We start from the raw sequence: 71,475 nt of genomic DNA, 5'->3' as shown, positions 1-71,475 counted from the left end.
AACATAGTCTGCTTCAAACCTGCCTGCCTGAAAAACCGCATCCAGGGGGGCCACACCACTTTCCGGTCGAAGAACTATACAACTTAAATTTGGAACATGGAATGTACGAGAACACTACTAGATGAAAATGAAAACAGACCCAAACACAGAACTGCCTTTGTTGCTAGGGAGCTCCATAGACTTGATTTAGGTATAGTGGCACTTTCTGAGACTCGTATCGCCAGTGAGGGACAACTGTGTGAAGAAGGTGGTGGCTACACATTCTTCTGGAAGGGACAGGAACCTGGAACACCAAGACAGCATGGTGTAGGTTTTGCTGTAAAAAATTGCATGCTTTTCAGTTGAACAGAGTACCCAAGTTGCATAAATGAACGCCTAATGACACTCAGACTAAATCTTGAGGGAAATAAACATGCCACAGTGATCAGTGCTTACGCTCCAACCCTTCTTGCAGAGGATCAAACAAAAGAATTATTTTATGCCGCTTTAGACACAGCTCTCACAGCTATCCCAAAAGAAGACAAAGTTATCCTTTTAGGTGAGTTTAATGCAAGAGTAGGACGAGACAGTGACATCTGGAGAGGTACCATTGGAAAAGAGGGTGTTGGCAAAATTAATGCAAATGGAACACTCCTACTCTCGAAGTGTGTAGAACATGATCTGGTAGTAACTAATACTCTTTTTAGCCAGAAAAATAAACTTAAAACCACCTGGCAACATCCAAGATCTAAACATTGGTATCTCTTAGATTACATTATAGTAAGATCTCGTGATCGAAACGATGTATTACTTACAAGATCAGTGACAGGATCCGAAGACTGCTGGACTGACCACTACCTGGTATACTCTTGTATTAGGATGAAGATATTGACTAAAAAGAGAAACACGCATGCACTAAAGCGACTGAAGTTTAACGTTGATTCACTTAAGAACGACTCGAATAAGCTTGAACTTCAGTGGTGTCTCGCTAATAAACTAGAACAGAAAATTTAAGGATTTCGTAATCAGCGCATGTAAAGAATCAGTTGGTCTGAAGAAATACGATCAAGATTGGTTTGATCAGAATGATGCAGCTATCCAAGATCTTATTCAAAAGGCCAGAAAATATCTGTTTGAACATCTGAATGACCAAAGTCTGAAACAAAGAAGAAAATACACTGCACAGCAAAAGCTCAGATACAAAAGGCCACATGGGAAATGAAAAAAAAGTGGTTGACAGACAAAGCAAATGAGCTCCAATCCTTCTTTGACAGAAATGACATGAGAAGCCTTTTCAGTGGAATGAAAGCTATATTTGGGCCAAGTTCCCAAGGGCTAGCACCCATACGTAGTCAAGACGGCACTCGACTCCTTAAAAACAATAATGAAATCCTGTCTTGTTGGAAAGAACATTTTAAAGAACTACTTAATAGAGACCTTGTGATAGACGAGGATGTACTACAACAACTCCCTCGTCTCCCACTGGATATGACACTTGCAGTGGTACCAACTCTAGAGGAAGTGGAGTTGGCTATCTTCTCTATGTAGAACAACAAAGCTGCAGGACCCGACAACATTCCTGCCGAAATATATAAATATGGAGGACCAACCTTACATCGTCAACTTCACCAACTAATTGAAAAAATCTGGATGCATGAGGAAATTCCAAATTACTTCATAAATGGAATTATCAATACAATGTATAAGAAAAAAAGGGGACCGATCAGTTTGTGGAAATTACAGAGGAATTACCCTCCGGTCAGTAGCTGGAAAGGTCTTAGCAAGAATTCTTACAACAAGACTAACACCTCTAGCTGAGAAGATCCTATCCTATCCGAGTCTCAGTGTGGTTTCAGACCTGCTCGTGGTACAACTGACATGGTTTTCTCGGCGAGGCAGCTGCAAGAAAAATGTTGAGAACAACAAAAACCCCTTTACATGGGATTCATTGACCTGACTAAAGCTTTTGACAGTGTCAAGCGGAGCTGCTCTGGGAGATACTATCTAGATATGGATGCCCACCAAAATACGTAAAGATCCTGAGGCTACTACATGATAATATGTCGGTGACTGTAATGGCTAATGGTAGCCTTACTGAACTTTTCAAAGTTAAGTCAGGCGTAAAACAGGGTTGTGTCGCTGCTCCTACCTTGTTTTCCATATTTATAACTGTTGTTTTGCACCTCATTCAAGATGAATTGCCTCCAGGTATCTCCATCAATTACAGAACAGATGGAGGAATATTCAATCTCAACCGGCTAATGGCAAGAACTAAAGTCAATGTTACTGCTATTGTTGAGCTTCAGTATGCAGACGACAATGCTGTCTGTGCTCAAACTGAAAATGATCGGCGCAAATTATACTGAATGCATTTGCAAATGCTTACTCTCGTCTTGGACTTTCCATCAACATCAGAAAAACCCAAGTATTATATCAGCCACCCAAAACTGAAGCCATAAGAGTTGCACCTACTATAAAAATTAATGGAGAAGCTCTAGAAACTGTAGACTGTTTCCCATACCTGGGCAGTCATCTATCATCAAATGCAAATATAGATGATGAAGTTTAATATCGTCTAAGATGTGCTAACTCAGCTTTTGGAAAACTATGCAAGAAAATTTTTTATGATCATGACTTGCGTGTAACACCAAAATAAAGGTATATCAGGCAATAGTCCTACCTATCCTTCTTTATGGTTCCGAAACCTGGACAACTTACCGACGCCATGTTAAAGCCCTTGAGAAATTCCATCAGCGGTCCTTGCGAAACATCTTGAGAATAACTTGAGAAGACACCCGCACTAATGTAAGTGTTCTTGAAGAGGCCGACTGCCTCAGTATTGAGGCCATTATAATGAAAAGCCAGTTGAGATGGGCAGGGCATGTTGTCAGAATGGCAGACAGCCGCCTTCCTAAGCAGCTCTTTTACTCAGAGCTAAGTGACGGGACTCGAAATGTTGGCAAACTAAGGAAGAGATTCAAAGACAGCTTAAAAGACAACTTAAAACTATGTGACATTAACTATAAAACATGGGAGACCGATGCAGTGGAGCGATCTGCTTGGAGAGTTAAAGTGAAAGATGGAATTAAAAATTATGAAGAGAACAGAAAGCAGCATCTGGAGAACCGTGGAGCTGCAAGAGAAGCTCGTCAGGTCCATCCACAGCCTCCACTCCCACCTAACAACACATGCCCCAATTGTAGCAGAGTATGTGGCTCGAGAATTGGTCTCATTAGCCACATAAGAACCCATCAATAACGACATCCCATAGCATTCATACTCGAATCGAGTGATAGCCATGATGATGATGATGATGATGATGATATATATATATATATAATATATATATATATATATATATATATATATATATATATATATATATATATATATTTACGTTTGGGTAGCCTTATGCCCAAAACGTAAGGGAAAAAAAGAGGAAATATGGGAAAATGGAGCGCTTATGACTTACCGTAGATAATTGTAAAAGGAAGGGTCAAGGTCGCCATTGAAAACTCAGCTGATTACTCTGATTTACATTTATTTACAAGCAACATTGAATGGCCTGAGATAGCCACGTGGGCAGAGGCCGTGTACTGTCTGGAACACTCTTATCATTCCCAATATGAAAAATATGGCCAAAATCCAATACTACTGCAATGTTGGTTTCCAAATTGATAATATCTAGCGGTAAGAAAGCACTGGCGAGGAGACGGAGAGCACGGACTCAGCAGGGTCAATCTGGAAATGAGTTCCCAGATTAAATACAACATAAAATAAAGACTTCTTCCACAATAATTCAGCTAAATGCACTAAGGAGGGTGTTTATCTTTAATCACACACAAGGGGAAGAATTCTAGTGCTTAAATGAAATGCTCACTTAAGACTTTGTTTATCTGGGACGATCACAAAAGGTAGCATGCGGCCGCTAGGCAGAGAAGGAACAAAGGGAGGTTCATTTGATATGTAGGAATTTGAATTGGAAAATGTGGGAGAGTTTATTTGACTCGGAGGAAAAGAACTGGCAATATGACTGTAACTCAAGATACCTGGGTGCCTTATGGAGAGGAAGTTTGGAGAGGATGGAGTCGGCTTTTGTTCAGGGCGCACCAGTAGCGCCGGTGTTAGGCCTATGGGCAGGCTGGCTCGGAAGTCTGTCTGAGGTCAAGGACTGGGCTGAACTGAGACCGTCGTCAGGTGCGAATCCTGGGTATTGGGGTAGCATTTTCCCCCCATTGGCAGGTCATCCTTGAAACAGACACAGCCAGAGGAAGGTTCACTGGACAAGGGATCTTAATAGTAGGCTTAATTCCTAACTCCCGCTACTCAGACTGGCGTCAGAATAGGTCTGGCCTGCTTTGAGTTTCCCGCCTAAAGTCAGCTGATGTTAGGAGTAAAAAATGGCTGCTTTTCTAGCAACCCTGCGCCATCTCTCTCTCCATCCATCTTTCTCTCTCTCTCTCTCTCCACGACACACCTCACCCTTCCATTACCTAAGGCACTTAAATTAGACACGTGAGCTTATAAAAATAACATTTATTTAAAAGCAAAGTATTAGCCAAATTAACTCAGGTTCTTAACAGAATGATTAAATGAATGATAGAACTCAATTAACCACACTCCATATTTCTACTCCAATAATCCAACATTATCTTAGTCACAAAACTGGAAAAGTCACAACAGTCTCTACAGTAACACAATGACACATTATTTAAGTCAGTTCCCCTTTCTCCAGAACAGCCTGTTAGAAGACAGGAAAACACCCCGATAAGCATAAGATTAAAATCAAAGATCATATGAAATAGAACATCTCTGAAATAAATATTCAAATACAATCCAGCCACATCTTTTGGCCAAAATAAAATATGCTTACCCATTCAACACATTATGCACAACACTATATTTAACAGATACTTTGCAGAAGCCATCTTGGCTCTGCCGCCTCAGTAATGATCTATCCCCATGGTAAATGCTACATCTCATTTTGTAGGGAAAAGGCTCGCACATACGTACGAACTGACACACATTGTCCACACCCAAGAACTGCCTGGAACTAGTTACATGAGTGTTACGAACTGAGAGAGAGGTCTGCTCCAAGTTCGTTATAATGATAAACAAAAAGAATTTAACACCAACAGTTGAAAATGGGGATACGAATATAGAAAGAAACACTAACACAACAAAGGTTTATTTACAAGTTTACTAACAAAGATAAATGCAGAACGGTGTCTCCTATTTACATAAAAAAGGCAAAATCTTACAATGCGTGAACTGGGGAAGAAGTGAGGTAATTCAAATACTTGCTGGCCAGTTTTGCGGCTCGAAGCGGTGGCTTCACAAAAGGAGAACTGCGATTGCAGACGTCTTCTTGACTCCGTATTGCAGAAAATAATGTCTATTCTTGATACTCGAAGGTCAGGAACTTCTCAAAACCTCTTGCAGAACATTTCTTCTCTGAAGTCTTGCTCTACGTCGAAATGCCTCGGTTGTCCACTCCCGGACGACTTGACCAGATCCCGATTAAACTTTCGAGCGCCTTTTTCTCTCTGATCCTTCGTCAGTTCCTCCTTCTCTTATCTCTCTCAGATGATCTCTGCTGCTGATCTCTCACTGATAATCTGATCTGTGGCTCTTACTGATGATCTGCTTCCTCCTACTTCGTCAGTCGTATTTACACAGTGACCTGGGAGCATGGCTTACGGGGGGAGGCGGAGCACGAATGTCACAGGCAACCAAGATTACTAGAACTTCTTAGAAGGATCTGGACGAAGTATTACATCAGAAATCACGGCGTTTCTCACGACACTTCGGCACCTGTTGCGTTCCCCAACACGCCCGACAATTCAGAACCATCATGAGAACAGGCGTCTCCAACACACGCACAAATGCCTTCTTGCTGCAGAACTTCTTGAAGACGCGTTTTCCTTTCCTTTAACTCATAATTCTTTGCTATAAAGCAATTACCATGACACATCCCCCCAAAAAAGAGAAAAAATGAAATCAACTGATTTTATTTTTTCTAAAGAGAAACAAGAATTAAACAGCAGGGGAACAATTCTGCATATAGCTTTAATCCATTCAAACACGCACGCTTCTCCACTCACACACTCACTTGTGCAAAAACAGAAAACGGTCACTAGGCTACTCATTCTGAAATCTCTAGAGAGGCTCTATTAGCTATCACATTATCCTTTCCTCTTACTTTTTCTGTTTTCTGAACTCTGATTAAAACTTTGAAATGCTAAAACACCTCTTGCGTTTTCTCAAAACTAATTTCTCTCAGTAACACTGTCACATAGAACACTGGCAAATTTACATTCATTGCCTTTACTCTACTCTTGCCCACATTAATTCCATAATGTGCATTTCCCCTCTCCTCTAACACTGAAAAAGGACCTTCAAACTTATAAGGTAAAGAGGAACCTTCTTTCTGGACTAGTTCTAAAACTTTATCTCGTACACACAAACTTCTCTCTTTTGCTCTAAGATCATGTTTCCCTTTAGTTTCCCCTTGACTTCCGTTCTCCTCCGCTAGTTGCCAAACATCTCTTAAATTGTTTTTATAATACTCTAGATTAGTTATGCAATCTTCTCTACCCTTACTTACAGACAAAGGTCCGACCATATTGATAGCTATATTCTCAAAAGGTACGCCTACTGAAGGAATATTACACAATGGAGCTCTGGGAATTACTTGATTCGGTTGCCCGGCAATTTGGCATTCATGACAATTTAAAACATACCTCTTTACGTCATTTTTCATTTTAGGCCAAAAGTACGCCCTACTAATACACCTGAAAGTTTTATTTACTCCCAAATGTCCTTGCTCATCATGTGCTAACTTCAAAACTAGTTCACGAAGCTTCCTAGGAACCACTAATTGTTCGGTGATTTCCCCTTTACTACCTGAATTAGGTCGAACATAACGACACAAAACTTCATCCTTTACACAAAAAGTTTCCTTACAGACATCATCGAGATCATCATCCAGCTCACATTCGAAAATTCGGGTTAGTGTCTCATCCTCTCTCTGAAACTTGACTAGCTCATCCTTATCCAAAACGTTATTGCCTAATTCATCACCATAACTAGTACTAGATACCGGTACATTTACTACGTTACCCTCGACAGCTACACCTTCCCCTTGGCTATCATTGTCAACATCGATAGAGTCAGGTTTCTCAGCCACACTCATGCCAAGATCAACCTTGCCACCTCTATCACACTCTTTCGAATCCACGAACTCACTCACGTTCGAATCCACGAACTCACACTCGTTCGAATCCACGAACTCACTCTCGTTCGAATCCACGAACTCACTCTCGTTCGAATCCACGAACTCACTCTCGTTCAAATCCATGAACAAATTATGACCATAGTCTATGTCTGTATCTAAACCCGACCTAGTTACTAACATTTCAGGCACTGGAATATCCCTCAAAACAGGATTCACATTCTTGGATAAAGCTAAGTCATTACCGACAATAATATCGACGCCATCAATGGGCAAACTGTCAACAACTGCAAGTTTCACTTCTCCTGACACTACCTGACTTTCTAAGTTCAATTTCAACAAAGGACAAAGAACACAAGTGTTAGTAAATCCACCTAACGACTTTTTCTTCCATATTGATTTCTGCCCTGTTCGGCACACTCTCTCTCCTAATCAGTGAGGCAGCAGCTCCTGTGTCTCGAAGCAAGACTACTTCTCTCGAAAATACTCCTCCAAGAGAGGAAACTACGCCTTCTGACAGAAATTCACCAAAAAATTTCCTAGTTTCTCTCATCACATCATTCGTACTTGACGAAAGGTTAACTAGACACACTGGTTTCTTAACGTCCTTCCTTTCTACTCCACAATTTTTCACTAAATGCCCTTTCCCATTACATCGGAAACAAGTTAATTTTCAGCCACTAGATGCCACTTTACTCTTACAAACCTTAGACGTATGACCTGGTTTTCCGCATGTATAACAGGAATAGTCACTTTTACTCACATTGCTATTACTAAAACTGAAACCTTTACTGTTTCGTACTCTACCAAACAAAGAATCATTTCGTTTCTTACCAACACTCAAATTATGAGTTAGACTATATTCGTCAGCTAACCTAGTTGCTCCTGCAAAAGATACTTCTCGCCTATCTTCTATATAAAGCTTAATCTCAGGGGATACGTTATCTTTAAAGTTTTCTAACAACACTAAGTTCTTCAAACCATCAAAATCATCAACTTTAGCAGAAGTTAACCAATCAAACAACAGCCTTTCTAACTTCTTACCGTATTCTACATACGTAATATTTTCATCCATTTCCAAATTTCTAAATTTTATACAGTACGCCTCTGGTACTAGCCTATACGCGCTAAGAACAGTTTCTTTCACAATATCATAATCATCACATTCCTCCTTAGACATGCAACTATACACAGTAAGTACCCTACCACTCAAAACTGACTGTAAATATAGTCCACATTTCTTTAGGAGACCCTACTCCTTTCAACATACTCACGGAGATCATTCCCCTCTAGACCTAGTAGCTTACCCGACTCAATAAACTCTTTCACCATCTCACTCATTCTGGTTCTTTCTATATTCTCCCTGTTCCAAACTGTTATGGTGTCAAAATATACTGGCAAAGGTCACCACAATGTTACGAACCAAGAGAGAGGTCCGCTCCAAGTTCGTTATAATGATGAACAAAAAAAATTCAACACCAACAGTTGAAAATGGGGATACGAATATAGAAAGAAACACTAACACAACAAATGTTTATTTACAAGTTTACTAACAAAGATAAATGCAGAATGGTGTCTCCTATTTACATAAAAAAGGCAAAATCTTACAATGCGTGAACTGGGGTAGAAGTGAGGTAATTCAAATACTTGCTGGCCAGTTTAGCAACTCGAAGCGGTGGCTTCACAAAAGGAGAACTGCGATTGCAGACGTCTTCTTGACTCTGTATTGCAGAAAATAATGTCTATTCTTGATACTCGAAGGTCAGGAACTTCTCAAAACCTCTTGCAGAACGTTTCTTCTCTGAAGTCTTGCTCTACTTCGAAATACCTCGGTCGTCCACTCCCGGACGACTTGACCAGATCCCTATTAAACTTTCGAGTGCCTTTTTCTCTCTGATCCTTCGTCAGTTCCTTCTTCTCTTATCTCTCTCGGATGATCTCTGCTGCTGATCTCTCACTGATAATCTGATCTGTGGCTCTTACTGATGATCTGCTTCCTCCTACTTCGCCAGTCATATTTATACGGTGACCTGGGGGTGTGGCCTACGGGGGAGGCGAAGCACGAACATCACAGGCTCCCGAGATTACTAGAACTTCTTAGAAGGGTCTGACGAAGTGTTACATCCAGGGTGACCAGATTTTGAAAATTGAAATACGGGACACCTAAATTGGAGAGGTAGTTGAACAATATATATATATATATATATATATATATATATATATATATATATATATATATATATATATAATATATATATATATATATATATATATATATATATATTATATATATATATATATATATTATATATATATATATATATATATACTATCTGCAGTATGATCCTCAAACAGCAATTCAGGAATGCCGAAGCACATGGATGTTTTTAAAAGATTTATTCATAGAGAAACGTTTCTCACATGACTATGTGCATCATCAGTCTGAAAAATGACAAAATAATAACATTAAAAATAATAAAAATACACAGGATTTCTTAAAATGAACAATTAAAAACATTAAAAGACTAAAAGTAACTATATATATATATATATATATATATAATATATATAATTATATATATATATATATATACCATACCTTTTCTGCCTCTGTACAATTTTTTGCTGGGAATAATGATCTTATTCCTAACACTGCTGCAGCTGAATCTGCTTGTTTATTTGATTTGTGCTGCTGTTGATCCATGCTGTCGCACATCCCTCAGTCCACCGTGCGTAATGCTAAAACTCTTCGAGCATATTTTGCAGTATGCACCGCTTTTGTTGTTGTTTTGGGGGAGGAGCCATTGCTTGAAATCACTGTAATTTTGCCACTCTGGTCTAAAAGTAAATTTTCTCCCCACTTTTTTGTTGCACTTTTTGTCGGACATGCTGCCTTAGTTTAAAAAATCAAATACCAAGGACAGATTTGTTCGTTCTCGGCCCACTGCACTGTTGTCAATTTTGGGCAGCCGCCTTTACCCCGTATTTTGCGAAATTTCACTAGTATATTGTAATTTTTTTTTTTAAATAGTGAAAATATGGGACAAAAAGCGTCCCGGGGAGGGTCAATACGGGACACGAGACAAATGTCATAAATATGGGACAATCCCGTCAAATACGGGACGTCTGGTCACCCTGGTTACATCAGAAATCACGGCGTTTCTCACGACACTTCGGCGCCACACGCGCGAATGCCTTCTTGCTGCAGAACTTCTCGAAGATGCGTTTTCCTTTCCTTTAACTCGTAATTCTTTGTTTAAAGCAATTACCATGACAATAAGTCACCTCTGTGACCCGCCCGTGCATAGCGACAGGACATCGCACTGATCTGCTAAGACAGCAATTTTTATATCACACCACCCCAATGAAGATACACCAGCATTACTGAGCTCGTCACCTCGAGCACTCTGTCTCTATGGAAGTTAAATGATGATTCTCTACATTCTAAGAAACTGTTGTTGTTGTTGTTGTTGTATTAAGCCAACACTTCTTGTTGGCACGGGCCTTTCCCTTGTTCGGCCCGTAGGTGATCTGAAAAGATTCTTTAGGTTACATGGTTGTTTAGTTTTTTTTTGAAATTGGAAATATCTTTAGTTGTAGAGATAGGAGTGGACAGGGGAAGGATGATGGTGTCAGTAAGAGAGGGCCATCATGTCATATTATAGTAGAAGTTTGAAGGAATGTAAGGCTTTCGAATAGCGGAGAAGCGGTGCAGGTGGGGTTGTCCAACCCTTTACTCCCTTGGGTCCCGCTGACGGGAGGATTTCAGTTGGACGTAAGGTAAAGTTTTTTAAAAGAATGATAGTCCATCGGCAGGTGAATGGTGGACTAGAGGCCCTTACAGTGAGGGGATGTGATGAGGGTGATTGATGTCACTTATTAGTTGTTTACCTTGGTGGAGGTAGGTTGTAGAGCACCTGGGCATGCTCTTCTAAGTTTTCAATGATTGTCTTTGAGACTGTGGCAGCTGCATGCTCAGCATCTTGTGCAGGTACTTCATTTTGTGCTGCACCTCTTAGCTGTTTCTCTGCATTCCAGCAGGTAGTGAAGGAGTGGTTGCTGTGTTTCTTCTTGACAGTGTTCACATGGTCTGACACTGTTTTCCACAATTTCCCAGCAGGCTTTATATCCTAGCCTGAGTCTGTGGATGATCACAGCAAGTTTTCTTGGTGTGTGACTGGTCCTATGGGAGGAGGCACTAGACCAGTCGATGTCTTATACCATCTGGCAGACGGTGAGTTCTTTTCTACCCACCCTTGATGGTCTTTTAGCAATTTTTCTTTGCAGAGTGGTTTCATTGCATTCTTGACTTGTTGCAGTGCAGGTTGTATATGTATTTGCACTCTGTCGATGTGTTTTGTACTTTTGGCTAGCTCATCGGCCCTCTCGTTGCCTGGAATTCCTATGTGACTGGGTATCCAGTTTAAGGTGACAGGTCTTCCTCTTTCGCTGTGCTGGTGTAGCAGTGTTTTAATTCCAGCCAGCAGTGCCTTATTTTCTTTATTGCATTGCATTGAGGACTTTGAGTCTGTGTGGATGATTACAGGCCCTTCTTCATTCTCCAGTGAGTACAGCTGTGCCTGTCTTATTGCTGTTAACTCTGTCTGCATAGTGGAGGCGTGGTTGGAGGTCCTCCAGCAGGCTGTGAAGTTTCTTGAATATACTGCAGCTCCCGTAGTTTGATTCTCAGGATCTACAGTGCCATCAGTGTGGTATGATTGTGCCCCTATGGTCTCAGTGTTTCTGATTGCTTCATAGGCCACCGCTCTTAGCTCTTCTCTTGTGCAGTCCTCTTTTGCACTTGGCAGGCTTGTGTATTTGTATATTGCAGTGTCCTTCCAGGGTGGTAGTTGTTGTGTGCCCTGTGTTGTGTCTGGACCTAGTTGCAGCAGTGTTTCTGCCTTGCCTAGACTCTTGATGTTGTCACTTTGGTCCTTACCATAGGAACTCGAAGTTTGAATCTCTGGGTGTTTAGCAAGTTCCTCTCTTGCTCTTTTCTTAGAGATGGAGTTTCTTTCTGAGAGGAACATCTTGGCCATTGTGCTTGCATTTCGCTGTGCAATCCTATCCTCTAGTTTTGGCAAGTTAGTTTCAAGCCTGAGGTTGCACAGCCTTGTCCATGTAGGTGCTCCTAGCATGAGCCTCATTGCATTGTTTGGAATGACCTCCAGTGATTCTTTCTGAGCCTCTGTCAGCCTCATCAGAGTGGGGGCAGCATAGTCCACCAATGTCTAGTGCAGGCTAGTAGTACTTTCCTTTGTATGTGTTCATTTGCTTCCTTCCCTTCAGGGATGACATGTATCTCATGGCGGCCAGTCTTGCACTTGCTCTTTCTCTCAAGTACTTGATTTCTTCCTTGAAAGTTAGCTGCTGATCTATGACAACTCCCAGGTACATGTAGCTGTCTACCCATTCTATGGGCTCAGCTCCTATTGTTAGTGGTTGCAGCGGTCTGTGGGCTTTTATTGTCATGGCCTTTGTTTTATTTATGTTTATCTTTAGGCCTAGCTCATTTGATTTATTGTTGATGTCATTGAGTGCCCTTTGCATTCTGGGTACTCTAACAGCTCCTCTTGCTACTACACACACATCATCGGCATAGATGAAGATTTCTACGCCTTCTGGAAGCTGCAGGGAGGCTATATTCTCCATTAGTATATTGAATAGAAATGGACTCAGAATTCCTCCCTGAGGGGTGCCATTTTCCAAGCCGTGGAATGTAGACATCACTCCTTGGAATTTTACTCTGGCCTGCCTTCCCAGTACGTAGTTTTTTGTCCAGGCTAGTAGTGTCCTTGGACTCCCTTCCTTACTACTGATTGAAGTATTGCTGCTGGACTGGCTAGTTCAAAAGCCTTTTCAAAATCTATGAAGACTACTGTGGCCTTCTTCTGATTTAATGTACTGAGAACATCTGTTATGCACTCTGTAGTTCCGACTCCTTCCTGATATGCATATAGCTGCTTGTGCAGTGGACCAATCTTGTACTTCATTCTATTTAGTACCATTTTTTCTCCAGTTTTCTCAATGCATGACACCAATGCAATTGGTCTTGGGTTCTCTGGATCTTTAGGTTTGGGGATTGGCTGCATGTCTTGCTGCCGCCAGGTTTGTGGTCTTGTGTGTTCGATGTGTGTTTTGTTCAGGATTCTCAGAAAGGCTGTTTCTCCTGCAGGACCCATTTTGCTGATCATGGTGTATGTTATCCTGTCTGCTCCTAGTGCTGTGTCTCTGCCAACTTTAAAAGCTGCTTTCAGTTCCTCTACTGTGTAAGGGGTGTCAGTATCATCTGGTCTGTGGCAGGCCGCATCGATCTCCTACCATCTAATCGGTGCTAGTTGATCCTGAATTCTTCTTGTTTCAGGGGAGAAGTTACCTGAGCTAGTCCTATTGGCGAAGGATGTTGCCAGTCTTTCCGCTTCTTCTAGTGGGTGAGGGTGAGTTGCTACGGGTGTCCTCTTCTTTCCGGCTACTCTTATCAGCCACTTCCATAGCTCCAAGAGAGATGTGTACTGTGATAGTTTTGTACACCATTCCATCCACTTTTCAATTCTTATCTCTTGCAGCTGCTGTTGAACATCATTTTTTGCTGCTTGTAGTAGTTCACCCTGTTTTCTGTTGTCCTTCTTTTCCTATAGTTTTTTGTTACCCTGTTCAGTAGGGTTTTCAGTCTTCTTACTTCTGGGCAGTAGTACCAGGAGTCTTTGTAGGTGTGGTCTCTTCTTCCTACTCTCATGGGCATTGCCCTGTTTGCAGCATTGTGTATAGCCTCAACTAGATCTTTTTCTAGCTGATCTATGTCTTCTGGAGGTGTTTATTGTGCTGCCCTCTCTTCGAGGGCTAGACAAAATACAACCCAGTCTGCTAGGTCTTGGTTCCATGTCGGAGGAGGTGGCGGTATTGGCGGTAGTTGCTGCATCTCCAGCTCTGTTACTGTGGCAAAGTGGTCGCTCACTAGTGTCGTGTGTACTTGCCACCTTGTTAGGTGTCTGATTGTTGTTGTGGCAAAAGTTAAATCTAATCTGCCTCCTCTTATGTGTGTAGGTTGCCCCGAGTTTAGTGAAACTCCTTCAAACTCTTCTAGAGAGAAAGCTTTGTGCTCTCCAGGTTGGTTTGTGGTCGATGGGGATGATAGCAGAGGGCGATGTGCGTTGAAGTCCCCACATATAATTGTTGGTGAATCTGCTGCATGTGCGAAGAGCTGTGTGAGCTGTAGTTCTCCAGGTTCTTCTCTATGTATTTTTCTATATATGTTGTATATATCTATCCTCTGGTTTAGCAGTGTGATTCTCACTGCTAGGGTTTCCACATTGTTGCCACAGGGGATTGGGTTGTGTGTTCTCACTGTTGGGATTGTATTCTTGACAAGAATTACCAATCCTCTGTCTGTGCCTACGCATGGGGTTGTGTAGACATTATATCCAGTTATTCTGAATTTTGTCCCAGTTGTTAGCATGGTCTCTTGAAGTAGAATGATGTCCACATTTTCTGTTTTGCAGACTGCAATTAGTGTGGCTGCCTTTGTCCTTATTCCCCCAGCGTTCCAGTTGATGATCTTCAGCATGATTGGTATGTTGCGGAGAACTGTCTGGGGTCCCTTGGTGCGTATGTTCTTCCATTTTCTCCTGTCATGCCTTCAGTGACTGATGGTGATGATGAGGATGAATTGGATGAGTTGATAGGGGTGTGGTTTATTGGTTCAGAGGATGTGGAAGGTGAGGGGTTGAGGGTGGATGTGGAAGGTAGGGGTGATGGGGTTTGAGGAGTGGGTTTTGGTGCAGCTTGGGTCACTGCCTCCTGCATAGAGGTAGAGGGGGAGGGGGACTTGGAAGCTCCTTTGATGAAGCTCTTTAGAAGTACTTCTATGCACTCTTGGACAGTTTCCGCGTTGATGTCTCCCTTTATGATGCGGTTGGAGACGTCTGTCAATCTGTCCCTGAGATCGATTGTTTTGATGTAAATGGTCCTTGGCAATGGTTTAGGTGCCTGAGGATTTGTTTGCTGGGGGGTGGGTCTTCTTGATGCAGACCTGGAGCTGTTTCTTTTCCTGCTGGGTCCTGCTTCCCTCCTGGATTCCTCCAGCTCTTCTTTGGTGTAAAACATTCTTCTGGGCTGAGGTTTTGGGGCTGCCCTTCCTCTTGATATGCTCCTCTCTCTTCTTGTCTCTTTGGGTAGAGCGGCCTTTACTCTTGCCAATCTCTCAGGGCATCCCCAGGCCATGGCGATGTGTGCCTTGCTACAGTTGGGGCACTTCGGTGTTGTGGTCTCCCCTGCTTTCCGTTTGGCAATGCACTCTTCAGTGGGATGTTTTCTGCTGCATATTGCACAGGTTTCTTGCTTTGCCTGACATTGGCTCTTATGGTGCCCAAATTTCTGACATTTGAAACACCTTAGGGTTTCCGGGTAGTATGTTTTCACCCCATATCTCCCAAAATACTCCCAGGTCAACTCTCTCTGGGATGGTCCCTACGAAAGTGACTAGTACAGCTTTGGTAAGGATGCCTTGCTTGTTCTTCATTCTTACTGCAGCTGTCACGTTGGCTGCGCTGGTTAGGTGGCTTTCAGGCATTTCAAGCGGGTAGCCAACCACTACTGCTTTCTTGATCCTCTCTTCTTCTTTTAGTTCTTTGATGGCGATTGCTGTCGTGGTCCTCAGGGTACTTATTGTTTTTGCATCTCTGGATGAGATGGTCCACTGACCCTGCTTGTTGGGGTTAGCCTGGAATTGCAGTCTTTTGAACCTGGTCTGGAAGGCTGCTATGGCTCTGAATCCTTCGGTTGAGTTGTTTGCCATGACCCTGAAGTGGGTGATTTTTTCTTTGACTTGATTTCCATTGCCGTTGTTCTCTAGTGCGTTTTCCTTGAAGCTGGTTCTTTTTTCATTCTTCCTTGTCCTTTTTGAGGTAACGGTGGTCCATTCCTGGTCGTCATCATCCTCCCTCGTCCTTTTTTTCCTCAGGTCCTCAGTAGCTTCCATCTTGGTGGTCTCTTATCGTTCCTGTAATTGTTGCGGTTCGATGTCCGTCATCTTTAGGGGAGCTTCCAAGTCAAAAGAGGGGGGGTTGTAAGGATAGTCAGTGTGCCTGGTTAGGTTGTCCAACCCTTTAAGCCCTAGGGCACCAGACAAAGTGAATGTTGGAGTGGAAAAATGAAATTATAGAACCTGAAACTGAAATTGATTATTGTTGTTATTATTATTATTACTTTATCACTCTTTTTACTTTACTGTTATTATTATTATTGTAACAATATATATATATACATATATATATATACATATATATATATATTATATATATATTATATATTATATATATATATATATATATATATAATATAATATAATTATTACCTTGTACTTCCTTTCTTTCTTTACTTTATTATTACTATTTTATTATTTCGATTGCTGTTTTGTTATTATTTAAAGTATTATTATTATTATATTTCTTTTCTGCTTGGAGGGGCCCCTATCTAGCCCATTGGTAGCTGTATACTTACTGCAGCAGGGGAATCCCCTTACTGCTCTCAGAGCACTAAGACGACCCAGCAGTCAATCCTACAGTCAGGGAGGTCCTTAAGATGCGGAAGGAATAATAGAACACAGACCAGTTTACTGATCTCAATTACACACAAACTTTCTCTTGGCTTATAGTGCCAATCCTTTCAAACACCTATCACCCTATCCTAGGTTCTTGGCTTATAGGCGCCAAGCCTATCAGTCCTGTGCCACTTGCCACAGACGGCGAGATTGGGAGATTTTGACTCTTGGGTCCTGCTTCAACTGGAGTTTTAAGACCACAACGGCTACCAGATTTTCCACAGTTGAGTTTGTTAGTAATGGAAGGTTATTTGGAAGGTAGAGACTTATTTTATAGTCAACCGTTATTTTCCTTATAACAATGGCTGAATATCAGCAATAATTATTAGGTAAAGCCTTCAAATTTGCAGCAGGCGACGCTGGGGGCGCCCTTCGGCAGTCTACTCTGCAGGAGAGGCAGCAGGGGCGGCCCCTACATGAGAGCAGACAGCAGGCAGCAGCAGTCGGCAGGCCCTCGGGAAGTAGCAGCGGCGGCGGCAGTCGTCGGCAGGCCCATGGGAAACGGCAGCGGCAGCAGCAGCAGCAGGCAGTATCCAGCAGCAGTCGGCAGGCAGGCCTCAGCCCTCAGGGAGAGGAAGTTCTTCTCACTGTGGGATCAGTGAGAAAATTGAAAACTCACAGCACATCACATTACAATGGCATATTAAAATATAATCATAGCCATGTTTTATATAACAGAATATATATATATATATATATAAATATATATATATATATATATATATATATATATCCCTCTCTTCTCTAAGACGTGATCCCTAACTAACAACTGTTAAGGTGCATCACTCCTTTGTACAGGAGACAAAAGAGGATTTACCAGGGTCACTGAGAGAGAGAGAGAGAGAGAGAGAGAGAGAGAGAGAGAGAGAGAGAGATGGGGGGGGGAGGGATGTGCTAGACATTCAGTAACAGTCACCAACGTCAATAAATATTTCTCGTCTGTGATTCTCTCTCTCTCTCTCTCTCTCTCTCTCTCTCTCTCTCTCTCTCTCCTGTTCAGTCACCATCCACTTTCCATGCTCCACTGTACTGGATTTTCTTTTACTTTTTACTTTAAAAAAAAAATTATGGTGGCCTTATGTCAGCAAGGGCTCCTGTTTACGTAGGCAGCAGAAAAAGGAAGTATTGAATGACCTCATAGTCGCAATAACAGAATGTCAGATGGTCGGATTAGAGAGAGAGAAAAAAAAGCAGATATCTCTGTTTAAACAAGTCATTTTTCATTCTTCCTTCATGTTGAGCTAAACACTGAACGTGTTCCCATCGCGAAGACTGAATTGCTGGATGGTAAGACCAATATGGTGCCCTTACGTTGTCCACCACCTCCCGCCCCCACCCCCACCCCTCCTTAGGAAAACCATAGAGCGAATCAAAGATAAATACGGAGTGGAGTAAAAAAAAAAAAAAACACACACACACACACACAGAATTCCAAAGCTTGGCAGTAGACAGCAATGCTCATGTTTTTTCAATCGTGGGTCGTAGAGGAATCAATCAGTGGAAATGAATTGGAAATGGAATACTATAAGATTTTGGCCGAAGGCCAATTAAATGCTGGGACCTATATATGAGAGAGTGGAAATTAAGATGGGAGGAAGAGAATGTGAACGGAGGCACGGTAAAATGAATGAAAGGGGCTGATAGTGACGGGCCGAAGGGACGCTGCAAAGAACCTTCGGTTCACTGCGTGAGGTGCACTGTAGGCAATAGTGAGAAAGAGGCGGAATAATATGGGTAAAAATCTGCTGTCTTGTGGCAGATAAAGATGGAATAATACTGGGATTAACTCGTATGAATAATAAACCAATAATGTACAAAGAAATAAGATTAAATGATAACCGATCCTCCTCGTCAAAATTTTGGAAGGTAGCAGATGACTCCATCACCCTCCGGCCCCACCGTGGCTTCGCCATGTCCGGGTGGTCACATGATATGCAGAGAATTATTCCACGCATGCCCTCCTCTTCCCCTTCTTTGAAGTCTGGAATAATTGTGGTCAGTGTGCTTGCGACTGTGACTGGAGAGAGAGAGGCGAAGAGGACCCAAGAACGAGGAACCTTACATAGCCTGAAGATTTGTCCACGGTCAGTTTTTTCTTTGTTTTAAACGATTTGCACTCACTTTGTCATACTTCGTAGATAGGTCTAAGCTTCGTAGTGTCTCCCTCGTGCCTACAAATAAATTGTGTTGGAACGATACTGGTGACCAAGGTCTATAGAATATCTATAGACCTTGCTGGTGACAATGTTAGCTTGGCTGTATAATGGAGGAGCTTCGTTATTTTTCTTTATTTTTTTATTATTTTTTTATGGAAATAGGTCTTTGGAAAGCTGCAAGATGGACCTTATCAAATGCATTATGGAATACGCACTTGATCACCTGTAAATTTATATATATATATATATATATATATATATATATATATATAAATATATATATATATATATATATATATATATATATATATATATATATATATATAATAGGTTTAGGTTAGTTTTTCTTTCGAAGAAACTGGTTTTCTAAGGCTACGACAGGAATGAACGAGCTGACGGACACACGATTCCCCCTTACAACAATTAGTGCAATTATCGAGTGTTTGAAATAAACGACTTATCTTCCCTGAGAAGTTATTTGCGTTCTACTTGCAGTTGCAACCTCAGTCATTATTCTGCAAAATTTGAGCAACAGGAGAACTTTCGCTGTTCCCTGCCAAATCTATGTACTACCTAATCTTCTAAAGGAAAGTATCGAAAAACAAAATCCTGTGGAAATCGAGAACTCGTGATCATTGAGGATATTAAAAACACGCATCTTACAGTCGATTCGAATCAGACCGTCTTTGTCTCCTACGAGCATAAAATTTCCTACTCCTGACTTCGAGAAGGCATCCGTGGAGGCGTATTTCCCCGAAGACTCTTTAAGATGCTGCTCGAGTAAGCTTTATATTCAGGAGTCGAATTCACCCACGGACTACGTATACCTACCCCAAGATGGACATTGATCTTTAAACAACTGCTGACTTAATTTTACGCCATCCTGTGTCAATATCAATTAGAAACATTAATGTAATGACAACCACGTGACAAGTGTTGCCAAAGATCAGGATAGTATAGCTAGTGTGAAAAATAAACGTTGGAACCTTGAACGTACAGTCAGTTTGGGAAATAGAGTGTGTTTGGCATACAGAAATGAAGTGACTAAACTGCGATATATATATATATATATATATATATCTTCTTATAATATATATATATATATATATAATAGTTTACCAATACTGTACAAGTGTAAGCAGTGCAGTAGATAAGCAGCACTAAAGGCACTACCCCTTACGGTAGATAAACGACAATCGCTCCAGATCTTGCTACTGGCAGAGAGTAATGTAATAACAAGAGTAATAATGGATACCAAAACTGGAAATGATAGATCTAGGGTACTTATCCGCGGCGGCCTAGACTATGGCAGTGGCGGTTTTTCTATGCAGTTTTACCTAATGAACAAGAAGTTTAAGTAATATTTATTCGGACGACTGTAATTAACCCCCCAGGGCCCAGTACTAAACACGACAAAATACATTGGACGGTTACGTTCCTTGCAGTCCGTGCGGACTGCTTCTGTAGAAATACCAAACTAGTGCGTGCTACTCGTTTCGAAGAGTAGAATCCCCCCCCCCCCCCCATTTTTCTGAGGTATATTAGATGATTAAATGTATTGAATTTTTTTTCAAACTAATCTCCTCTACCCTCCACCCACCCAACCCTCTCAATAAACAACCAAATATACACATAAACAAAACCACTGGTCGCAGATAAATAAAGAAAAGAAGTGTGATCCGACCTCCAGATTACTCAAGACGCGTGCAAGATTTTCCCCTCACGTATAAGTTGTGAAGAATATATTCCTAACTTAGCGTGAAGTGGTCTTCATAATTATTACTCACACTAACAATAAGGATCAAATAAAAAGGTCACGAATTTAACAAGTTCACACATTCTCAGTTGTGTAAGTGGAAACACAAAATAATTGAGAAAAAAAAACAGACTTAATTCAGTAGACTAAAAAAAACCTAAAACATGCTAAAATCTAAGGTCAAATAGAGCCTTCTTTCACCAACGAAAATTGAAATGAATAGGCTATATTTTGAGAAATATTTTTTCTGTACTGTTGAACATTCACATTATTTGTTTTTTTTACATTTTCATTCTAATAAATAAATCATAAATATTGTATCCTAAAATTCCTTTATCATTAATTCAACACAAAGCACACTTTTCAGATCTCTTTTAGCTCTTCCATTGACCTTTCCTACCCCACCAAACAAGAACAAGAACAATGGCAAAGCAGTTTGTAGGCTTACTCCCTGAGCAAACGATAAGAAATTCCTGGACAATCAAACTGCACCAGCAAGAGCGATCTACTGCCACAGTTCAGTAACTTTAAAATGGGGAATAAAATTCATCTGTTTTCATTGTAAACGTCAAGACTTATTATTAGTATTAATATTATTTCAGTAAATGAAACCTATTCACGTGGAACAAGCACACCAAAGTGGCCAGCGACTTGAAATTCAAGCTTCCAAAGAATGCTGGTTTCAACTTCTCACCACAGATCCCACACTGCAGCAGTAAAAGACCATGATACAGAGCCAGTGATTTAGTACCCAGTTCTTCGTTCCCCTGTCTGATAGTGATGCAAAGTATTTAAGAGTGCCGTGCTGCATGTAAAAACACCAACTCTGTACCATATTGCCAAAAGCAGGTTGAAATATTCCTTGGGCTTGTATCAGTAAAAAATAAAAAAAATTTTACAATGTCAGAGATAAAACTTCGAGGTTGACAACACGAAATGAAGGTTTCCAGTTTCCAAAGTGCAACCATTGTCACTGTTGTCCAAATTTCCCACAGGTGTGAAAATTGTAAAATCACTAGAAAAGGTATGGTTTCTAATTTAAAATTAACCAAAGAATGGATGATTTTTAAAATTCTTGTAAAATATCTTGAGTGGAAGTCTTCTGAGTTCTACTTGACTTGACCCACTGCTCAGCCAGCCATATGTCACTTTCTGAGTTTGATTTTACATATTTCCAGGCCTGGAAAAACGTCAAGGACTGAAGGACCCCATGAAGAACACTTTTCTGTTACTAACGCCATTCATCTTAGCGTGGCAGAAGGAAGCCTTTAGTCTGCAAAATGGGAGTGACCTTGAAGCACCTCATGGAAATTCAATTTCTTTCTTCATCAACTCAGCACAATATCACTGACAGTGATTCACATTTGCCTCTCAACTCTGATGGATACGTTTTTAAAAAGTGCTGCCCACCACATGAAATCTTGTCTGGCAAAGGCTGTGTACCAGGAGGACCTGATTATGTTCCAAGTAAGACAATGACTAGGCTGACGGAAACCCACTTTCCACAGATCTCATGGCCTGAATTAGAAGGAAAAAACTGTAGTACAATGTTAAAAACGGGAGAGGAATCGACTCACTGGATGGTTGGAGAGGACAATAGCCTGTCTGTAAGTTCCACCTATGGGGATCAAACTGATTACTATTATTGTGTGGAAGATTATAGAGAAATGACAGGTACAACAGAAAGTGTAGCCATATTGTGCTTGAGAGACGTAGCCCACATTTTACCGCCTAGATTGCTCGATCGTTTCAGCAAAGGTCTTCATGTTGGAAAATGTTGTCCGAAAGGAGAGTACCTCAGTGACTCCCTGTCTTGTGTCAGTAACAACACTCTTGACCTGCATATTGTCAAGGCGGAAGAGTTTGTGGCAGCTAATGTTACGGAAATCGAAGTGGCAGGACGCCCAGTCTGCAATAGTAATAATGTGTCTGTTCTGCATTACTTTCCTTTTGGCCAACTATCAGATTCAGATTACGCCGGCTTTGACGAAGACCAGACCATGAGTATTTTCTACGTGGAGGAGAATACTTTAGAAAACAGCTGCATCCGAGAAAAGGTACAGGTCAGAAAAACAGAATACTGCATCGATTATGCAGATGTTTACAACAACACGGACATTCTGGTCTTAGTGTGTAACAATTTTGAATCAAAGTTCTTGAAGCATCAGGAAAAGTTCGTCGTCATTCCTGTTCTTCTGGGATTCTCCTGCGCTGCGTTACTCGCCACAGTTCTCTTCTTGGTCACCGTCAGAGTAAGGCGTGAACTATATACCGTGAGAAAGGTGAGTCACACCACTGTTCAGTCTACTTCTGAGGCGCATCACCCAGTGCCTTCACATTAATAGATTCGCCTCCACTTGCAACTTGTTCACTCATCCTTGCCGCCCCAACCCACACAACAGTCAATAGTCCTATAAATGCCTGTACTAATTGGTTACCAATATTTTTTTCTTTTTATTGAGAGGAGGCCAGTACGATCTTCATATTTATACTTGGGGTTCAATTCCTGATTTGCTCTTCAAAGTCGAATTCATTTTTCTTAAAAATATTTCCATTCAACAGATCTCTTGGTTCACATTTTGCAGAAGCCTTGGTGTCTTCTCAAGCACGTTAGCTATCCGCAATCTTTTAATTCGTGTATTTGCATCTGTTTATGATTATTGAGACCTGCTCGCTCTTCCTACTTTGTTCACGACATAATGCATCTTTCATCCCACAGATTAACACACTTGCTGGGAGAATCCTTCTGGCTTATGTGATGTCCTACTTCCTGGCCTTTCAAATCCTGATCATTGAGTTGAGTGTAGTTCACGATGAAGGAACTTGCACTGTGCTTAGTGAGTAATGGAGTCTTTTACTTAGTGCTTCGAGATAGTTTTTCATTTTGGGTAGTTTCGAACATGGCATTTTAGCATAATTATTTTCTAAATATGTGAAAGCCATTGTAAATCCAGCTTTAAAAATTTCACTCATGCAAAAAAATGTTCATCAAAAATCATCTCTCGGTAAGAATCAAGATGATTAGAAAACTATTGTGCTTTTAGGACTAAGACATTGAAGGTATACCCTGCACCTCTACCACTTTATTTGACCTACGCCACATAGAACACTCACTGGCCCTCTGGCTGTAGAGATTTCAGGTCGTTTTCAGCAACTTCAACTGTGTGTATCATTTGTTTTCCTTATCAGCACTTCACTTCCATAAGGGAGAGTTGGCTCAACAACTTTCCTCCCCAACAATTTATTTGCCCTTGGTATAGACCACACTTCAATCTCCCAGGGTGTAGTGCAAAAGAGACCTTCAGACTCCCTCGTTCTATAGGTCCACGTTCTTAGGGATTTGATTGTGAAATACTCCTTTCCTTTCTTTTTTGGGTACAAACTGAGCCAGAATTTTTTCAAATGAGAGCCTCCATATACTATGTCACCACGATGCTATTGTATCACCTCAGGGTTTATTCTCAAGTAACAGGAATAAAGACTACCAAGTATATCCTTGATGTAGTGTGCAATGGTGGGCCTCCCCTCCAAACCACAGAGCTAGTAGCAAAACCTTACTCACCACATATCGATAGTTAAAAGTTTACGAGTATACCTTTAGTTTAACCAGACCACTGAGCTTGTTAACAGCTCTCCTGGGGCTGGTCCAAAGGATTAGATATTTTTACGTGGCTAGGAACCAATTGGTTACCTAGCAACGGGGCCTACAGCTTATTGTGGGATCAGAACCACATTAAATCGAGAAATGTATTTCTTATCACCAGAAATAAATTCCTCTGATTCCACGTTGGCAGAACGGGGAATCAAACTCGCGACTACCGAATCGGTAGGTGCCGATTACTATTTTCTGACTTGTTTTTGTTGACTAGACTACTACTTCCCTTGTAATTACTTTGTCTCCAACATATGAGCATTCTACTCTGTGTAAACTTGCATGTGTCTCGATATTTTCGTCATGTTGCAAATTATTGTGCACATATTATTTACGATGGCCTTTCAATCGTGATTTATGGATAAAATAGTCTTCTGGAAAGATATTACCACAGTAACTTCACCTGTTTCCCCAGTCCTGAAATAAAGGTAATAGCCTAGAAAACCCTGGGCAACAATTTCCAGTTCATCTGCTCCCCATCTCTCTCTCCCTCTCTCTTTCTCTATGCACAAGTCAGTTTAAAAGCTAGTCCCTTAATATGAAACTACGTATACAGTATTAAATGGCATATTAACAATAAATATTCTCCCTAATTTAGGACCTGCACAGATATTGCTCATAGAGGGTTAACAGGGATAAGCTTCAAGACCAGAGGGCCTGAGCAAGTTTTTTTTGTTTGTTTGTATGGTGTTTTTATGTTGCATGGAACCAGTGGTTATTCAGCAATGGGACCAACGGCTTTACGCGTACTTTCGAACCCCGTCGAGAGTGAATTTCTATCACTAGAAATACACACCTCTAACCCCTCGGTGGAATGCCCGAGAATCGTACTCACAGCCACCAAGGTGGCAGGTCAAGACCATACTGACTACACCACTGAGGCGCTTTCTTTTATTGATCACCACTTTTCTTATTCTGACAGGTGGGGCCCTGCTGTTCTCAACCTTAGCTGCCTTCCTGTGGAACACGTCTATCTCCATGGAGTCGCTCGTCCTCACAATGTAAGTTTTACCATCAAACTTCATGATTTTCATAAACTGGAAAAGTCTTTCTTTCTGGTCTTTATTCTATTGTTCCTCGTGACAAAGACTCTTGGATGGAATTATCCTTAGCATTTTCCTTCTTCTATTTTGGCACTGAACGTTCTGTTGTCTTTGGAACCAACCAGAACACTTTTAGAAATGAGAGAGAGTCTGGAAGTTGTTAAGTATGAAAGTACAGCGACACTGGTCTACTTATTAGTAATGTTCAAAGATTCGATGTCCAAATGAATGGTAAAGATATTAAGTGACAATATTTATTAAGATTATCAGATCACAGATTGGTTACCATGTCAGCTCATATTTCTTTTATTTATTTGAAGAAGAAGTCCTATAGCTACAAATTTGGTTATTATTCCCTAGTGGACTATGTAAATTCCCTAGTGGACTATGTACACTCCCTAGTGGACTATGGAAGCCCCTCGGTAGCTTTAAGAGAAATTCAAAAAGACAAAAGAATGACACCTAAACTTAACCGTTTACACTACAGCCTCAACATAAGGTGAGCGAGGACGTGGTTATACTCAATTGTTAAAAAAAATCTTCTGTCATTTCTTGGTAAGGTATAGAGTCTAAAGATATTAAGAAATGGTATTAATAAATACCACCACTACATGTGCAGTTTACAATAAGAAGCATTCAGCAATGAACAAATCGCCAAGGTTTATCAAACATAACAAACGCTACTGTGGATGTTATTATCAACTGTGAAATAATGCATACTCATTTTTTTGCAGTAACATACACTATTTAGATCTTTATTTTTTTTCAAACACTATACTTACAGAGGTATCAGAATGAATGAACACCTGAGGTTTCTGTGCTACTGCTTATGGGCCTGGGGTGTGGCAGGTGTCATCACAGCAGTAGCTCTGACACTTGACTATTACAGACCCAACTTGCCTTGTTCAGTCATCACACCAAGGTTTGGGCAAAAGGAGTGTTTCTTCTCTGGTAAGTTATCTTGAATTCTGTAGGGCAAGTCTTCTTCCTTTCAGATGTTCGATGCTTCAAGATTGAGGATCTATGTAATACTGGCATTTCAAAGTGAGATCTCCACCAGAGAAAAATAAAAATTCTATTCTATATAAATCTTTTCATCAATATGTGTAGTGCCTGAGAAATTTTCCTGATGACAAAATTCTTTACTCCTTTTAGATGCAAAAGCACAGCTGCTCTATCTATATTTGCCAATGTGCATCTCCCTATGTGCAAACATTGTCTTACTGGCAGCGAGCAAACTTGTCAGACGTGCGAAACTTAGGCGACTTCAGCAAGGGCCAAAGTCTGACAAGGCAGAGAGACAGTCATCGGGACTCAGGAAATATGAGAATCGTAGCATGTAAGTTTCCTTCCTACCCGTCTCTTTATCCTTCGCGTATTTCCTTTGTATTGTCTCTATTCAATATGCTAAGAACGCAGACTAACAAGATGACAGTGGATAGAATATTTATGATTTATTTAATAGAATGAAAATTTAAAAAAGAAATAATGTTCATGTTAAACAGTACATAAATATTATGTACTGTATTTATTTTCATTTTCGTTGTTGAAACAATTATTTGACTATAGATTTTAGCGAGTTTCAATTTATGTTAAAAGTTGGGAATACAATGTTTACAACTTATGCATAAGAGAAAAATCCTGCATGTGTCTCAAGTAAGCTGGAGGTCGGATCACGCCTTGCTCTATCTTCAATTGTCATTAGTCACTGGATATTCTTGGGCCAATCTATCAAAATCTTGGGTAGGTTTTTGTTTGAATTCCTTTACCACATGGCCGCAAAAACTAACGTTAAAATGGAGGTCTTTACTTATCATATGTGTGGTAGAATGAAAAATAGTCCATGATGTGCACTGGGCTTAATTATGAGAAATGTTTTTGTTGGAAAAACTAACAAAAAGCATATTTCTTACATGAATATTTCTTATAGAAATTTTATGGACAATCATTTTTGTGCAACCCAATCTAATGGCGTCACTTGGTGCAGTCTGCACACCCCCTCATCTCTCTAGCAACACCGTTAGCTGTGCTCAACACTATAAAGGAACATTTTGACTCAATATAATATCTTTTATTCTTCATCTTTCAGGTTTAGTGATTCATTGAAGTTGGTGTTCTGGGCCGGACTGACTTGGATATCAGAAGTTGCCTCATTTGTGTATGATTCTTATGTGGGAGTTTCTGAAGAGTGGTACAGCTACCTACTCTACATCCCTACAGCGTTGAACACTCTTCGGGGAGTTGGAATTTTCTGCGTTATCGTGCTGACCTTAGAACAGCGCAAGAGAATGTACAGAAAGGTTGCAAGGCTCTGTCCAAGGGTTGCATCACTATGCAAGGAAAGCCAGCAGGACTCAAGGACTAATACTATGCCTTCAGACAAGCATGCTGCCTCCCAATACAAAACATCGTCTACTGATGAGACAGAGGTAACAGTTACAAGACTCTGAGCCAGCACACACACTTGAGTATCAACCCAAACTGGTCCCAGATATAAAATTAAGTATGACAGCACTTGCTCATCGTTATTGTAATGAGTATGCAGATTGTGCACAAATACTAAACACTAGAGCTAAAGGAACTGACCCCACAGAGAACCACATACAATATTTACAAGACTCAGTCTTTAGGGAACCATATACATTTACCAGAAGAATCTTATTGTCAAGGGCACCCGAAGTAAGAGCCAAGGCCCTGAGTCTATATGAACCAGAGCCAATGGGCACAAGATTCTGAGTCTTTAGGGAACCATACATATTTACCAGAAGATTCTGAGTGTCAAGGGCACCAGAAGTAAGTGACAAGTCTCTGTCTACAAAAACCAGAGCCAACGTACGCAGGATTCAGAGTCTACAGAGAACTACATACAACAGCCATGAAACATTACACATTCATTCCTAGGATATTAGATCCTCATCAGGACCAGCAAAACGAGCCTTATAGTGAACTTCTATTTTACAAAGGGACGTGTTGGCTTCAACACAGTAAGCCATTTTCAGCCTAAATAGAGACACACGTCAAAACAGAAGACGATATTTTAAAGGAGGCTCACACTCAAGAGAAAAGTAAGTATTTAAAAAAAATTGAAGAACTATGTTACCATCAATACAAAAACCACACTACTCAGAGTGAGAAAAAACAGTGGATTAAGCTAATACATTTCAGCAAATGACAGTCACTGATACTAAGAACAAGCTGTGAATGCCAACTGGCCTTCACTGCACCATATACTGGACCTAACTCCTGTTCCAGTCCCTTGATTCAACTTATTCACAGTTTGACCTACCTCAACTGAGAGTTTGATGTGAGAAATGGCTGATGGGGAATGTGGGCACATCATGATGTAGTCAGACCAGCCAAATTTAATAGTCACTACTGGCTAATGCACCTAATCAAGATGCTTAGTATGGAGACTGGATTGAGAGTTGCCAAAAGTTACATGGAACCATCTATTCCAGTTGTAAGGTGAACGATTTCTTGTTTTGGTTATCAAAAAATAGCAGCAACATCGAAACAAACGAAAATGAATAAACATTCATCTGGGATTCATCAAATTCTTTCTCCTGGAAGATGATATGAAATTAAATAAGCCAATGCTTGTCCAACATGACTATAGCAGACGTTGCTTCGACTGTGTACGAATACAGCGAAACGATACTGATTACTTGGCATGAAATTTGACGAGAAAATCCGCCCCCCCCCCAAAAAAAAAGGTTTATGCGACACTGCATAAAAGATTACACTCGAATCAAAAATTCATTACTATATGTAAACATATGAAAAGGTATTGAGAGAAAATGAGTAATGGGTGCGACAAATGGGAGATAAAAAAAATTACAAAATAACTGACCAATAAGTAAACAGATACTTGGATGAACGCATACTTGAGTCATCAACTGTATATATATATATATCTATATATCTATATATATATAATATATTATATATATATATATATGTATTATTATATATTGCTACTTTCAAAATGCATATATCTCCTCTGTGACTGTATAAAATGTTATGTAGAATTTTGTGCAACATTTTTTCAGATTCCTAGATAGCTTAGAGATAGGATGTTTGAAATGTGTGTTCAGATTTCGCATTACATAATGTAAAAGAATATATATATAACGCAGAATGTAAAAAGAGAGAGATTTTCTTTGTCCTTTCGAAACTACGATTGTTTCCCTATTATGTCAGCACTGTGAGATTAGAGGAACTGTGAGATCTCCGTTTGCTTTCCTAATCTGTCAACACGTTTGATAAGCGAGCTCGGATCTTCAATGTGTTTTGGGAATCTGTCATCATGTGTGATAAGGGCTTCTCCTTCATCTCGATCGGGTACGAACATTATTGTATATTGGTCTCATACGCGTATATCTTTGCTGAGTGCCACGTGCAGATTATACATTTTGTATATAAAGTTGCGTAAGATTTCAAAGCTTCTGGAAGCATTTTTGCCAAAAACGTTTTGTGTCATCTCCTCAGTCCAGTTTCCACAAGGGAGAAGAATTTCATTAGATCTTAGATTCTCGAGGCGTTAACATCTCTCTCTCTCCCTCTCTCTCCATCGCATAGCACTTTTGATCTTAAAGTAACGTAACGATTTCGTACTTATAAACTGGTCACTCGTAACTTGAGAATTTCATATTTGTTATTTCTTAGAGTTTGTTTAGTATTATTTAGTGTTTTTGTGGAATCTGAACAAACATTGATGTTGTAACGTGCCTGGTTTTTGTGAAAGTGTAAAACAAGCCTGCAGCAAAGAAAGAAGTTGGTATACCAAAAAGGTAAAGTGTGTTATATTTTTATTAGTTGCAACTAATATCTAATGGTTATGATGGTTTGGTAAGAAACTAATAACGGATAGGAACAGTGGTTAACTAATAACTGATAGGATCAGTGGTTAAATAATAACTAATAACAGATGGTTACGAAGGTTTGGTAAAAACTGATGGTTACAATGTTTTGAGTGAAAAGATTTGCACTTACACATTGCAAATTTGTGTGTTTTGTGTTTGTTTCATTTGTGCATTTTTTCATTTTCTTATTGAAGTGTGCCTTTTTATTTTGATACTGTCCACATTTTTCTGTATTTTCATTTACATTCACAATTTAATTGACTTAGTTAATTTCATTAATTAGTCGTTGCACATTTAATTAAATTTAACACTTGTGAATTAATTTGCATTTACTTAGAAGTCTTTTCAAGTTTTATTATTGTTTAGCACTTGTGAATTAATTTCAAATTTTCAGTAATTGCCTAACACTTTTGAATTTCAATAGAATTAATTTTCTTGAATTTTGTGATGAATTAATTTTGATTTAATTCTACTTAATTTAATTCAAGAATTAATTAAACTTTACTATGTTTTCAAGTAACAGTAATTTTCCCTGATATTGTGAATTTCACTTATAAATTTTGAGTTTAATAATAAATTTTTGTATTTAAAATTTTTATAAGTATTTAATTTCTAACCAGTATATTTGCATTTAATTATGATTATATTTATGTTAGGTAGAAACATAGAGTGGTAATTGATCTGCTTTCCTTCAATTTACTTGAAGTGACTTAGAACCAGGGAAGTACTTAGACTTCTGAAATCAGGGAAATACTTAGACTTTTAAAGTTGTTGATGGAGTGATGCCCTTTAATTAATTTAATTACTTACAAGATTACCTCACACCTGTTTTGATGAACTTAGTCTGATTTTCTGCAATACTGGTAAGTTGTTAAAGGATCACTGTTGCCTTTAGAGTATTCAGTCGTTTAATACCTGTGATGAGGGTTCAGGTGTCTGGCTTTTGTGAGGTAACAATAAAATGAATGGTAAGTGTAGTAACCAGATACTTGGCACTTCGTAACAATATATATATATATATATATATATATCTATATATATATATATTATATATATATATGTATATATATATATATTATTATAAGCACGAATCTTTATTCATATACACCGGGAATTTGATAAGGTTAATTAAAATGTTAAGAAAAATTAAGTAATTTATTGTAATTGCGAACTGTCCTATCATCCAGGTGCTGATGCGGCAGCTAATACACAAAGTTGATCATCGTGAAGCATGGGGGAGCCGCAATAATTCAGCCACTTCCAAAATAGCTTAAAATATTACCAAATGCCTAATTAAACACTACACAATTATCGTATGCATACTTTTAAATTTAATTATGAGCATGTGCAGCATGTATAACACTTGGCAAGTTGCATACCTTGGAAAATCTAAATATATCTAGATATATACCAACAGTCCAAACTGACGTCCACGTAGTACATAGTAATTTATGATATCCCTGGAAGGGTACGAAACCTCGTATTACAAATATGCGAGGTATGAAAACAGATATGTAAATTATAATACTAAAAGGTAAGTCATGGTAATTGGACGGCATTTTAATATAGGAAAGCATTATCCCTCCAAACGATTTTGGATTGACATAAAAAAAAAAAACCCGAGTTTTACAGACCCACCGATATCATCCTGGGACGAAGGTGAAGTACGTGTAGAGTGAGAGACTGCGATGAAGGAAAGCTTCTTCCTGGCTGGGGTTAAACGGAGGTTACATGTCGAAAGGAAGAGTCGTCGTCCCTTCAAAGAGCTAGCTGTATATCCTTATAACAGTAAATGAAGCTCAGAGTATCTGAATTACGAAACCCTTCGTGATTGAAATCTCCTTCGTAACTAAGTTTCCGTCAACCTCGGGAAGAAAGCAAAAGCGTTAGTGGCTGCTTAGCTCAAAACCAGAACGGCCGCTGGAAGGCAGTGAACTGATAACAACCAAGGGGGTAGTTAAGTATTTGAAAACTAGGTTAACTGTCTTCCAGTGACCATGCTAACTAAACAAATTATAAAAAAATACAAATTCCATATGGAATTTTAGTACAATATATATATACATATATATATATATATATTATATAATATATATATATATATATATATATATATATATATATATGTGTGTGTGTGTGTGTGTGTATGTATGCAAATGTATATATATTTCATATATATCGCATTAAGCCAGTTCGCCTTACAAGGAGTGGTTCACGTTAAAATAAATGAATGAACACTGCCATGTGCATGATTAAAGGACTGAATCATGGATGAACCCCTGTGCAGACAACTTCCCCAACTTCCTGAATGCCAAGAGGCCCCTCCCTTCTGTCAGCTCTTTCAGACTATCCACGGTCCACACCTTAACCAGCACCCGCCCCCCGCCCCCCCCCCTCCCACCCCCCCCTTCCCGCCAATGTTACCTTAAGTAGTTCTGATTTTTTTAATGTTATTTATGATTTAATAGTTAGAATGCGTATTTTCCGAGGTACAATTATTTTCCATGACGTAAAAAAACTAAAATTCATTTGTATAAATATTTAAGCAGGATATGTTTTATAACCTTTTTTCATAAAAAAAAAGGGCAAAGTAAAGAATTTTATTCCTCAGCGAAGTTGCTGTGGTCAGAATATCCACGGAGGGTTGCCAGATATCACTAGAAAGCCACACCAGTAGATGAAGTTCCTCAAAACGGCAACACTGATGTCAATGGAAGTCAGGGTAATGGCTGATATTCGCATTCTCGTCAAAGATTTCTTCTTGTTACTGGAATAGAACAGATATTTAGCGCCTTTCCAGTTAATGGCTGTGAGTGCATGAAGGGATCATTGTTAAATGAGTTAGAATTGTTGAAACATGAGATGAAGTGTTACCATAGTATGCGTTACATGAGATGGTTTGCCCCATAGCAGGTTAATCCCTTCAGAGCACCTCGCAGGGTGCACTGTAAGCATTACTAAAGGTTCTTCGCAACTGTACCTCCATTCATATTATCTTTCTTCCATCTTGCTGTCCACCCTATCCTAAAAATTATTTCATAGTGCAACTGCTTTGAGGTTTTCATCATGTTTCACCTGACAGACCAACATACCTACTCTCAGTTGCCATTCCAGCACCGAATGGCCTCATAGGTCCCAGTGCTTGGCCTTTGGCCTAAAAACTATATATGAGAAGGATTGAAAATGAGAACTATACAGATGTGTAAGATTTGCAAAAGGTTTGACATAGTTGGATGACCACATCATCAGAGTTTTATGAGATGGTGTGGTCACATGGAGAGGATGGGGGCCGGTTAAGGTGTGGACCATGGATAGTCTAAAAGAGCTGACAGGAGGGAGGGGCCTCTTGGCATTCAGGAAGTTGGGGAAATTGTCTGCACAGGGGTTCATCCATGATTTAGCCCTTTAATCATGAACATGGCATCGTTCATTGTCATTTATTTTAACATGAACCACTCCTTGTAAGGAGAACTGGCTTGATGCGACATATATGAAATATATATACATTTGCATACACACACACACACCCTCACACACATATATATTATATATAGTATTTATATATATATATCTATATATATATAGATAATATACACAGTTGATGACTCAAGTATGCTTTCATACAAGTATCTGTTTACTTATTGGTCAGTTATTTTGTAATTTTTTTTTTATCTCCCATTTATCCCACCCATTACTCATTTTCTCTCAATACCTTTTCATATGTTTACATATAGTAATGAATTTTTTATTCGAGTGTAATCTTTTATGCAGTGTCGCATAAACCTGTTTTTTTTTTTTTTTTTTTTTTTTTTTTTTTGGGGAAGGGGGTGATTTTCTCGACAAATTTCATGCCAAGTAATCAGTATCGTTTCTCTGTATTCGTACACAGTCGAAGCAATGTCTGCTATAGTCATGTTGGACAAGCGTTGGCTTATTTAATTTCATATCATCTTCCAGGAGAAAGAATTTGATGAATCCCAGATATGGGATTTTAGTTCGTTTGATTTTCATTGTCATATTTGTCAGATTTTTCTTTCGAAATCTGTTGAAATTGTAGTGAAATTCCATACTGAAATTTTAATGTAGAGGTATCACACATGCATTTGTAGTAATGTACAGTAGAAATGTCTTTAGTTCTACATAGTAAACCCCAAAAATAGCTTTACTGTAAATGCTGAGTTAACCTGTCCTTATCAAATAAACAAAACTTTATTAAGTTTTTTTTTAAGTGCAAACCCATCTTTCACATAACCTAAATTTAGAAATATGCATCCTGTATCAAGATTATATTTTGGCCGGATTGTTGCCCCACATCTGTGCCCAGTGGACTCTGGGTACCGAGCAGGCTGTGATAGGTATGAAATAGGAACAGTGAAGAACTGTAGAGACTAGTTTTGGAGTTTGGAAGTGTGAGCTAATGTAAAATTATGAGCATATATATATAATCATATACTAAATGAAGGAGTGAATACTAATATGGATGGTGGAAGAATGGAAGCTGTTGATGTTTTATGGATGATGGTAGGATAAGAGAATGGGTGAATTACTGAAAAGGTGAAGCAAGTAGGCAATAGGATGTGTGCAAAAGTTTCTGAGCATTTGTGTGCACAAGGGATTTGTTGAACCAACTTTCCTTCATGGAAGTGAAGTGTGGATGCTGATTGCCAGTGAAAGAAATTGTGTTGTAGCTGTTCAAGATCTCTTCCGTTTTCTTGGGGGTACCCTGTTTCTGCTGTGGAGAATAGTACAGCAGAAGTTTTTACATCCAAAATGGTGCAGTGAAGGCCAGTTGGCATTCACAGCTTGTTCTTAATCAGTGACTCTGTCATTTGCTGAAATGTATTAGCTTAATCCACTGTTTTTTTTCTCACTCCGAGTACAATAATGATAAGCAAGTGCTGTCATACTTAATTTTTTATCTGGGACCAATTTTGGTTGATACTCATGTGTGCGTGCTGGCTGAGAGTCTTGTAACTGTTACCTCTGTCTCATCAGTAGATGATGTTTTGTATTGGGAGGCAGCATGCTTGTCTGAAGGCATAGTATTAGTCCTTGAGTCCTGCTGGCTTTCCTTGCATAGTGATGCAACCCTTGGACAGAGCCTTGCAACCTTTCTGTACATTCTCTTGCGCTGTTCTGAGGTCAGCACGATAACGCAGAAAATTCCAACTCCCCGAAGAGTGTTCAACGCTGTAGGGATGTAGAGTAGGTAGCTGTACCACTCTTCAGAAACTCCCACGTAAGAATCATACACAAATGAGGCAACTTCTGATATCCAAGTCAGTTCGGCCCAGAACACCAACTTCAATGAATCACTAAACCTGAAAGATGAAGAATAAAAGATATTATATTGAGTCAAAATGTTCCTTTATAGTGTTGAGCACAGCTAACGGTGTTGCTAGAGAGATGAGGGGGTGTGCAGACTGCACCAAGTGACGCCATTAGATTGGGTTGCACAAAAATGATTGTCCATAAAATTTCTATAAGAAATATTTATGTAAGAAATATGCTTTTTGTTAGTTTTTCCAACAAAAACATTTCTCATAATTAAGCCCAGTGCACATCATGGACTATTTTTCATTCTACCACACATGTGGTAAGGAAAGACCACCATTTTAACGTTAGTTTTTGCGGCCATGTGGTAAAGGAATTCAAACAAAAACCTACCCAAGATTTTGATAGATTGGCCTAAGAATATCCAGTGACTAATGACAATTGAAGATAGAGCAAGGCGTGATCCGACCTCCAGCTTACTTGAGACACGTGCAAGAATTTTCTCTTGTGCATAAGTTGTAAACATTGTATTCCCAACTTTTAACATAAATCAAAACTTGCTAAAATCTATAGTCAAATAATTGTGTCAACAACGAAAATGAAAATAAATACAGTACATAATTTTTATGTACTGTTTAACATGAACATTATTTCTTTTTTAAATTTTCATTCTATTAAATAAATCATAAATATTCTATCCACTGTCATCTTGTTAGTCTGCGTTCTTAGCATATTGAATAGAGACAATACAAAGGAAATAAGCGAAGGATAAAGAGACGGGTAGGAAGGCAACTTACATGCTACGATTCTCATATTTCCTGAGTCCCGATGACTGTCTCTCTGCCTTGTCAGACTTTGGCCTCTGGTCTGTTCCTGTAGCTGTGCTCTGATTACTCTATGCTGGCGATCATTGTTATATCTGTTGTTAGTCAAAGTGGACAAACATTCACATGGAATAAGGATAGAGACTGACTGTAAAATGGCAACTATGCTCAGTAAAGGATGGGTAATTAAATCATGGTGCCTGACCAATTTAAACTCATGGCAAGTGAGTGAACTTCATTTCTCTACTTTAAGAGTAACAGTTAAGACTCTCTTAATGTATTCACAAATCTACATATTCATAGCATCAGAACAGCACTAGATTTAGTATATTTCTCTACATTTTATGCCATTTTGGGGAAGGAACAAAAAGCGTAGATGGATAAAAAGGGCCTTTTCATATTCTAAAAAGAAATACCTGTCTTGTAAACTAAACTAGTTGCCTAATAGTACCTTCCTGAAAGATCAGGAAACTAAACTTGATCGACATAGGATGCCCACTTCTCAATAATACCGCTTTCATTATGTATGTTATCTTAGTGAATTGTTTGTTTGTTTGTACGTGTTTTTACGTTGCATGGAATCCGTGGTCATTCAGCAACGGGACCAACGGCTTTACGTGACTTCCGAACCACGTCGAGAGTGAACTTCTATCACCAGAAATACACATCTCTCACACCTCAATGGAATGTTCGAGAATCGAACTCGCGTCCACCGAGGTGGTACGCCAACACCATACCGACCACGCCACTGAGGCGCTTGATATCTTAGTGGAAGGAAAGAAGGAGTATAAGTCCAACCAGCACCTAATCGAGTTAAAGGTTAAAAGTATTATGGGATAGACATTCAACAAGCACCCATTGGCGTCTGTGACTACGTGCTTTAACTAGCAGGAGTGAAAAGCATGTAAATTAAGCAGAATTCAGCATGAATATTATATTGGGGCATTCCTGCTGATAGAATGGTAAATAAGAAGGAACAGACCTTCCATTTGGTGTGCAAACACTAGAGGTGGCATTGTGATTTTAACCCCATGATTGTTGTTTCAGTTACCAAAATTACTACGTGAAATAAACAAGTCTGTTGATTAATGATTAATAAGTTTTGTGAAGAATGAATTGTTTGTGATTGAAGCCATATACAATAACCAAATTCATTATGTAAAAACACCCCTGGTCTATGGTTAAAGTTGCTCAAGGTGAGAATATACTTACCCTCAGGGTTGTTTTGGGGTCTTAACCCTTGCTGAAGTCGCCTAAGTTTCGCACGTCTGACAAGTTTGCTCGCTGTCAGACTTGCTCGCTGCCAGTAAGACAATGTTTGCACATAGGGAGATGCACATTGGCAAATATAGATAGAGCAGCTGTGCTCTTGCATCTAAAAGGAGTAAAGAATTTTGTCATCAGGAAAATTTCTCAGGCACTACACATATTGATGAAAAGATTTATATAGAATAGAATTTTTATTTTTCTCTGGTGGAGATCTCACTTTGAAATGCCAGTATTACATAGATCCTCAATCTTGAAGCATCGAACATCTGAAAGGAAGAAGACTTGCCCTACAGAATTCAAGATAACTTACCCCAGAGAAGACACTCCTTTTGCCCAAACCTTGGTGTGATGACTGAACAAGGCAAGTTGGGTCTGTAATAGTCAAGTGTCAGAGCTACTGCTGTGATGACACCTGCCACACCCCAGGACCATAAGCAGTAGCACAGAAACCTCAGGTGTTCATTCATTCTGATACCTCTGTAAGTATAGTGTTTGAAAAAAATAAAGATCTAAGTAGTGTATGTTGCTGCAAAAAAATGAGTATGCATTATTTCACAGTTGATAATAACATCCACAGTAGCGTTTGTTATGTTTGATAAACCTTGGCGATTTTTTCATTGCTGAAAGCTTCTTATTGTAAACTGCACATATAGTGGTGGTATTTATTAATACCATTTCTTAATATTTTTAGCACTCAATACCTTACCAAGAAATGACAGAAGATTTTTTTAACAATTGGGTATAACCACGTCCTCACTCACCTCTGTTGAGGCTGTAGTGTAAAGGGTTAAGTTTAGGTGTCATTCTTTTGTCTTTTTGAATTTCTCTTAAAGCTACCGAGGGGCTTCCATAGTCCACTAGGGAATTTACATAGTCCACTAGAGAATAATAACCAAATTTGTAGCTATAGGACTTCATCTTCAAATAAATAAAAGAAATATGAGCTGACATGGTAACCAATCTGTGATCTGTGATAATCTTGATAAATATTGTCACTTAATATCTTTACCATTTACTTGGACATCGAATCTTTGAACATTACTAATAAGTAGACCAGTGTCGCTGTATTTTCATACTTAACAACTTCCAGACTCTCTCTCATTTCTAAAAGTGTTCTGGTTGGTTCCAAAGACAACAGAACTTTCAGTGCCAAAATAGAAGAAGGAAAATGCTAAGGATAATTCCATCCAAGAGTCTTTGTCACGAGGAACAATAGAATAAAGATCAGAAAGAAAGACTTTTCCAGTTTATGAAAATCATGAAGTTTGATGGTAAAACTTACATTGTGAGGACGAGCGACTCCATGGAGATAGACGTGTTCCACAGGAAGGCAGCTAAGGTTGAGAACAGCAGGGCCCCACCTGTCAGAATAAGAAAAGTGGTGATCAATAAAAGAAAGCGCCTCAGTGGTGTAGTCAGTATGGTCTTGACCTGCCACCTTGGTGGCTGTGAGTACGATTCTCGGGCATTCCACCGAGGGGTTAGAGGTGTGTATTTCTAGTGATAGAAATTCACTCTCGACGGGGTTCGAAAGTACGCGTAAAGCCGTTGGTCCCATTGCTGAATAACCACTGGTTCCATGCAACATAAAAACACCATACAAACAAACAAAAAAAACTTGCTCAGGCCCTCTGGTCTTGAAGCTTATCCCTGTTAACCCTCTATGAGCAATATCTGTGCAGGTCCTAAATTAGGGAGAATATTTATTGTTAATATGCCATTTAATACTGTATACGTAGTTTCATATTAAGGGGCTAGCTTTTAAACTGACTTGTGCATAGAGAAAGAGAGAGGGAGAGAGAGATGGGGAGCAGATGAACTGGAAATTGTTGCCCAGGGTTTTCTAGGCTATTACCTTTATTTCAGGACTGGGGAAACAGGTGAAGTTACTGTGGTAATATCTTTCCAGATGACTATTTTATCCATAAATCATGATTGAAAGGCCATCGTAAATAATGTGTGCGCAATCATTTGCAACATGTCGAAAATATCGAGAGACTTGCAACTTTGCAAGTTTACACAGAGTAGAATGCTCATATGTTGCAGACAAAGTAATTAGAAGAGAAATAGTAGTCTACTCAACAAAAACAAGTTAAAAAACAGTAATCAGCAATAAGTGGATCAAATCAATTCAGAAAGGAAGGGTGATTTAGCGTAGCTGTATTATCGATAAGACAGTTCCTAGTTGGAAGAGTAGTTTACGTGGAATCAGAGGAATTTATTTCTGGTGATTAGAAATTCATTTCTCGATATAATGTGGTTCTGATCCCACAATAAGCTGTAGGTCCCGTTGCTAGGTAACCAATTGGTTCCTAGCCACGTAAAAATATCTAATCCTTCGGGCCAGCCTTAGGAGATCTGTTTTTGCTACTAGCTCTGTGGTTTGGAGGGGAGGCCCACCATTGCACACTACATCATGGATATACTTGATAGTCTTTATTCCTATAACTTAAGAATAACCCCTGAGGTGATACAATAGCATCGTGGTGACATAGTATATGGAGGCTCTCATTTGAAAAAATTCTGGCTGTTTGTACCCAAATAAGAAAGGAAAGGAATATTTGACAATCAAATCCCAAAGAAAGTGGACCTATAGAACGAGGGAGTCTGAAGGTCTCTTTTGCACTACACCCTGGGAGATTGAAGTGTGGTCTATACCAAGGGCAAATAAATTGTTGGGGAGGAAAGTTGTTGAGCCAACTCTCCCTTATGGAAGTGAAATGATGATAAGGAAAACAAATGATACACACAGTTGAAGTTGCTGAAAGCGACCTGAAATCTCTACAGCCGGAGGGCCAGAGAGTGTTCTATGTGGCGTAGGTCAAATAAAGTGGTAGAGGTGCAGGGTATACCTTCAATGTCTTAGTCCTAATAGCACAATAGTTTTCTAATCATCTTTATTCTTACCGAGAGACGATTTTTGATGAACATTCTTTTGCATGAGTGAATTTTTTAAAGCTGGATTTACAATGGCTTTCACATATTTAGAAAATAATTATGCTAAAATGCCATGTTCGAAACTACCCAAAATGAAAAACTATCTCGAAGCACTAAGTAAAAGACTCCATTACTCACTAAGCACAGTGCAAGTTCCTTCATCGTGAACTACACTCAACTCAATGATCAGGATTTGAAAGGCCAGGAAGTAGGACATCACATAAGCCAGAAGGATTCTCCCAGCAAGTGTGTTAATCTGTGGGATGAAAGATACATTATGTCGTGAACAAAGTAGGAAGAGCAAGCAGGTCTCAATAATCATAAACAGATGCAAATACACGAATTAAAAGATTGCGGATCGCTAACGTGCTTGAGAAGACCCCAAGGCTTCTGCAAAATGTGAACCAAGAGATCTGTTGAATGGAAATCTTTTTAAGAAAAATGAATTCGACTTTGAAGAGCAAATCAGGAATTGAACCCCAAGTATAAATATGAAGATCGTACTGGCCTCCTCTCAATAAAAAGAAAAAATTATTGGTAACCAATTAGAGGCATTTATTGTCTATTGACTGTTGTGTGGGTTGGGGCGGCAAGGATGAGTGAACAAGTTGCAAGTGGAGGCGAATCTATTAATGTGAAGGCACTGGGTGATGCGCCTCAGAAGTAGACTGAACAGTGGTGTGACTCACCTTTCTCACGGTATATAGTGCACGCCTTACTCTGACAGTGACCAAGAAGAGAACTGTGGCGAGTAACACAGCGCAGGAGAATCCCAGAAGAACAGGAATGACGACGAACTTTTCCTGATGCTTCAAGAACTTTGATTCAAAATTGTTACACACTAAGACCAGAATGTCCGTGTTGTTGTCAACATCTGCATAATCGATGCAGTATTCTGTTTTTCTGACCTGTACCTTTTCTCGGATGCAGCTGTTTTCTAAAGTATTCTCCTCCACGTAGAAAATACTCATGGTCTGGTCTTCGTCAAAGTCGGCGTAATCTGAATCTGATAGTTGGCCAAAAGGAAAGTAATGCAGAACAGACACATTATTACTATTGCAGACTGGGGGTCCTGCCACTTCGATTTCCGTAACATTAGCTGCCACAAACTCTTCCGCCTTGACAATATGCAGGTCAAGAGTGTTGTTACTGACACAAGACAGGGAGTCACTGAGGTACTCTCCTTTCGGACAACATTTTCCAACATGAAGACCTTTGCTGAAACGATCGAGCAATCTAGGCGGTAAAATGTGGGCTACGTCTCTCAAGCACAATATGGCTACACTTTCTGTTGTACCTGTCATTTCTCTATAATCTTCCACACAATAAAAGTAATCAGTTTGATCCCCATAGGTGGAACTTACAGACAGGCTGTTGTCCTCTCCAACCATCCAGTGAGTCGATTCCTCTCCCGTTTTTAACATTGTACTACAGTTTTTTCCATCAAATTCAGGCCATGAGATCTGTGGAAAGTGGGTTTCCGTCAGCCTAGTCATTGTCTTACTTGGAACATAATCAGGTCCTCCTGGTACACAGCCTTTGCCAGAAAAGATTTCATGTGGTGGGCAGCACTTTTTAAAAACGTATCCATCAGAGTTGAGAGGCAAATGTGAATCACTGTCAGTGATATTGTGCTGAGTTGATGATGAAGAATTTCCATGAGGTGCTTCAAGGTCACTCCCATTTTGCAGACTAAAGGCTTCCTTCTGCCACGCTAAGATGAATGGCGTTAGTAACAGAAAAGTGTTCTTCATGGGGTCCTTCAGTCCTTGACGTTTTTCCAGGCCTGGAAATATGTAAAATCGAACTCAGAAAGTGACATATGGCTGGCTGAGCAGTGGGTCAAGTCAAGTAGAACTCAGAAGACTTCCACTCAAGATATTTTACAAGAATTTTGAAAATCATCCATTCTTTGGTTAATTTTAAATTAGAAACCATACCTTATCTAGTGATTTTACAATTTTCACACCTGTGGGAAATTTGGACAACAGTGACAATGGTTGCACTTTGGAAACTGGAAACCTTCATTTCGTGTTGTCAACCTCGAAGTTTTATCTCTGACATTGTAAAAGTTTTTTTTTTTTTTTTACTGATACAAGCCCTAGGAATATTTCAACCTGCTTTTGGCAATATGGTACAGAGTTGGTGTTTTTACATGCAGCACGGCACTCTTAAATACTTTGCATCACTATCAGACAGGGGAACGAAGAACTGGGTACTGAATCACTGGCTCTGTATCATGGTCTTTTACTGCTGCAGTGTGGGATCTGTGGTGAGAAGTTGAAACCAGCATTCTTTGGAAGCTTGAATTTCAAGTCGCTGGCCACTTTGGTGTGCTTGTTCCACGTGAATAGGTTTCATTTACTGAAATAATATTAATACTAATAATAAGTCTTGACGTTTACAATGAAAACAGATGAATTTGATTCCCCATTTTAAAGTTACTGAACTGTGGCAGTTTGATTGTCCAGGAATTTCTTATTGTTTGCTCAGGGAGTAAGCCTACAAACTGCTTTGCCATTGTTCTTGTTCTTGTTTGGTGGGGTAGGAAAGGTCAATGGAAGAGCTTAAAGAGATCTGAAAAGTGTGCTTTGTGTTGAATTAATGATAAAGGAATTTTAGGATACAATATTTATGATTTATTTATTAGAATGAAAATGTAAAAAAACAAATAATGTGAATGTTCAACAGTACAGAAAAAATATTTCTCAAAATATAGCCTATTCATTTCAATTTTCGTTGGTGAAAGAAGGCTCTATTTGACCTTAGATTTTAGCATGTTTTAGTTTTTTTTTAGTCTACTGAATTAAGTCTGTTTTTTTCTCAATTATTTTGTATTTCCACTTACACAACTGAGAATGTGTGAACTTGTTAAATTCGTGACCTTTTTATTTGATCCTTATTGTTAGTGTGAGTAATAATTATGAAGACCACTTCACGCCAAGTTAGGAATATATTCTTCACAACTTATACGTGAGGGGAAAATCTTGCACGCGTCTTGAGTAATCTGGAGGTCGGATCACACTTGTTTTCTTTATTTATCTGCGACCAGTGGTTTTGTTTATGTGTATATTTGGTTGTTTATTGAGAGGGTTGGGTGGATGAAGATTAGTTTTAACAGATTTAATACATTTAATCATCTAATATACCTCAGAAAAATGGGAGTGATTCAACTCTTCGAAACGAGTAGCACGCACTAGTTCTTAGGGTTGGAAGTACTGAAGATGGTAACTAAAGTTCCCTGTTGAAGCTGCACTTAAATAGAAAATATATTTCCAGTTTTGGTATCCATTATTATTATTGTTATTATATTACTCTCTGCCAGTGGCAAGATGTGGAGCGATTGGCACTGTGTATATACAACAAAGGTTTGCGAACACTACCAATTTTTATGGCAACATTGCGCCATATATTTTAACTGTACAATTATATTTCTATTTTTCTGTGTTTTTTATGTTTTTCTGTAGCTTTTTTATCTTACATAGTGTGCATTGGTATTTGGAAGTTCATTTATCTACCGTAAGGGGTAGTGCTGCTTATTTACTGTGCTAAGAAGATGTGAGTTCTTACACTTGTGCAGTATTGGTAAACTATATATATGTATATATATATAAATATAATATAGATAAATATTAATATATAGGTATATATATATATATATACATATATATAGAGAATATATAATATATATATATATATATATATATAGATATATATATCATGTTAGATAATAATAACATATATATATATATATATATATAGGTATATAATAGAGCTATTATATATATGATATATATATGTATATATTATACTATATATATTACATCTATATATATATATATATATAGATATAATATATATAATATACATATATATATATATATATATATAGTATATATATATATATATATATATATATATATATATATATATATATATATATATATATATATATAGTGCATATGGATGCATGTACACTCGGCAAGGAAAGTCATGATTACACTTTTTTTTAAATCTTTGGACATATAATTGCTCAATAATGCCACACTTGGCAACTCTAGAAAGGGGGCGGATCTTCAAAATCATAGCTTTTGGTGCTTTCTAGATTTACATTAACTTTACACCATAAAGATTCTGTAGAATTCCTATAAATAATATATATTATGATATATATATATATATATATATATAATATATATATAATATATATATATATATAGATATATATATATCGAATAATATATATATCTATATATATATATATATATATATATATATATATTATGTGTGCATTTGGGTATACATGTACACTCGGCAAGGAAAGTTAAGATACAGTTTTTTTAAATCTTCGGACATATATTGTTCAATAATGCCACACCTGGCAACTCTTGAAAAGGGGCGGAGCTTCAAAATCGTAGCGTTTGTTGCTTTCTAGATTTCCATCAACTTTACAGCATAAAGATTCAGTTGAGGTCCTATAATAATTTAAACTTGAATGTAGAAACAGGCTCTATATTATTCGTTAATTGGTTTGGTAACGTTAGTTCAGGGTAGAATATCGATCATCCTTTTTTAAAACCTACTGTGAAACCTTATTTATAAGTAATGTTTGACACTAAACTGACGTAAAATTCATACGTAATTAAAGACGTATCTTAAACAATGAGAGAAAGGGTTTTAAAATTTGGGCAATACTTGTGGAAATCGTGAGGAACAATACAGTAAAGAATGGAATATTATGACGATAGAGAGAGAGCGCGCAAGCATAGGTCAATCGATAGAGATACTTAATTCATTATATTTACTTTGAGAGATTGAGTGAAAATATTTTTTCAAATGTTTCAAAAGTGGAAGAGAGAGAGAGAGAGAGAGAGAGAGAGAGAGAGAGAGAGAGAGAGAAACTTGGAAGAGAGAGAGAGAGAGAGCACAAGCATAGGCCTATCTATAGGGATACTCAATTCATTATATTTACTTTGAGAGATTGTTTGATAATATTTTTTCAAATGTGTTTTAAAAGTGGAGAGAGAGAGAGAGAGAGAGAGAGAGAGAGAGAGAGAGAGAGAGAGAGAGAGAGAGAGAGAGAATTATAGTATTGGTGACGGACTTGTGACGGGGGAAAGGCAGAGAATTATAGTATTGGTGACGGACTTGTGACGGGGGAAAGGCAGAAGAAAATATAATGAATTAAGTATCTCTGTCGATAGGCCTATGCTTGCGCGATATGATATGACTGCCAAGATCGTGCTGCACTATGGTAGATAAAATTTGAAGGATCACAATATTCAAGTTAATTCTCTAAGAAATTCATACCCTAATCTTGATTACATTCGACAGTTGCCGTAGCATTTAAAGATTGTAAAAAGACGTGGAAAATTTTAGACACAGGGTGCGGTCATTCTTGCTCTCTTGATATAGTCTTTACTTTTGAAAATCGGGTTTCATCCACAAATCATTCACGAAAAAAGCTGTGTTAAGTAAAAATATTTATTACCACAAATAACTCAATATGTATTGCACAGGCAATTAAAGTTTTATATCGTGGGAGATCTTTCAGCCTCGCGGCAAAGAAATGCAGTCGTGTAGGGCTGTAGGCTACTACGAACTGCTTAGTAATGGGAGCATATAGCCAGAAAATCTTTGAGCTGACATGCTACTTTAACCTTGATTAAGATTTATGTTTAAAGACAGTAGCTTTGCAAACAGCAACTAGTATTCGATCCATGTCAACGTCAAAGTAATCAAAGTGTGAAATCCGATACGTTAGCCAGTATTCAGTGACTTGCGCTTTCCCGCTTGAAAGTCTAACTTAGGCTAAGGCCCCACCGAATCCGTCGCGGCGCGTCGCGTGCGTCTAACACGGCTACGCGTTTTGTGCGTTTCGATCAACTGTTATAGTTCAAACACGAGTGGCCCCACACGGCGCATGAGCGTGCGTGGCGTCAGGTGCGTTACCGGACTAGATGCGCAAGGAACAAAACATTTTGTTTTTAGCCGCACGTGGACGTGCGTCTCCGAGCTGGGGTCCGCATGAAGGAAGAAATTGTGGTAGACTTACAACATCTGCATTTGAACCACCGGCCCAACTTTGAGTTATAATCAAATGTGATGATTTTTGGTTATGATAAAGGATTAAAGAATTTTTTTATTATATTCTAATGGATACATTTATGTAAATATCTTTGTTTCAGAAGTTCCTGCATCAGTGTTCAGTTCACACACAATTCTACGTATCTTAATTTTTGTATTAAATAAAATAAAGTGCAACTTTAATTTCGAAATCAGTAATCCTTCCCTCAGAGTTACTACAAGTTTCTTACGTTGATACGGATCTTCTGTAATTGGTATCAAATTTTGATATTCGAGATATAATGCCCTCGTGAATTAAGTCAAAGGTTTTCGGCGGCATCCGACAATATTAAAAAAAAAACTTGTCTGGAGTTTTGCATATTCTTCACTCTTTCCTCATGTAAAGTTACGTCATAAGTCCAGATTTTCCTGCTGTTCAACGCCTCTAATTTGATTGACAGCACCGAGTCAGAGGAAAACCTCGCGCTATCCCTTCATAATGGCAAGTACTGCTGAAGTTTGAATTGTCCGTCTTATAACCGTCACTCGTTTGTCTGGTTGGGCCACACGCGCAGAAGACGGAGACGCTTGTAGACGGATAGCCGTGTTGGACGCACGCGACGCGCCGCGACGGATTCGGTGGGGCCTTAGCCTAAGGCTCCTCCTCACATCACAGAAAACGCTCATGCGGATGCAACTAGATTTGTTCAACCTACCTTAGCCGTCGCAACATTGAGTGCCATTGACGTCAGCTAAATTTAATCGCTTTGGAATACAAACATAAGTTTGTAGAAAGTAAAATAATTGCATTCACCACTTACGATTATGCAATATATCCCCGTTCATGAAGCTAAACGAGTAAATATTGTCGTGATACATAGTACTGAAATCAGAAATTCACATTCTATCTACCAGATCTCTATGAACGAATCCATCTGAGAAATTCCAATTACTTCGGACATAATATATCGTGTTTTTAAGTATCTGAACGGTTTTGTTTTGCAGTTTTAATTTATATGATATAATTTGCAGTATATTTTCATATTCTAGAGTAAATTTAGCGATATTATGTCTTTTCAGTAAAAACAAATGGGAAATTGGATGAACGAAAGCTAATGAAAACTATCTTCAGTTTTCTTGTCGAGTGTACTTGCATTCAAGCAGATGGAGGAATAACCTGCATGCTCGGGTAGTCACTTCATTTGTGTATGCCACGCACTCTCTTTCCCAAACGGACTTTATGTTCAAGGTTCCAACGTTCATTGTTTACTCTAGCTAATATCCTGATCTTTAGCAACACTTGTCGTGGTTGCCATTATGTCACGTAAGAAAATCTAAACACAGGTTTTGATGTCTACCTCATATACTATACTGCCTAAGCGTCACAAATGTCTGTGTTTCATGACGTAAGTGCAACATTAATGTTCCTAATTAATATTCACCCAGGATGGCGTAAAATTAAGTCTGCAGTTGTTTAAAGATCAATGTCCATCGTGGGGTAGGTACACGTAGACCATGGATGGATACGACTTCTGAATATAAAGCTTACTCGAGCAGCATCTTAAAAAGTCTTCGAGGAATTACGCCTCCACGGATGCCTTCTCGAAGTCAGAAGTAGAAATTTTATGCTCGTAGGAGACAAAGACGGTCTGATTTGAATTAACTGTAAGAGTTTAATGCGTGTTTTTAATATCCTCAATGATCACGAGTTCTCGATTTTCTCAGAATTTTGTTTTTCGATACTTTCCACTAGAAGGTTAGGTAGTACATAATTTATGCCAAATTTATGTACATAACTTGGCAGGGAACAGCGAAAGTTCTCCCGCTGCTCAGAGCAGCTGTTGCCCGAATTTTGCAGAATAATGACTGAGGTTGCAAGTAGAACGCAAATAACTTCTCAGGGAAGATAAGTCGTTTATTTCAAACACTCGATAATTGCACTAATTTTTGTAAGGGGGAATCGTGTGTCCGTCAGCTCATTCATTATTTTCGTAGCCTTAGAAAACCAAAGTTTCGATGAAAGAAAAATATTATATATATAATATATTTTATATATTATACCATAATACATTTGTCAAGGTCACGTGAAACATTAAGTCCGTCTTGCAGCTTTCCAAAGATCTTATTTCCACGAAGAAAAAAAAAAAAAACGAAGCTCCTCCATTATAAAAGCCAAGTTAATGTTGTCACCAGCAAGGTCTGTAGATATTCTATAGACCTTGGTCACCAGTATCGTCCCAAGTTCCCAATACACAGTTTATTTGTAAGCACGAGGCACGAGAGAGACACTACGAAGCTTAGGCCTAACTACGATAATGACAAAGTGAGTGAGATTCGTTTAAAACAAAGAAAAAACTGACCGTGGACAAATCTTCAGGCTATGTAAGGTTCCTCGTTCTTGAGTCCTCTTCGCTCTCTCTCCCTCCAGTCGCAGTCGAAAGCACACTGACCATAATTATTCCAAACTTCAAAGAAGAGGGCATGCGTGGAATAATTCTCTGCATATCATGTGACCACCCGGACATGGCGAAGCCACGGTGGGGCCGGAGGGTGATGGAGTCATCTGCTACCTTCCAAAATTTTGACGAGGAGAATCGGTTATCATTTAATCTTATTTCTTTGTACATTATTGGTTTTTTTTTTCATACGAGTTTATCACCAGTTTTTGTGTTTTTTTTTTTTTGTAATTTCCCATTTCTTTATGTTTGTTTATTTTTTTTAACATTTTTATGTTTTTTTTTTTTTGTTTATTCCATCTTTATCTGCCACAAGACGGCAGATTTTTACCCATATTCCGCCTCTTTCTCACTATTGCCCGCAGGGGAGCAGTGCACCTCACGCAGTAAACCGAAGCTTCTATGCAGCGTCCTTTCGGCCCGTCGCTATCAGCCCCTTTCATTCATTTTATTGTACCTCCTTTCGCATTCTCTTCCTCTCATCTTAGTTCCCATTCCCTCCTATCAATTTTTTTCTTTTACTCTCGGTTTCCATCTCAGCACTGAATGACCTCATAGGTCCAAGTGCTTGGCCTTCGGCCAAAATCCTATATTCCATTTCCAATTCATTACCACGGATGCCTCTACGATCCACGATTGAAAAAAACTTGAACTGCTATTTACTGCCGAGCTTTGGAATTCTCTCTCTCTCTCTCTCTCTCTTACTCCACTCCGTAATTCTCTTTAATTCGCTTTATTGTTTTCCTCGGGGGGGGGGGGGGGGGGGGGGGGCAGGAGGTGGTGGGCACCGGAAGGGCACCATATTGGTTTATCATCCAGCAACTGGGTCTTTGCGTGGGGACGCCTTCAGTGCTTAGCTCAACATGACGGAAGAATGAAACAATGACGAATGTGAGGCATTGTGAAATATGTAGAGTGGAGGAGGACAGCACCGAACATTTATTCACGTGTCAATTACTACAAAAAGCAAATAAGGATATAAATTTAGGAACACTGTTATCCCCTAACAGAAAACTGGGAGAATATATAAGGATAGCCCTCAAAATTAAGAATGTTCTTAACCTGAAAAGCGATGGATGTCAAAGCTAAGTAACACGGCTCTGTCTCACTTATAAAGAAGAAGAAATGAAAGGGAGTTTGGGTAAAAGTAAATAAAGCTTTGCACCTCATAGTGTAGTGTGCCCGCAACTGTGTTTGTGGAGTGAGCGCCTTGGAACCAGGAACTAGGACATTCCAGGTCTCACGTCCGTCTTGTGAGCAAATCCTGCAAGTTTCTCTTTCCCCTCACACAAAATCACGAAGGATTTTCAATACTGTTGACGTGGTAGATTCATAATGCTGAGCTCAATAAACGCAGTATTATTTTGTCCACTGACGGCATGAATACGAGGAAACACCAAGCAATATTCCTCAAGTGCTCAACACCCCCCCCCCCCGCCCCGCCTGCAACCCCCGCTCCACTTTACTTTCTCTACCTATAGCGACAAGGAAAATCTTGGCACGGGATGCACAGTTGCCAACGATAAGGGTATTGCGTAGTTTCAAAAACGTGAAAGATGATCAGATTTTAAACAAAATTCTGACATCGAATGATCAGAAACAAAATATTGCAAAAATAAAAATAAACGCATCAATTAAACATACATAAAAATGACAGGAGATGAGTAGTACCAACTCTCTAACTCTGTGTAAAGGTAGTCACGCTTACAAGGACAGCCTGAACCATCCTACAAGCACAGAACCTCCTCCCTCACTCCTGGCCTGACCTTCGCCAAAGCAAGCTGTGCCAAGAGAAGTAGGATTGTATTCAAAAAACCTGTGAGTGTCTGTCTTTTCTTTTAGAAGTTTCAGCAAAAACTGCGAAAGATCGTTAGTCACGTCAGAGAGAGAGAGAGAAGGATTAGCATACGACCAAAATGAAGGTGAATTACAAATACTGAAAATAGTAAAATGAGTGTTGGCATTCTGTGATCACTGTATGTTTTACAGGTAATTCCGGCTCCTTAGAGTCATACCAGATTTGTGTGGGCTTTGTGGCTTTACAGGCAGTGCTATAAAATGTATTTGGTAATCAAAGAGAAGAGAGAGAGAGAGAAAAAAAAAGCAACAACGAAAATAAAAACTTTTCAAGATGACAGCTGTTAGAAAAATGGTCAGAGACATCTATAAAACTGTTACGGCTTCTTCAAGTGATTATTATTGTTACTATTACTACAGTTTCTTCAAGTGATTATTATTATTATTATTATTATTATTATATTATTATTATTATTATTATTATTGTCAAACTACGAATCTTGTGAAGTGAAGACTCATTCCGAGTTGTGATACGGCCTTCCCATTTTCCACCGCACAAAAAATAAAAAAAAATAAAAAACCTTTTTCAGACGTGGAACATTGAGTTGGATGTGACTACATCGATCTGCTCCATCGAGGTTTACCACTCATGGTGTGTAAGCATACAGCAGACAGCCGAAAGGGCCATTATAGTGACCCGTATTAAAAATAAGACGACAGACATGCACCCCATTTAATGAACTATGTAAAATTTCGAATATGAATTCTATACGTCTAGCTCATGGTCTAACCATTCCAGATCAGGATTTATGTCTATACATCATGGTTTTTCTAGACCTTGACCGTGCTAATCGAATTTCAATTACCCATACAGTGATCCAGAGGTTTATTCTTTTGCTTTCAATAAAAACAAAGCTGCATTTGCGTTAAAACGGACCCTTCCATTCCTTTTAGAAACGCGTTGGTAAGCGAGGCAAACAGGTTTACCGTTTACAGGCACGTACGATAATTTTATAATTTTGCTTGTCTACGTCTTCCGCGTACTGGCAACTCTTCTAAATTTGTTCTTTGTGCTAAAACAGGTTTGCCTTCCCTTGGATTTTCTATTATACGCGTTTGCTTGCTTGTTCTTTCGACTGCTAATAATGATAATAATAACAGACTTTATTTATAGGGTTCTTCAACTACGAATTGCATATCTCCGCATTTCTCTCTCATTTCTTATGCCATTACTACGTAAAGATTTAAGTCTCAACAGCTTGAATATTATTATTATTATATTGTTGTTGATGCTGTTGTTGTAAACAGCACTTCAGTATAGAATGTCCGGCTCAAATCCCTACACAGTACACACTGCAACCTTGGCTAAGGCTTCCACGCACTCAGTCTCTCCCTAAGCTTTCCCGCGCATCTTGCCACAATATGTTCCTCACTTCCCACATTCCATCCATGGCAACTGCCTCTCCTTTCATCCTACCAACATCCATATTCCACTCCTAAACAAGCATACAACTGGTCCATCATCAATAATATAACCCTTTATTTGTGCTCATACTGTCATCTTTCTCTTCTCAAACCTTTCACCTGGCTTTTGCAGTTTCTTTCCACTAGGCCTAACTTCAGCCATTTGCTACTGCATTGCCTACAGTCATCCGCCATTCCATATTCTATCCCCAAATCGTTTTCTTATCTTTGCACCGACATCGGAGTTAAATTTCCTGTCGTCTTTATGTAACTTCTAGAACTACTTCTTTCATATTATATATCAAATGTCTAGGAGGTAGTAACACACTCGTCTCAGACTCGCTTTACCAGAAAACCATTCCTTGATTCAATAAAAAAAAAAAAAAAAAAAAAAAAAAAAAAAAAAAAAAAAAAAATTATCTCTAAACTTGTCTTCTGTACCTTAAATCCTCAAGTTATTCCCCTTTATCTCCATCATTACTACCCTAATATAATTCTCCTTGTATTTTGATTATTTAATTACATTTTTACTTTGTATTCCTTTATATATATTTTTCCAGTAACTGATCTACTCTTTCTGTATTTCCCTTAATTCTGTCACTCCTTTCGAATGAATGCAGCATGCTTTGGAAGCTTGAATTTCAAGGTAATGGCCCCTTGAATGGGGTTAATCGTCTTCTTCCTAGCTTAAACCCATTTTTATATGGGGTCGCCATTGCGAATGAGTCGTCTCCATCGATTTCTGTCCTGTGCCTCGTTCTCATTTATACCTTTCAATACCATATCTTCCCCTACACAATCACGCCATCTCTTTCTTGGTCTTCCCTTCTTCCTTCTACCCCGCACTTCCATTTCCATCGTATGTCTTCCAACATGACGTTCCTCCCTTCCCTTCGTAACAGGTGTCCATGCCATCGAAGCCTTCCTTCCTGTATTTTCTTCGATATTTCAACTACCTTTGTCGATCCTCTTGTATACTCAATTCTAATCCTATCTTCCCTAGTTACTCTCGACATCCATCTCAACATTCTCGTGCAGCTACATCCATCTTCTCCTCTGTTTTCCTCATACTTGCTGTTTCTTATCCTTATAACATGGGGTTCATCGTCTAAATAATAATAATAATAATAATACCACCAGAACAAGATCTGTTCTTATGTCATGCACCTACAACATAAAATATACCTTTGTTCTACATTAATACTTTCATTTCTTCAACCAGCCACTTCTTATTGACCCAATCCATTTCCTCTCATTGTCACTCACTGTCTTCAAGCATGTCAAATTCACTCAATTACATTTACACTGATCTTTTCAAAATGTTCCTCCCAACCTCAACTATACAATGCATTTTTTGAGGGCTGACGCTGCTGGGCCCATGACCTTGTTCAAAAGGGCTATAAAACTGTATTTCTCCAAATTATGTTAAAAGGTCTACATAAAGCTTTCTCCCACATACACACACACACATATATATATATATATATATATATATAATATATATATATAATACCCACCTAGCACATCTACGTGGTCACCACGTGAACACATTGCAAAATCGTTGTGGTCACGTTATTTTTCTATGTGAAATAAACGTAGATCTGTAGACACGACATTACGTGGAAGCAACATAGAAATTTACGTGAAAAAGTCACCTCCTAACCACTAAAATAGCACTTTGGAATAATGTTCTTGTAATGGTAATGAAAGGTCTAAATTAAAAACAGTACGTACTCAATATTGACATTTTATTCTATCAAAAATAGTATATGTCGATTAAGACATTTATAAACAAGGGAAATGTTATATAATCAGGTACAGTTCATAATTAGCTGATATATTCCAAGGCTGGGTATAAATATATAGAAATATATATTAAAAGAAAAATTAGTACATTCCAAGGGTGGGTATAAATACATGGGAATTTATATAAAAAGATAAATATAGTACATTCCATGGCTGGGTAAGAATATTTACGAATATATATTAAAAGAAAAATATGGCACATTCCAAGACTAGGTATATATACATACGAATATATATTAACAGAAAATAGAGTGCAAAATACTGTAACAATAGTATATTCCATGGAAACTAATATGTATAAAAAAAAAATTTTAATTCAAGGGCATAAATAGTACACAGCCATAGATGAAAAAAAAAGTACAAAATATACATTAAAAAATAGCAAGTAGGCCAGATATTAGTAAATACAATACATATATAGTACATGCCATAGTCAATTATGTGTTTTAAGAAAAATAATAATTCAAGGCAACAAATATAGTTGAAAAAAATTCCATGAAGAGTATAAAATACATATTAACAAAAATAGCATATTCCAAATAAGCAATAGATTGGTATAAAATACAATGAGGAAATAGTACATCCCATTTTCAAAGATACTGGTTAAAAAATATTAAATTCGATGGCATAAATAGTACAATATACGACCATTGATGAAAATAAAAAAATTCCATGAAGAGCATACCATATAAAAAGCAAAAACAGCACTTTCCAAGTAGGCCATAAATTGGCATATAACAAAATATTTAGATTCCAGAGGCACTGATAAATGTAAAGTAAAAATGTAAGCTCAAGAAAGGGCACAGATAATATGCATACAAATATATTTGAACCAAAAGAATATTCCTGGAAGAGTATACAGCATATAAAAGCAAATATAGGATATTCCATGGGCAATAATATTTTTGAGGTAGAAAAAAAAGGGTTAGGCATAAATATATAGTATTGTAGAAAAAAAGAATTCATATTTCATGAGCTATACATATACTCTACTTGATCTCTCCTGGTAGCATTTAAGTAATATAAACTTACATTATGAATTATAAGATCATGAATTTTATCTTGCACAAGAGGGTTCTTTGGAGCAAGGTAGACTTGGTACTGACTTGCTTGCATATCAACAATTACCGTACTACAATAAGTGGTAGCAGGTGGTAAATGATGGTTATGTGGTATTGAGAGTGGGAAGTATGACAGCAGGAGTGTGTGTGTGGAGGGCCTCATACTGTATGACCTTCCTGGGCCACTGAACCTTGCACTCTGTCTTGATTTAATCTGCGCCTAGTTTTCTGAATCGGATGATGAATCGGATGGTTCTTGTGCTATTAAATAATTGGGTCTTTTAGACTCAGGATCCTGTGGGAAGAGATAACATTACAATGCTAAAGTAGAGATTGTTGACTTTTATTAAAAGGAATCAAAATTTATTACATAGCATATGAAAAAGAGGAGTTTTTATATGGGGGTTGTATGAGTTGTTTAAGAAATATGTTTACCCTGACAACGTTTCTAAAACAGGTACTGGGAATAGGGAAGAACAGGCAAGAATGTGTGCAGTGGAAAGGAATTACCTGAGAGAAGCATGTTGAGTGATATATATAGGGCAAGAATGTTGGGAGTGTTTGTGTACAAGTGGAGTGAGAAGTAGAATGGAGAAGGGAATAGGATATTGAAGTGCTGCTTTAATACCAAATTCCCAGTTCTTTATTCCTTAATATTAAAAATGATCAAGTTAAGGAAATACAAGAACATTAAAACAAGTTCAATGCTCACCTTGTACTTTAGGCCACCTTTTCTTTTAGAGGCATGCTTCAGGGCTTCACTAATTTCATCTTCTACTTCGGATAATTTTGCCTTTCTGTAGTTTCTTAAGCATGCTCCTTTAGGTAGAGAAACCAAAACCAAGATTTAATTTACATTTTAGAGAAATCAAAACATATCAAAGGTAGCAAGATTTAATTGTTTTAATTTCATCAACCAAAGCAAAAGACAAAATTTTAAAAGTAATTTGTATATTTCATAACTATACAAGCCTGAGTTTTTTACTCAGGTTTGTATTTGTATAAGAACAAATATTATTTTACAGTACTACTTAAGATAATGCTGTAAATCGATATTGTAACTAAGAAATCCTGTACACTTACTGATGACAACTTTGCAGATAGGAAGATCAGTAAATGCTAGCTGTCCTTTCCTTCCCTTTAGACTATATGAGGACCACACACTATTACTTCCAAGCTTTTTAATATAATCCTACGAACTGTGTCTCCAAGGCTATGCCCTCCTAATGATGACAAATACAGTGTCTGCAATATATAGAAGAAAATGATAAAATTTACTTTTCTCATGCATAAAAACTAGCCTTACATCTATATTCAAAGTATCCAGAACGGTCTGCTATAAATAATGGAAGCCCCAAAACACTTAAAAAAGCAGTTTCTAATCTCCAAGATAATAAAACTTGTTCTTACCAATTTCTTTTTGAATGTTTCATCAGTTAACTTAGTGTACAAGTCATCCAGCTCCTCTAAACTGCATACTGGGGCTGGCAAAACATCATCCACACCCTCCCCTCCTGACCCTACAGATGCAGCTACAGATTGTAGTAGGTTTACCATCAGCCGCTGATTTTCCTCAATTGTTTTGAGACGTGCCAACAATGTAGCTCTGTACCTTGCATCTAGCAGAATAATTACCAGGCTCAAATCAATTATTTTTCAAAGCAGAGGTGCTACAGTATATTCAGATATTGAGCACAATTTTCTTTTTGAAAAACATTTAATAAATACATGATGAAAATAATACCATACTTGCAGCCTCTGCCTCCGACACAGCTATAAATTCTTTTAGACCTAAATCTGCAGTTCTTGAAGATGTGGCTGTGAGAAAATATGTATATGAATATACTGTGTAACTTTAAGGTGACCTATATTTCACTACATCCAAAATGAATGCACAATCAAATTACAGTTTAAAATAAAATTCAGTATATTTCATGCTTAAAGGGATCTTTGTAAAAAAAAAATAAAAAATAAAATCACTAACTTCATCTGCAGCTCCAACTAGAGATAATCTGAAATAATAATTATTGAAGATCACATGTTGTGAGACAAGGTCAGTTTTAATTATGAAGTCTTTGAACTCCATATATCCAAGTTCCCTAAAATAATTTTGCAAAAAAAAAAAAAAAAAAAAAAGGCACAATACTTGTGCACATAACTTACCTTTTGTTCAACTGGAGTTTTCCCTTAAACCTTTGTGAGACCTCTGGAGTGGATTCTGTAAATAAATTAATATTCATTATTTCCTGCCAACGATACAACTCACAATACATCTCATTCACATCATACATACATATAGTTTTAAAATACCTGATTTGTAGTTCTCTACACTGCCATTTCTATGGACTTTTTGTTGGTAGGGGTCGGGCAATGAAGAGCTGTCTCTGGAAGATGCATCAAATCCTCCTGTAAGGACAGTGTTGAATATACTAGTGGTAAAGGTTGACAACTTATATTTAAACAAAGGTTGACAACTTATATTTAGACAATGATTAAAGTTCCCCAAGCCACCAAAACAACCTCCCCCCCACAAAAATTAAAACACTACCTATTAAAAATACTTTTGAGTGAAGGTAGTTGGCTTGATCCAACTTCATATATTAGATGATGCAACTGGAAAGATGATGAAAAAGAGATACTTTTATATGATGGTTTTGAACTCAAGGAACAGTGAATACATATTAACAAAGAATTTTCTTAGTTACAAATAAATTACCCCTTACCGTATTTGGCGTCACTTGTAGGCTGAGGAGGCTGTGGCAACATAGCAACAGTTGGTGTATGGCATAGCTGGAGACTATCACCATCTTCATCTGCAAATTTTCATATTCATCACAGTCATTATAGTTATTAGAAATGAATGCCATACTTAATTTGGTATTTATCATGAACTAAATAATTAGTCAGTAAAACAGTTTTCTTGGGTTATTATCGCAAACCACAGCCTACAAAGCAATTATATAACAGGGATGTCATACCATCAGCCTCTTCATTGTCTGAGAAGCCAAATTTATCTGGCTTTTTGGTAGTTCTGCGTTTGAGACATTCCTGGTCTGTTTCTACATTTGATGTATCCTCTGCTCTCTTAGCCCGTTCCAAAGCCTTAGTGTAGGTTTCTGCAGGAAAATATAAGATATTAAAATGTTTTATAGTGACCACTATATACTGTACATGCTATAGCTCAGATATTAAGATTCATAATATACAACTTGCATACCAGCAAATGAAAATAATCTAATTTCATGTAGATTCCATCTTTCTTTATCAGGCATTTCTTCCTTCTTGACTTTAGCTGAAGCATCAGCCTTTGGAGGCCAGTAACAATACACACCCTGAAATTGCACAATCAATGTCAATTATACGCATTAAAAAAATTAATAAAAAAAAGTAAAGTACTTATTGTGTAATTGTCAGACCTTCATATGAGAAACAGAGTTCTGGTCAGTTGCAGTCCTTAAGCCTAATACCATACACCATCCGCATTATTTTAGGGATAACTCACATTTTCTTTCTTCACTATCCATGACTTGTGGACTACTTCTACAGCTTCCTCATGCAGAAACTCCACGACCACAAACGACATCTGATAAAATATTCAAGTTGAGTGATATGAAATTTATATAATTACATTTAAATCAGCCGAATATTTAGCAAACACTAAATTGCAAAAAAGTATCATCCAACAAACTTGTGGAATTGTATTCTTGTTTCACCAATTAAATATCAAGTGAATAAGACCTGTCCAGCGTGATAAGGGTTGGTAGTCAGTGGTTTTTTTTACCCTATATGCTTAAAACCTAGTGATGGGTTTTATTACTGCTTCAGTCAATACAATGCACATAAATGTAGCCCTAAGCATTTCTAGCCCTATTCTACCATACCAGAGAAAGTATTAGCTAAGCTTAGCCCATGACGCATTATACAGGAAGGGTTGGTTAAATTACAAAATGATAGGCTAGGTTAGTTTACCCTATGGGAAGTCTAGGGTAGGTAAGCCCTCTAGTTATGTTACAAAATATTACACAAGATTTGTAATGAATAAAATGGGAATTACCTAGTACTGGTGCATTTATAGGTACTTTGATTTGTTCTGATGCAAGTGATTGTAGAAACCAATATTTTAAAAATTTTAAGTTAAAATAAATAAAGGAAAACAAACAAGGACACCAGCTAACCTAGGTTCCCCACCTAACCTGGGAGCCATATCCTTATCTACTTAAATTTAAATTAGCCTAAGTCTCAACCCCTAGTATTTAATTCCATAAGAGACCAGCATTTCCATATTGATAAACTAGCAACACTCATAGTCTTGTCAGGCGGATGACTCTCTCACCGTAGATACTACGTTGCACTTTGGTGAGAAATTCTTCATATGCTCTTGATTCAATCATTCTTGCCTAACAGAATTACAAAAGTTGATAGCGAAACAGGACGTTATGACGTGATACGCACGTCTAACAACAACATTGTAATGCAAAAAAAAACTTAAGGTATCTAGTAAGGTTTTTTATCATAATAACACAACCATTAACATTCCTACCACAATCAAGTCTCATAGCCTTGTCAGGCGGATGACCCTCTCATCGTAGATACTACGTTGCACTTTGGTAGAAATTAACATTCACCTTATTTTCACTTTTAGGCAACGTGAAAATAGCATGGAAAATAACATTCACCTTATTTTCACTTTTAGGCAACGTGAAAATAGCATGGAAAATAACATTCACCTTATTTTCACTATTTTGCAACGTGAAAATAGCGTGGTGTGTTTGCTGGGTGTATATATATATATATATATATCTATATATATATATATTATATATATGTATATATATATATATATTGTATGTGTGTGTGTGTGAATTCTTTATTATATCACAAAGAAGTCTTGTCGAAACTAAATTTATTCTATTGTGCTTGACCCTCCTTCTCACCTGACTGCAGATTACCCTCAGCAGCAGCACACCTTAACTCCAGGACTATAATAATTATAGCCTTGGCTTTAACGGTTCTCCGCAATTGTAATATAATTGCGTTCTACTCTCTCTTGCATCAACAATCACCTCTATATCATCAGATTCCCATTTATAACTTTGACGTGGCATCCAAACTTCAGAATAGTATATCAGTTTAAATGGACTTGGCAGAAGTAATACCATCATATTCACAACTTCGTTTTGTTGGGGGAGCTGTGGCGGGGGGAGTTAACAGTTGGCGGCGGCACCCAGGCATACCAACATACCCCGATCACTTACGCATCCGCCTCTCATTCCCAGACTTACTTTTCAACGTGGGTCTACATTTTAACATTTTATACAAATTGATATGACTCTAACCATTGAAACTGGTCAAGAAATAAAGCAATATTTTAATGAGAAATGCGAAGGAATAATTCGGTCTGTTTAAGGCCCAGTGTTTCTCAACCTTTTTACCTCAGGGCGCATCTATGAATTGACAGGAACTTTGGGGCGCACCTTTGGTTTTAGTCTTCATCTTTCTGCAAGGGGGCAACATAATAGCAAGAGTATGTGACTTCATCTTTATGGCAATCATTTCCGATACTTCATAAGATGCAATTTGAGCTTATTCAGACAATGTTACTCTGCTTTTGAAAGCAAATGCTTGCTTTATTTGTTGGTCAAGTAGTCTTTTGAAATAATTTACGTCTTTTCCTTGAAGACTGCAATGCAAGGTTTGAAAATGTTTACTTAATTTACTAGGAAGCATCGACTCATTTGACATTTTACAACCACAAACCAAACACAATGGGAGAGGCTGATTTTCATCTCCAGTCCACGTGAAGCCAATAACTTATGTCGTATTTCCGATTAGGTCTAATCTTTATTTTCTTAGCTGGACACTTCAATTCACTCGAAACGGTTTCATTATTAGAATTAAGCTCCTCACTGGTACGTTTCTTGCTTTAAAATCTGTCCATTTTGGGTAGTCCACCTGGTTTTCTATTATAGGAAAGTCCACGAAGACCTTGGAAGAGTAATGTAGCACCAGTCAGGTAGTATCTACTGACTGACTGACTGACCAGAATCGCAGATGTCCTTGCTTTTAAACAGGACACGGAGGTCATCGTCACGAATCATAAAACCGCTTTGACATGTCAGCCACCATATGGTGAAGTCATTAACCTGGATTTTAAGTCACTAACCTGTATTGCTGCACTGGTTAATCCTATAGCCAACCGACCTCAAGGAAAATTGGGTATTAGCTTATGTCCTTTCATCCACCATCCACTGCACTGACCATATGGGGAAGTCATTCACCTGGATCCACAAATCTGGATTATTGCACTAGATTAGACTTAGTTTATTCTGGTATCTGGCCTCAGGGGAAATTTAGCATTATTCCTGCTTTTCTTATATGAGAGGAAATCAGAGATTAAAAGTGACGGGCAGCTACTGTGGCTGAGAATTGATGGAAAATGCAGGAACTTGAGAAATTGTGTTAACAGAAGAATATACTACTCTTCTTCACAACAGTTCTACAATTTAATATTCAAGTATCAGAGAGAAAGAGAGAGAATCATGACAAAAATTTAAAAAAAAATTAAAATCTACCAAAAGTAATAAATGATTAAGGTTATCAGTTCCATTTCAACCACGAATGAGACTGAAGATTTCGTAGAACCAGTCAAAAAGCACTGGAAAAAGGACTGGTTCTTAACACACTTTTTATGGAATTTCATACATCGGCAATAAAATTATTACTTTTTAAAATATTTTTCCGATAATGAGATTAAGGAACCAATAATTAAAAATATAAGTTTTCATTTAGCAATGAATTCTGCAAAGCATAAAGCAAACGCATAAACTTGTGAGGAAGGTGTTCATGAAAGGAAAATGTGTCCGGTAGCCTGAAGTAAAAAGAAAAAAAAACTGACAGTTGTCATTTTCGGCTAAACAACTACTAAGAAAATTAGCAGGATAGAAATTCGAAAAGAAAAGAGGCCAGTAATGACTGATTCAAACCCCCAATGAAATGAAAAGAAAGATTAAGGAATTTACCTTCCAGTTTAAAATGTCAAATATCGAAGACTTGACTCAGATATAGAAACACACACTCGGTGTCTGCAAAGTTTAGAAAATAATAACAGATATTTTAAACATTAGAATATAATTTTCCTATTCCTTGGGGCACACCTGAGCACCTCAAGAGCCGCACCAATGCGCCCGGTTGAAAAACGCTGGTTTAAGCTATGCCAATTATCACGTTTTGTTTTCAAGCAAACGATGACTGGGAGAAATTACGAGGACTGTAGTATCCTTCCACTGTGTTTTTCCAAGATGACGTCTACCCCAAGTATATGTGTGCGCGCGCACGTACGGTGATCAAATGAAAGACGTATTACGGAAGCCTATTTAATCGGAAGTTAAGTAGATTTTGATCTGACCGACAGTAAATCAGAAGTGTTTTACCGTAATTAGTAGTCTTTTTACCGAGGACGTTAGTCTGAAATCGCATGACTGCTCATTCTCTGATACCGAGTCATTTCATCTAAAATGTTTGCATCTCTCTCTATCCCACAGGTTCTTGGAAAATGTTGCCATGGTCTTGGGACTCACGAAAATGACTCTGCTCTTGCTTGCTTCCTTGCTCCTGACGTGGGTGAGGGGGAGTCTGGAGGAAGCCCCAGTTATCAGAAAATGCTGTGCTCAAGATGAGTTTTTCGACGCCATCACATGGCACTGTGTAAAAGCGAATTTAGAAGAAGAACTAACACTTGAACACCACATCAAGAATCTCCTCAGAGACACTTCAACAAACATCACTTACAGAACTGGAAGGCTGAGCTCATGTCCCGTATTGGAAATAGAGGTGATGACGCCACAAAGCCATGCATTTCTAACAGATGGGCGTCTCCAAGACCTCGGGTTCGGGGTGACATACGACCACAAACACTACTGTACAGAACTCCAGGCATCGTCGCCGGAGGAGCTGACGAATGGCACTCTGGTAGCTGAAGTCTGTCCGAGAGTCAAAAACTGCTGTAATGAAAGCCAGAACGATGCACTTTCTCTCGACTGTCATGCTCATCTTGGGAGTACCGGTCACTACGTTGATCAAATTCACACATTCCTCAACACTCCCCTGATCTCTGACACATTTTCGGTTGAAAACGCCAGATCTTTCAGGATAGTCAAATCAGACAAGATCTTTGCATACAACAACGATGGCACAATGCATCTTTGCGACTTCTCAGAGAAATGTTTTCCAGTTTCATCTTGCTGCAAAGAATTCTTTGGCGAGGATAGTGGCGCCTTCATATGTCAAAACAAGTTCAATAAATGTTGCTCTTCTCATGAAATCTGGTCTGACAACGGTTGCGTAGCAACAAAACGGAAATTCAGGTCATCTAGCCACATGACAGAACTAATGGAATCCTACCTTCCCCAAACAGCACAGCCTAACCGATCTGGTAAGACCTGCAATACCACATTCAAATCAGCAGATAAGCACATTCTCTGGTGGATAGACGGCGAAGGCACTCTGTCTGTGCAAAACAATGAGGGGAGTCTAAGTACAACCAATTATTGTGTGGAGGATTATGAGGACAATACAGGTGCTGCAGACTCTATGGTAATGCTGTGTCTGTGGGACATAGCTCAGATCTTACCTGAAGAAACACTCGATCATTATAGCGAGGGTCTCCCATTTGGGAAATGTTGTCCAGAGGGCCAGTACCTCAATGGAAACTTTAGCTGCATTAGCGGGGAATATGACTTGGACATTCTCAATGAACCACAGTTTGTGGCTGCCAAAGTTACGGAATTAATACACACAGGCTTTCCTAAGTGTAAAAATCTAGTAGAGAATTACATATCATATGATTTCGGTCAGCAGAACAAGAGCGATTATGCCATACTTGTTGATGACCAGACAATGGGTGTGAATGTAATAGATGATGAAAGTGGCTGCAATTTTACATTTGAGAAACTAAGAAACACAGATTACTGCATCGATTACTTCCTTGGCAACACCACCAGGATACAAATCTTTATCTGCAGCAATATGTACAGACTGTCTTTGAAACACCAAGAAAAGTACATTATTATACCTACGTTGATGGGGGTATCATGCGCTGCTCTCTTGTACACCGCTTACGTCCTCCTCTGCAGCAGAGTCAGACGAGGCATTGTTACAGTGAAAAAAGTAAGGTTTCATTTTTTTCTGTCCAATATCACTCTCTACTTTTTACCATTACACTATTTGCTAGAGTTATTTGATGTCATTTTGCATAACTTCGCAGTTTTCATCAAGCTTTCTGTTTATGGCGCGAGGGAGAAAAAAAGTATTTAGTGCAGCAATAATGCATCCACACATCAAAAGATAAAAGTCAATAGTAAAACTTTTGACTGATGTCTCGAGTATGGTGCAAGCAATAATGGCACAGAAGTGACGGACATTGGTTATTGCAGAAAACTCAATGCAAATTTGACGGTAATCCTTGACGAGTGAATGTCCTTTATCCTACAGATTAACACACTGGCTGGGAGAATTCTTCTGAGCTACGTATTCTCTTACTTTCTGGCGTTTATGTTCATGATAATTCAACAGACAGCACCCCTGACCAATGACGGCAAGGTTTGTCCCTTAATAGGTGAGTCAGTATGGCCTCGGTTTTGCAATTCACTGTGGAGTAATGTGAAAACTTATGTCACAAATGACCAATACTGAAAAAACAGTGTAAAGTTTTAATGTTTTTAAGTTACACATTTTATTATGGCAATGTTATACCTCAGGCAAGTTTGGGCACCACCAAATTTTATAATTAACCTATTTTTTTTATTTCAACCGAAAGCAAGAGGTCTTTGTACTATTCAGCAGAGTATTTTTTTCAATAGGTGACTCAGTTCTGCATATTTGACCTCAACCGACCCCTTCATTATTTTGGCAGCTGGGTCCGTATTGTTCTTCATGTTAGCTGCCTTCCTGTGGAATACGTCCATCTGTCTGGAGCCGCTGCTTCTCACTCTGTAAGGACTATAATATCCCCTTTCCTGTCTCTGAAAAATCCCATTTTCATTAATAAGGGCACAGAAAAATTCTATTTCCATTGATAAGACACAGAAAAATTACAAGTAACTTGTTATCTAATAAAGCTTTTATTTTTAATTTTTTAGATTCTTGCATATTATAACTAGCATAAAGTACTGATCAGCCGAAATTTGACTTTTCCAGATTGATATCACTTTAGTCAAGCCACAATTTTGCCTCCTCATTCCCCTTGTTTTTGTCAGCCTGTTATATACTGGTATTAGATTGCCCCTCCTACCAGTCTATCACAAACAATAATAAGAGTATTTACAGTTTCTAACAATTGAAACCCAAGGTATTCTTTATTTTCATTTCATTCATTCATGAAGAGACGTCAGGGTTCCAGAAAATTGCCGGTTATTGTGCCACTGTTTGTGGGGATGGGGCGTGCCGGCCATAATCACAGCAGTGGCTTTGACCCTTGACCATTACAGAAAACATCTGGATTGTTCAATTGTCACACCAAAGATTGGCCTCAACTCCTGCTTATTCTCTGGTAAGTTGATCTTGATAACACAAGATCTGTCTATGTCCTTTCCTTTATCGAGGCTTCCATGAATAAGGCCCATACATTAATTGGTGGAATGCGCATCTTTTTCGTTGTAGCTGTTCACTAACAGATAGCCTTTCGATCTTCTCAGATGACAAAGCCCGACTACTTTACTTGTACACGCCGATGTCAATCTCCCTCTTGGCAAATGTCGTCTTCTTGATCAGCAGCAAGCTGGCCAGACGTATAAAACTCAAACAGCTGGAACAAGCAGCTCATCATATTAAAAACGGTGAGTGTTCGCTTCATTCCTAAACCCTTTGGCCAAGAATTGTCATATCTTCATTAGGGCTGGTGTTTTGGCAATGTTGCCAAGTTAAGCTGGCCTTAGGTCATCAAGGATAGTTATACTTTACTAAGTAATGGAAAACTGGGTTGTGTGGATCTAGGTTGTAGCAATCATCTATGCACGAATTCTAAGCAAGCAGCCCCATGGCTACATTCCCAAAATTCGATCACACACAAACTCTGAATGGAATTTCATAAGAATCTAAGTTTGCTTGCTAATGCATCCCCTCTGAATTTGACATTTACTTTTTTTTTTTTAAACACCTCCATTCTTCAAAATTAGTCACGTCAAACATACAAACAGGACCACTAAGTGTCATGAATAACTTATGTACTAAAAAACCAATGATGGGTAGTACCAGTCAGCTTTCTTGTGCATCATCTGTACCAAACCACAATACATTTCATGTAAAAGACTTATCTCTTTACATTAATTGCTACAAGACGTTTCTTTTTGGCTTGCCAAGATGTGAATGAAAACAGTCCTCTTTCAGAGATACTTCGAAGGAATTTTGTTTTTAATCCAGTTTTCTGTCTGAAATTGACTTTAATGCTATTTATTCTTAAGCAAAGGACCCTTCTTAGACCAATAAACCTTCATTATTGTGACGCCAGCACACACTATACGTCATTTCGCCAATTTGTTAAACCTCATACTATTCCAGTTAGACCAAGTTCAACGTTGCTAACTGGATGTAATGAACTTTCCCGTAAAATTTCTTCTAATGATAAACTGTTGATATTTAAAATACATATTTATTACCTCGCACACCCAAATCATCTCATCAGTCATTAACTTTAGTAAAATAGAACAGAAAATAAAATTTATGCCAATTGCCAAGCACTGGGACCTGTAAGGTCATTTTTCCTAAAACGTAAAGATGTACCAGCTGGAAAAGCCTCGCAGTTGCACTATGAATCAATCGTTAGAATATGAACAGATGTAAAGTAAGAGGAATGCAAGGGGTTACAGGTAGTGGCCGAAGGGATACTCTAAAGAACCTCATGTAAATGCCTACTGCATTGACATAACTAACCCCATACGGAGATTAACTACTATAGTACTATTTTCCCTGTTATAGATGACAACCACAAAAGTTCCGAGGGACAAAGACCAAACGCCAAACCATCACTGCGTCAGCATTCGGGACTCAGGAAATACGAGAATCGTAATGTGTGAGTAATTTCATCCTTTTCGTTTTTTTTTTTTTTTTCTTATTTAAGGGCGTAACTTTCTGTTTTTATTTCATTTACGAACGTAACTTCCTCTTCTTTTATATTTCATTTAAGAACGTTACTTTCTATTTTTTATTTCATTTAAGAACGTAACTTTCTGGGATTTTTTATTTCATTTATGAACTTAACTTCATGTTGCCATGTGGCGTTCTTTATGAAAAAGTATTTTTGGAATCGTGGATATAGACAAAGACTGCACTTTAACTTGCTTGTAGTATTATTCTTTAAAAGTATACTATTACTCCTGAACAGCTTAAACAACTAGAAACTAAAACAGCAAAAACGCCGCTTAGCATCAGAAGTGGGAGGAAATTTGGAAAAGCCGCTGATGTAACGATAGAACCTTGCATCAGGTGGCATTATTTACTGGTTTTCCCTGTACCCCCAATCATTGCAATACAGTTAGCGGCTAGAGAACCAGGGCTTCTGTATTGCAATGTTAGACCTTGTAACCAACCTTCATGTCCTTTCCTTAAAGCCTGAGACGCAGACCTAAAAGTAAACTACTAAAACCTAAAAATTCATTGTCTATAAAAAACCAGACTTTTATAAAGCGGTATTTTACCAGAGATCTTTCACATTCACGATTGATCCCCAATCCCCTTTTCCTGCTGAGAGCCAGATGTCGTGCAATAGGAATTTTGGAAGTTCAATTAAACTTGTATATTTTAATATTTTACTAAGATCTTTTTTAAATTTACCTATTTATTTGTTAAAATATCGATTTTTCTAATAACTGATCTCCTCTTTCTGCAATTCCCACTACCTTCTGTTACTTCTTTTAAATGAACAACCATGTTCTTTGGAAGACTGAATTTCAAGTCAGTGGTCCCTTTGAGCTTCTTCCATATAAACAGGGTTCACCTTCTGAATAATAATAATCCGTGTCATCAATGATACCTTCAAGTGAGGATTATGTATACTAACATACATAAGCCTCAGTGATGATAAATGAATATTAAATTCTCAAAAGTTTTTCCTCAACAATTCTTGTGGCTTTTCCAGTTCCTTTAGTCTTATATTCCTTCTTCCTGATCAGAGACACTTGGTCATAAAGCACGAGCATCTTTCCTTTATTCCAGCTCATATTCCTTCTAATGTCTTTACAGAGGGGCATAATGTGGTATGGCTCCCAAGGAAACAGGAACTAAGAACACTATGCTACTTCATTTAAGAAAGGACTATACTTTGATTCACTTGCATGTCATTAACCCCTGAATACTCTATCCACTTCCTCTTCCAGATGGGTTGACTCAACAAAGCTGGTCTTCTGGGCAGGATCCACCTGGGTTTTGGAGCTAGTTGCATTTCTGATAGGTTATTACAAGTCAATTCCTGGCGAGAAGTGGTACACATACCTATGGTATTTGCCCATAGCCATCAACTGCCTCCGAGGCGTCGGCATTTTCTTCATTATTGTTCTCACTGCAGACGTTCGCAAGAAATTGTTCAAAAGGCTCCTCATCACCTGTCCACGGATCAAAACACTCAGAAAGGCAATCAGTTCCCCCTCAAAGACTGGCAACACTGTTTCATCAACCTCTGGCAAGCAATCCACCTCAAAAGACAAAACCTCATCGATCTTGGAGCCAGAGACAACAGTCACCAAGCTCTGAGTCTTTCATGAACTGGAGAGAGACTTTCTCAATATGACCTGATTAAAAGTGGAAGCCAAGGTGTATAGTATGTATCATCAAATATTTCAGATATGCTAGATGGTCTCGACATCATAGAATTACTGATCAAAACTTAAGGCCTGTCAGTTTAGCTGCTTTAGCACAAAATATGCATTCTTTTAAATTGCTCACCAGATTCTGATATTTTAAGTCTTTAGAAGAAAGTTTGCTTTTTAGCATAATTATAACCCATTCATGTTCCAGCCAATAGTAGTTGATAACTTCCATCACAATCATTTAAAGACAGCAAATTTCTTAGTCCTAAGCATTGGCATCACCTATGTGGCCACTATTGGTTAAAGTTTGCTTGCTACATTCTTAACCAGCAATAACAGCTGGATGAGTACTCAAGCTATCCAACATGTTATTAAAAACATTCACGTGAGCTCAGCTTCTAAGCACAAGCCAAATTTAACATTTTAAACATCTGAATACCCCCGCATTCGCGGATTTCACAGGAACATACATGTATATATACTTTATTCGCAGAAAATTCGCCTATTCACGGTATTTTTCAGAGAAATATTCAGTAATTGCTGTATATTTTCTTATAATTTTCACAACTAAATGCACTTTGTGATAAAAATATTTAAATACTTAAGTATAAGCATTTTTTAAGGTGTTTTAAGCATTCATGGAAATTAGTTATTCATGGGGGAGGGGGGGTTAGAGCATCCCAGCAAATTCGGGGGGTCCACTATAATGCTCACACTTAGGTGACTCAGCTAAGCCTTCTGCTTTTACTAATACATATACCCTTTTGATACAGTAAAATCAGTTTCCTCTTAAGTTTATTTGTCCACTTCGTACCCGCTGAGAAACAACCGTTACAGAAATCTCAAACAGCTACTGGAACAAAGGAGTTCCAGAATAGTACTTCATGGTCATTTTTAGTTATGCATTTTTTTTTTTTTTTTTTTTTTACTAACCTCCCTGCTTCATTCTAGGTGAAAGAATATTTAAAAAGGGGAATCACGCAGATTCCCAAAAGCTAAAGTTCTTTATATACAGGCAGTCCCCGGGTTACGACGGGTTCGGCTTACAACGTTCCGAGGTTACGCTTTTCAATTATATTCATCAGAAATTATTTCCAGGGTTAAAACGCCTACAACGCTCATCTGGCACAAGAATTATGACACCAAAAATGCAAAATAATCAATATTTGAAGGTTTTGGGGATGAAAAATGCAATAAGAATGCAGTTTACATAGTTTTCAATGCAACCAAAGCATTAAAACTAAGGTTTTCTTAGGATCTTTCACGATGTTCCAGCTTACGACGATTTTCGGCTTACAATGTGTCTCAAGAATGGAACCCCCATTGTAACCCGGGGACTGCCTCTATACATAGATTTATTGCTAAATATATTAGTACCCATACATTGACTGGATTTGTTTCCCCATTTCAAGATTCCTGCTACCATAAATTATTGAAATTTCTATGGAATGATGTTTATTAGAGATAAAGTAAAACAATCATGAGAACACTGTTAAAACAGAATCACCAAAACAAAGAAATATATACATACAAACTTCATTCCTTCAGCAAAATAATATCTATTAAGGTTAAGTTTTTTTTTTCCTTTCAAATATATCAGGGTCAAAACTGTAAACCATCCCTAGCAAAACATCACAGAAACCATTGTACTAAATGGTCAAAATGCTTTAACAGTATTCCACCATAAAAGAAAAGTCTACATGATGGAAACATCACTTGCTTATGCCTAGATCCAAACACCTTTGCTTGTTTTATGGTGCGAGAATATTGCTGTTGCCCAAGACAAGTTCAGCAGATGCCAAGCACATTTCATCAAAAGAAGGCAGCAAACTAAACTGAGAACACCAGGATATAACTAAGTTGAAATTAACAAATATTAAATGCACTAGTAGTTTCCTTGACTTTTTGATGCAAATCTTAACAATCTACAAAATCGATCATAACTACTGACAAGGACATGGACTCTACACTTGAATAATCTTATTTTGGCTTTCATATAGAAACACTATGTTCATCACCTTACACTAAGCGTGAAGTAAGTTACCCTTAGCCATTTCCCATGCTATATAAAGAAGTCTTTCCAAAGTTTGAAATGAACTCTAATTAACTATTTCTTGCAGCATGGCACACATTCTGAAGTACCTCAAAGGAATCTCTTACTTGATGGCCAAAAATCAACCAAAAGCAATAAAGAATTATTTGGGGGCTGAGCAAATGGTGAAGCACAGAAAAGGGGAATTCTAAGCCTATAATGGCACATGATCCAAACAGTATTTTGTAGTCAGACTTTCTAATAATTATTGAAACCTCTCTATGACTCCATAAGTCTTTTGATGGTCTGAGGAGGATATTTTACGCTGTTGTTTTCCTAATCCCTTTTTGTGCTCTTTGAAATATGATGCGTTATTGGACTCGTGTTCTGACCAGATGGTTTTTGGCAAGCTG

At 38.3% G+C, this 71,475-nt stretch overlaps 5 protein-coding genes across 13 annotated transcripts; 2 read left to right on the top strand and 3 right to left on the bottom strand.

Annotated features, from left to right (window-relative positions):
- The first annotated feature begins 22,050 nt into the window (after positions 1-22,050).
- Positions 22,051-29,117, top strand: LOC135201578 (uncharacterized). Its single transcript, XM_064230606.1, has 6 exons — positions 22,051-23,005; positions 23,443-23,560; positions 25,298-25,376; positions 26,203-26,369; positions 26,574-26,757; positions 27,508-29,117. Exons 1-6 carry the CDS (start codon positions 22,199-22,201, stop codon positions 27,866-27,868), a joined length of 1,716 nt encoding a protein of 571 aa, XP_064086676.1. The 5' UTR covers positions 22,051-22,198; the 3' UTR covers positions 27,869-29,117.
- Positions 29,118-31,421: 2,304 nt separating this feature from the next.
- On the bottom strand, positions 31,422-49,177 carry LOC135201576 (uncharacterized). Of its 4 annotated transcripts, XM_064230603.1 has the most exons (9): positions 49,011-49,177; positions 41,274-42,370; positions 40,723-40,840; positions 38,930-39,008; positions 37,591-38,124; positions 36,352-36,473; positions 35,262-35,601; positions 31,919-32,145; positions 31,422-31,549 (listed from the first exon to the last, which is right to left on the bottom strand). In XM_064230603.1, exons 2-5 carry the CDS (start codon positions 42,336-42,338, stop codon positions 37,944-37,946), a joined length of 1,443 nt encoding a protein of 480 aa, XP_064086673.1. In that variant the 5' UTR covers positions 42,339-42,370; positions 49,011-49,177; the 3' UTR covers positions 31,422-31,549; positions 31,919-32,145; positions 35,262-35,601; positions 36,352-36,473; positions 37,591-37,943. The 4 variants fall into 4 exon arrangements, with proteins under 4 accessions (XP_064086673.1, XP_064086672.1, XP_064086674.1 ...); XM_064230602.1 differs by having other exon boundaries at positions 31,422-32,145; XM_064230604.1 differs by having other exon boundaries at positions 31,422-32,145; positions 36,352-36,454.
- Positions 49,178-50,802: 1,625 nt separating this feature from the next.
- On the top strand, positions 50,803-70,414 carry LOC135201574 (probable G-protein coupled receptor Mth-like 1). 3 transcript variants are annotated; one of them, XM_064230598.1, is made up of 8 exons: positions 50,803-50,924; positions 62,776-64,399; positions 64,724-64,847; positions 65,145-65,223; positions 65,614-65,780; positions 65,926-66,066; positions 67,205-67,298; positions 68,602-70,414. In XM_064230598.1, the coding sequence occupies exons 2-8, from the start codon at positions 62,795-62,797 to the stop codon at positions 68,972-68,974; spliced, it is 2,583 nt and encodes an 860-aa protein (XP_064086668.1). In that variant the 5' UTR covers positions 50,803-50,924; positions 62,776-62,794; the 3' UTR covers positions 68,975-70,414. The 3 variants fall into 3 exon arrangements, with proteins under 3 accessions (XP_064086668.1, XP_064086667.1, XP_064086669.1); XM_064230597.1 differs by having other exon boundaries at positions 50,852-51,095; XM_064230599.1 differs by having other exon boundaries at positions 50,853-51,028.
- On the bottom strand, positions 53,536-57,893 carry LOC135201575 (uncharacterized). 4 transcript variants are annotated; one of them, XM_064230601.1, is made up of 8 exons: positions 57,545-57,893; positions 57,398-57,452; positions 57,219-57,246; positions 56,979-57,052; positions 56,645-56,853; positions 56,318-56,479; positions 55,947-56,053; positions 53,536-55,529 (listed from the first exon to the last, which is right to left on the bottom strand). In XM_064230601.1, exons 3-6 carry the CDS (start codon positions 57,221-57,223, stop codon positions 56,375-56,377), a joined length of 393 nt encoding a protein of 130 aa, XP_064086671.1. In that variant the 5' UTR covers positions 57,224-57,246; positions 57,398-57,452; positions 57,545-57,893; the 3' UTR covers positions 53,536-55,529; positions 55,947-56,053; positions 56,318-56,374. The 4 variants fall into 4 exon arrangements, 2 of the variants coding, with proteins under 2 accessions (XP_064086671.1, XP_064086670.1); XM_064230600.1 differs by lacking the exon at positions 55,947-56,053; XR_010311554.1 differs by lacking the exon at positions 55,947-56,053 and having other exon boundaries at positions 56,318-56,853; positions 56,984-57,052.
- On the bottom strand, positions 57,236-61,384 carry LOC135201878 (uncharacterized). Its single transcript, XM_064231179.1, has 7 exons — positions 60,298-61,384; positions 58,737-58,817; positions 58,452-58,566; positions 58,213-58,350; positions 57,958-58,047; positions 57,545-57,640; positions 57,236-57,246 (listed from the first exon to the last, which is right to left on the bottom strand). Exons 1-7 carry the CDS (start codon positions 60,394-60,396, stop codon positions 57,236-57,238), a joined length of 630 nt encoding a protein of 209 aa, XP_064087249.1. The 5' UTR covers positions 60,397-61,384.
- Positions 70,415-71,475: the final 1,061 nt, after the last annotated feature.

Source organism: Macrobrachium nipponense, chromosome 28 (genome assembly GCF_015104395.2).
Source record: "Macrobrachium nipponense isolate FS-2020 chromosome 28, ASM1510439v2, whole genome shotgun sequence".
In the NCBI taxonomy this organism is placed as follows: Eukaryota; Metazoa; Arthropoda; class Malacostraca; order Decapoda; family Palaemonidae; genus Macrobrachium; species Macrobrachium nipponense.
Note: the sequence above shows the minus strand (reverse complement) of the source record. Positions and strands in the feature narration are given on the sequence as shown.

Excerpts from the sequence above, each read along its gene's own strand:
- LOC135201578 (XM_064230606.1), top strand. The coding sequence starts at position 22,199 with ATGACTAGGCTGACGGAAACCCACTTTCCACAGATCTCATGGCCTGAA. Across the intron at positions 23,561-25,297 it reads AGGAACTTGCACTGTGCTTA|GTGGGGCCCTGCTGTTCTCA; the intron begins GTGAGTAATGGA and ends TTATTCTGACAG. Across the intron at positions 26,758-27,507 it reads AAATATGAGAATCGTAGCAT|GTTTAGTGATTCATTGAAGT; the intron begins GTAAGTTTCCTT and ends TTCATCTTTCAG.
- LOC135201576 (XM_064230602.1), bottom strand. The coding sequence starts at position 42,338 with ATGAAGAACACTTTTCTGTTACTAACGCCATTCATCTTAGCGTGGCAG. Across the intron at positions 40,841-41,273 it reads CACTATATACCGTGAGAAAG|ATTAACACACTTGCTGGGAG; the intron begins GTGAGTCACACC and ends TTCATCCCACAG. Across the intron at positions 39,009-40,722 it reads AGGAACTTGCACTGTGCTTA|GTGGGGCCCTGCTGTTCTCA; the intron begins GTGAGTAATGGA and ends TTATTCTGACAG.
- LOC135201574 (XM_064230597.1), top strand. Across the intron at positions 64,400-64,723 it reads GCATTGTTACAGTGAAAAAA|ATTAACACACTGGCTGGGAG; the intron begins GTAAGGTTTCAT and ends TTTATCCTACAG. Across the intron at positions 67,299-68,601 it reads AAATACGAGAATCGTAATGT|ATGGGTTGACTCAACAAAGC; the intron begins GTGAGTAATTTC and ends TTCCTCTTCCAG.
- LOC135201575 (XM_064230601.1), bottom strand. Across the intron at positions 56,854-56,978 it reads AGGCAGAGGCTGCAAGTATG|ATGCAAGGTACAGAGCTACA; the intron begins GTATTATTTTCA and ends TTATTCTGCTAG. Across the intron at positions 56,480-56,644 it reads AAACATTCAAAAAGAAATTG|ACACTGTATTTGTCATCATT; the intron begins GTAAGAACAAGT and ends TATATATTGCAG.
- LOC135201878 (XM_064231179.1), bottom strand. The coding sequence starts at position 60,396 with ATGATGGTATTACTTCTGCCAAGTCCATTTAAACTGATATACTATTCT. Across the intron at positions 58,567-58,736 it reads GGATAGTGAAGAAAGAAAAT|GGTGTGTATTGTTACTGGCC; the intron begins GTGAGTTATCCC and ends GTGCAATTTCAG. Across the intron at positions 58,351-58,451 it reads TAGATTATTTTCATTTGCTG|AAACCTACACTAAGGCTTTG; the intron begins GTATGCAAGTTG and ends ATTTTCCTGCAG.